General features: G+C 41.6%; 1 protein-coding gene across 1 annotated transcript; it reads left to right on the forward strand.

The window, feature by feature from the left end:
- The first annotated feature begins 9,827 nt into the window (after positions 1 to 9,827).
- Positions 9,828 to 50,409, forward strand: Map2k6 (mitogen-activated protein kinase kinase 6). The gene is made up of 11 exons (XM_036197606.1): positions 9,828 to 9,910; positions 19,710 to 19,758; positions 20,321 to 20,434; positions 22,379 to 22,498; positions 22,752 to 22,868; positions 24,039 to 24,090; positions 27,694 to 27,821; positions 29,365 to 29,442; positions 30,787 to 30,926; positions 43,939 to 43,984; positions 49,523 to 50,409. Exons 1-11 carry the CDS (start codon positions 9,828 to 9,830, stop codon positions 49,598 to 49,600), a joined length of 1,005 nt encoding a protein of 334 aa, XP_036053499.1. The 3' UTR covers positions 49,601 to 50,409.
- Positions 50,410 to 72,089: the final 21,680 nt, after the last annotated feature.

Here is a 72,089-nt window from a genome sequence, read left to right on the forward strand (position 1 = left end):
ATTATATACAAACTATGACAGGGTGAAGGTTAGATTGGAGGTTTAGCTGGAGGGTTTGAGTCATGAGATGAAGATTCCTGCCATGTTTTCTGGCTACATTTCTTTACTTTTTTGTTTTTCATTGTCATGGAACATGAGATATTCTAGACTGTGCCAAAGACCTAGTGAAAGGGCCATATGTCATCTTCTGGTTTTTCTTCCCATTTATTATTGGGTGAGAAAGATCTTGAAGAAGGCCAGCTTCTCCCCCTTTGCCCCAGCACAAAATAGCAGGTGGCATTGAGAGGCCCGTCAAGTCATCGAGGAAGAGGAAAGAGTGCTCCTGCCTTGGAAAGTGCAGAGGACATGACACAAAGAGTGTAATTTTGTTGCTATTTACATTTTGATGAATTTCAGATATATTCAAAAGTAAAATAATCTAATGAGCCATCATCGCCAAACTTCAACAATTACCAGCTCATGGCTAGTCTTATTTCATTTTAATCTCCAGTTTGCAGTTCTCTCCTGTCATCCATATTATTTGAAGCAAATCCTAGAAGCATATCATTGTAAACATTTCAGTATTTATACCTAAAAATGAACACTTTTAAAACTCTATCAAGGGTTGGGGATTTAGCTCAGTGGTAGAGCGCTTGCCTAGCAAGCGCAAGGCCCTGGGTTCGATCCTCAGCTACACACACACACACACACACACACACACACACACACACACACACACACAAATCAAAAAATAAAAAACAAAAAACTCTATCAAAACTTGGTGTGCATTTTGGAAAGATTAACCACATCCCTAAATTTCTTTGCAGTCTGTTTCCATATTTTTATTTCAGAGTGCTGTTTTTAGCACTCTTGTGACTACACTTCCTTTTGATAAAGGCTCATGAATGGAGTAGCACATAAATAAAGAAGATGAGTGTAGCCAGATGATGGGGATTCCCCACAGAAGCCCTGCCAGCCTCCTCTTGTCACCCTGGGTCTAGACCACGAGTAGAAGGCCTTGCTTTCTGTGGTCTACATTTGGGCTGTTTCAAGAGCATGTAGTCAGCACTAAATCGCTGACAGCAAGTCCACAAAAAGTGCCTCAGTCACATGGTGAGGAAACCCTTCTGGTCACTCACGTTCTGGCATATTCTTTGAAGGACCAGTGATTCTCTGTCTACCAATGACTCTTCTTTCTTATCCCCTCTCTTCAAGTGTTGTTGCTCTGGCTGCCTTCTTTCATCTCATTTTTTTTTTCCTGTCTGTCTGCCTTGTTCATCTTGTCTAATTTCAGATCTTCACATTTTCCTATAGAACACTCTCAAGCTTCCTTTTCCCACTGGAAATCTGCCTTATGTTCTTCCAGTATTTCTCATTTAGTAATTCTGAATTGAAGCTTGTTGTATTAATTACATTTCTTATTTATGGGACAGAATATAATGATATATTAATATATATATATATATATATATATATATATATAAATATGATGATATAACAATAGTGATGATGAAGATAATGATGATAATGATGGTAGTGATGGTGATGATAATGGAGATGATGATAGTGATAATGATGATGATAATGATGATGATGATGGTTGTAGTGATGATGATGATGGTTGTAGTGATGATGATGATGGTTGTATGAAGATGAATACCTACCACATTAAAGCAACTTAAGGAGAGAGGGGTTCATTGTGAAACACAGTTCAGGGGCTACAGTTCATCATGGTAGGGAAGGAATGGTGGCAGAATTGGCTCATGGCTGTGTTACAGATGCTTGTTCATATCTGGATGACCAGGAAGCAGGAAGAATATGGCAAGAGGCAGGGAGGGGCCACGTATACTGTATACCATGATCCCTCTTCAGTGACCCACTTTCTCCAATGACGCCCATGTCCCAAAGTTTCTACAGTTTCCCAAAACAGCATCAACAGATGGGGACCATGTGTTCAAACTGATCAGCCTTTTTTTTTTTTTTTTTATATCCAAATTATAACACTCGTTATCTGCCTTCTCTCCTTGTTTACCCCCTTTTGCTTATCTTTTTTTCTCCCCTGAATTTCTTCTTGCTGTGGAATAGCCAGATGATGGTTATGCTAATGATGTTATTGTTGATGATGTTGATGATGATGATGATGATGATGTTGGTGATGATGATGGTGGTAATAATGATGATGATAGTGATGAAGATGATGATGGTGGTGATGATGGTGGTGGTGGTAATGATGATGGTAATGATGGCAAGATTGATGGTGGTAATGGTGAAGATGATGGTGGAATTAGTGATGATGATGGTGGTGGTAATGATGATGGTAATGATGGCAAGATTGATGATGGTGGTGATTTGTGATATGATAGTGATGAAGATGATGGTAGTACAGTGATGATGATGGGGATGATGTTTATTAGTTAGGGTTATCTGGAGGAGCAGAACTGATAGAATAAATATATACCACAAAGGGTTTATTAGATTGGCTTACACAATATGGGCTGAATAAGCAGTCCAGCTCCCTTCATGCTAGAGAGTCTGAGAATTGGGCAACTTCTTTGTCCATTGGGGCAGGTGCCTCAGTAGTACCAATGTTGCACTGAAGGTCTGGAGGACTCTTGGAGAGCTTCTGGTCCTTCCTTTCACCCAAGAAGCTGATGTCAGCAAGGGATGGCTGTAGCAGTGGCAAAAGTCACCAGTGAGGGGTGAAGGTGAGTGGGCAGAAGCAGCCCTGCTCCCTCTCAGCTCTTTTCAGATCTGCCCACTCCACTGCAGATCTCCTCCCCTTCATTAATCCCTGTGAGGAAGGGCCCTCCCAGACCCTCCCAGGGATGTGTCTTGTAGTTGATTCCAGATCTAGTCAAGCTGACAACTAAGATTTCACCATCACAAATATTGAACTCTCATGTACCTACCTTCAAATCAGCTATTTAAGACTACCCATAATACCACTTCCTCTGAGAGATGTTTTTATTCTCTGATTTCCTCTCTTCTGCCTTCAGTGTGCATTGCTTGCATCACTCACCACATAAGTTCACTGCTATTTTAGTAACTGGAATTTCATATCTGCTGATGCCTTAAAAGCAGAGTTTGCATAGTAATGCATTTTATCCCTTGTAATGTCTCAGTTCAGTGATACAGTTAGCACAGTGAGGAACCTAACTTTTAATTTAATTACTTAAAAAAGTTTTATTATTTTAAAATTATAATTAATGTGCCTATGTGTGGGCATGTGCATATGAGTCAGTGCCATGGAGTCTAAAAGAGGCTGTCATGTGTCCTGGAGATGAAGTTATAGGCAGTTATGAGCTGGCTGATGTGGGTGCTGGGAACTGGACTCTGAGCTTCCTTTTTTTTTTTTTTTCCAGTTTTATCAAGACAGGGTTTCTCTGTGTAGCCCTGGCTGCCTTGGAACTCCCTCTGTATAACAGACTGGCCTCAAAGTCAGAGAACAACCTGCCTCCTAAGTGCTGGCATAAAAGATGTGCCCACCACCACCCAGCTATGGACTCTAGTCTTTTTGAAGAGCAGCAGGTGCTCTTAACCATTGAGTCATCTCTCTAGCTTTAATTCTTATGAGGCAGATACAACTGGCTAGGATGTAGGGTAAATATCGGGAGCCTAGAGGGATTTTAAGTATTATTAGATGGGAAATGATGAAAAGTGAAAAACTTTATCTAGACATACTCTGTCATACTCTGTGCTGGAAAAGTGGTTCTTGACCCTGACTGGAATCTAAGTTACTGCGAAGCTTAAAATGTGTGTGTGTGTGTGTGTGTGTGTGTGTGTGTGTGTGTGTGTGTGAGAGAGAGAGAGAGAGAGAGAGAGAGAGAGAGAGAGAGAGAGAGAGAGAGAGGAAGAGAGGAAGAGAAAGAGAGAAAGAGAATGTGTTTTGAGGTTACACTCCCAGAAATCCTGAGTCTGTAGAGCTGGAATAACTCCCATAGTTGGTGGGCACACTGACTCTGTGGTTTGAGATACGTGAGCTGTTGGGAAATGTAATTTTAGCACAAGTAACACAAGGTAGGAAGGTCAGAGGATGTCATTGGGAGACACAAGATGCCTATGACAGGGCATTCTGCTTACCTCATATTTTAAAAATATAGGCACAAATGTGGAAGTGGGAAGGAAAGTATTTGTGGAGCAGTCCATCCACAGGGCACTGCTGGAGTTCTTCATGCCCATTGCATCAGTATGCATGCTATGTCAGATGAATCTGTGAGTGGCCTGGTCAGGCTGACCATCAGCTCCAGTTTGCAGGTTTGGGAGCTGATTTATGGCGAGGAATGCTCTTTAAGATCATACTGTAAATAAGTAGCACAGCTGGTATCTTGGTTTCTTTTTCTGTTGTTGTGATAGCTTAGTCTGATAAAAGCAAATGAAGAGAAAGGGCTTATGGGAGCTCACAGTTCAAAGTGCAGTCCACCATGATGGGGCAGTCAGGCCAGCTGGAGCTGGAAGCAGCTAGCTACATGACACTCACAGTTGGAAGAGAGCCATGAGGCCATGCAGGCTAGTGTTGTACTCACTGTCTCTATTTTATGCAACACAGGTTCTCTTGCCCAGGGCTTAGTCCCATCCACACTTAGAATGGTTCTTCCCACCTCCATGTAATGTCATCAAGATAGTTCCCTAACAGAACACCCAGAGGTCCATTTCCCAGGTGACTCTAGATTATGTTAAACTAACCTTTCGCACAAACCATCCCAGGTGGGATTTGAAATGCAGCCTTCCTGATTATGTGTGTGTTATTTTCACTTCAGTTGGGTTTTTTTTTCTTTCCATATTTCCCTCCATCCCTCCCCCCCCTCTCTCTTAATCATTTTCTTCTTCTTCTACTCATCCCTCCCCCAAACCCCCTAACCTGTCTGATTTACCCTGTTCAAAATAGCCAAGAAAAGGGCAACGAACCTTCAATAAACAGATGCTTAAGATGAGGCATACTGGACAAAAATTTTTGCTGCTATGGAACTTACATTCTTGTGGGGAAGACAGACAATAAATCAGTAACAAGCAAATGTGAACTTAAAAGCAACAAAATAATATTATGAGGAAAATAAATAGATGGTGGTCATGGGAGCTATTTTCGGAGAGCAGGGGGAGGTTTGGGGAGGTTCTGTGGGTTTTCCATGAATGTGCTGAATTCAGAAGGTTGAATTCTCATCTGCTAGCAGCTGGAGCTCTCCCTGTAGAGGGGACCATGTAGGGGACAGGAAAGCTGCTGAGAGATTCATTCTGCCTTCCCAGTTAAGGTGAACATGATTCAAAGTTTTCAAATGAGCTCTCCAATTTTTATTTTCTAAACTTTGTATATCCTACCAGATTTTGCATACTGTGGAGTCCTGGTGATGTGCAATATCTGGTATTTTGTAGGGTCGTGACGGGACAGGCTCCTTGTCCTTTTCCTAGTGGCTTCTGTAAAGGCAGCTTTTTTTCTCTGCACCTCCTGCCTCCTCTGGGCTCCATTAGCTGCTTTGCATATGATCCTCCTTGTAGTTTAATGGCATCTAATGACACTTTGCTGTGTGCTTTGCTGCCAGTTGCACTTGGAACATAAACCCAAATGCACGGGGTAGAGAGAAAGCAGCCAAGGCCTCCAGGTCGCCAGTAACTTGGCTAGAAGCCCCATTCACACTGGGAAACACACTAGAAAAATAAACTTGGCGCTGGTGACCCACAGTCCCTTCCTCCTGTGATGCTGTGTAGATAGTCGCAGACCACCAGGGTCACGCTCACCAACCTTCAGTGGGACTGACAAATGCTTAGACACTCGCTTATCTCGGGGTGGCACCGTCTGCCAGCCTCGCGGGGCTGTGTGCTGTTTGGGTTGGCGCCGGAGCACAGCCTTCTACTCTATGTAATAAGGCACATCAGAAAGGCCTTTGTGCTCACCTCCTCAGAGTGGGCGCTGCGAAAGACCTCATTTGTACCCCATCATTTTGTGTACACTTAAAGCCAGGGTATTTCTATGTGGCCTGGTAATTTTTCTTCTAAAATTTTAGGAAATTTTAACATTTCTCCATCCCCCCTACTCTTTCTATTTTTTTCTTTTCTTTCTCAGCCCAGTGCTGAGAATTCTCATGGCCTGGCTTTGGTTTAAGATGAATGTCGTGAATCTCAGTGTGTACTGGGATGATACCCTTTCTCTTTTGGAGAAACAGTTTTCTTAGCATGGGTGTGACACACACACACACACACACACACACACACACACACACACACAGGCTGATGAAGCAAGACTGTTTGTGTTCAGTCAGGCAGACTCTCCTTTTCTAGTCAGTACCAAGAAAAATGCAAACAAGAGATAGACAAGATTCTCTTGGAGAAGCTTTGTTTCTGTCCCCACCTAAGGTAAAGCCTCTTTTCTGACTTTAAAGGATTTCTGTTTGAATTATCAAGGGAAAGGTCCATTAACATTCTTGGCCACTTAACTTTGTTATTCATATCTCTCCTTCCCATTAATTTTTTTTTCCTCCCTAGCAGCACAGTGTTAAATGTTAGCATGAGGTGTTGGCAGCCTCTTTGAGGGAACAGATTGCTCTGGAATAAACACAGCTGGAAACGGACCACCTATTGTTTTTCTTTCTGTTAAGAAATGAAAGAGCCATTTATCAAAAGGGTAGAGAACTGGGCTCCCAGAGTTACTTCAGGGATTTATAACTGCAGGGCTGCTTAATGAGCAATGCCACCCCTGGGTGTCTGAATGGGCCAGCTAACCTTCCGCCTCCCTGAACGGCTTCCATAGCCAGGGAACAATGAACTCACCAAGGTTTGCTACCACACAAGAGCAGGAGGTGGAGCCTGCTCTGTTCTTTGCCTCCAGCTGAAGTGTGCCGGCTTAGGAGCTCAGTAAGGGATGACTTCTGTTGGGGCTCCTTCCGGAGCCTCTGTGTTTGCAGCTTGGAAAACCTCCTGGGATTTGTTGAAGGTTCTGGAGATGGATAAGTAAGTCTAGGAAGGTCTTGGATATGTCTATGGTCTTCACGTTACTTGATTTACATCTTCAAAAAGAGAGGACACTTTTCTAAGTGACATTTGGCTGGGTTCTGTGTCTCCTGAGGTTTATTCTTGCTGTCCCTGAGTTGAATGTTTTGGAATTTTATATTTGTGAAAACGTTGAACACCATGAAGATCTCTAATTGCGTAGGTGTAGATAGTCGGGGGTCAGATCTGGAGACTAGAGGCTAGTCATTTCAGCCAGAGGCTGCCAATTCTGGGGCAGAGCGATATGATGTGGGGTAGGGTGACTGGGTGTGTGTGGGAAGTGGAGGAGAGGAGGAGTGGAGGAGTCTTGGCCATTTATTCCATTTGTTTCTGTCACCAGAAGTCTCTCTCTACTCTTTCTCTTTTTCTTCATCCTTTGCTCTGCTGTCTTTGGATAGATGCTTTGATAATTTATTGTGTTATAGTATCACAACTAGTTGCTGCTAAGAAGTGCTCCTGATGTGTTAAGCCTTTGGCATGGAGATTTTCCTCTAAAATCAGTGATCCATTTTCACACCTGCCATATAGGAACCACATTAGAAGTGAGGCAAAACTTTTGCCTAAAGTTTGAGTGAATGACCTCTAGGAGCCCTTATCACAGACAAAATGTATTTTACTTTACTTTTGTTTTATTTGAGAAAAAGCTAAGGTACTATTTGTTGGGCTTTTCTGGTTCTCTCTTTGTTATATTGCTAACCATTTGTCATGATTTGAAGTGGAGTATCTTGTTCCTGGCTGGAGTGACTCTTTCAAACAGCATCCTCTGTCTGTGTGGCTGAGTGAGGTTCATAGATGAGTCTATTTAGAGTTAAACCATCCATTTGTTAGACCTAGCACCTTGGCAGCACAGTGAAAAGCCCTATACATTGTCAGTCCACTTTCGAATTGGTTTGATTAACTTTGTAAATATGTGCTAAGTGGTCTCTGAGAGTCAGGAGAGGGAGGAGTAATGATGTATCCATTCTTTATAGATCACTATTAAGAAATGAACAGCTAGTTGAAAAACTATTTACTAAAGATATTCCCCAAAGGCTTTCTCTATGTTGATCATTGGCTAGTATTGTCTACATATTGGTTGCTGAATTGATCTAGATATTGAATTTCTAAATAGTAGATTTAAAAAGCTCAATTATACACAATTTTAGGGTTCTGATAACATAGCCAGCTTTATTCATGGATTCCTTACTATTGTTTGAAATGAGACATATAGACATTTTCTCTATATGATCATAATGAAAAGGTTCTTTGGATATCTCAATGTTTTTTATATGCATTGTCTGGTTTGGTTCAGAGAAGTAAATGTTGATGTTATTTCTGGATTTTGCAGCCGAGGAGACTTAGAGTTAAAAGCCAGTCCAGTGCTGAGGAGATGGCTCTGTGGTTAAGATCTCTGTCTGTTCTTGTAGAGGACTGAGGTTCTATTCCTAGCACCCACAGGGCAGCTCACAGTAGTCTATAACTCCAGTTCCAGGGGATACGACACCTTTTGTCTTCCTCTGACCCTGTGTGGTGATGCAGACACATGCGGGCAAGACACTGTGCACATAAAAAAAAATCTTTTGGAAAAAAGTCAGTCTGTAGTTCCCTTGGTAAGAGAGATAACCTGGTGAGTTTTAAACTCAAAACCCCCATCCCATTCCCTGGCCATTTAGTGGAAAGATCTCCACATCAGGTGTCAGGAGACCTCAACACAGGTGTTCATGAGGTCATTGCTGACTCTGTGATGTTGAACAAGTCACTAAGCCCTTTGGGTGCATTTTTCATGTATAGAGTACTTTGATTTCTTATGCTGTGCCTTAGGGTCTGCTGGGATCTCATCCAGAGCTTGTGCCAACTCTGATGTGCCCACTTGGAAGTACAGAGAAGAGGTGAGGAGAGAGGCAGGACCATAGGCGCTGTGTCTGGCTCTGCTTTGTCTTCTCCTGCCAAGTGCAAAGACCTGGGGTCTATGCATAGGACGGAACCCCCAGGCCCTTAACAAGACTGCCTTGTCCAGTCTGCTTCCTGAGCTGGCACTTCCCGGGCTGTTCTTTTGGACTCACCAGCAAAAGTTCTTGTGCCAATCTCCACTATAGTTTCTGTCCAGGGATGAGCAACATCAATCTGCATTCCCATCTATACCCCAAAGAAACGATAACTTGGCACAAGCCCATCTGTCGTCCTAATCCTTGTCAGAGCAGAGCAAACATATCACTGCATGCTTCAGGTAGCAAGTCAGATGCATTCTCTTCAGTTTTCCAGCCTCTTGCAGGTAGCTGAGGTATGAGTAAAGACAGAGAGCCGAGAAGTTTTTTTCTTTTTTTTTTTTTAAATTTGTTTCCATCATTAGTTTTAACAATGCTCCCAGACTGATTCAGAAAGCTGTAGGATACTGTGATCAGGGTGACTACATCTTATTGCTGTTAAAACAAAAATAAACAACAACCAGAATACCCCACCTATAAACAGTCATAAGCCATCATAATTACTGCATAAAAGAACAACCCAAGAGGTTAATGTGACAATTTCTCAGTGGGCAGAAAGGATCTACCTTCTTAGCAAAAGAGTTGGCTTTTTTTCTTCAATGTTGTGGATTAAGCCCTGGTCTTGCACATGATAGCCAAGTGCTTTACCACTGAGCCACACTCCCAGCAAGAATTAACATTTTCACCTTGATATGTGTACTCTGGGCCTATGGCAATGCCATTTCTGGTCTCAGCCTGCATCTGAGAAGCTTTCTGATGCCCTGGCCCCTCTTACTGGCTGCTTCCTTTCCAAGTTGTGTTCTGATCTGGGAGGTGAGAGTAGACACCTGTGATGACTTCTTGCCTTTGCTCTGGAGTCTCTGCCCTCGCTCTTTTGTAGCAAATTAGACTTTGACATTTTTCCTTATGTCCTCCCCCATAGGCAAGAAGCGAAACCCTGGCCTTAAGATTCCAAAAGAAGCATTTGAACAACCTCAGACCAGTTCCACGTAAGTTGTCGAGATGGTGGATCCATTCCAAATACTTGTATTTTACATGCTTGCTACGGGGGGGGGGGGGGGCTCATTATTGGACTAGCAGATGAGGTCTTAACATTGCACATGGTTGTTAAAAAGAACAGCCTTTGGAGAGGGAAGTTGTTTGCTCACTCCTCTGAGATCTGAAGCAAGCAGTCTGATAGTCTACATTGATCTGTAGCTTTGAAGTCAGTGTCTCAAATTGCTGGCTGACTGAAAGCCACAGGGTAGTTGAGATCCTATATAAACCCAGCAAGTTCCACAGGTGTGGACTGTCTCAACTTCTCCCTGTAGATATCAATGAACAGACAAATACATCCACGTGTGCGGGGGAGAGCAGTACTCTGAAAATTGAATTGAAATGGAAGGATGGTATTTGATGAGCACCTGCATTTTGACACTTAACCTGTCTTTATAATCAGAATGCAAGATAAGCTAAAGGAATGAATGCTTCTGTATTAGCTGAAGCTCTGGCCCAAAGCCCTGAGTGAGCTCAAATCCTCTTTGTATATCTGTGAGGTTGGCTGGGTATCTCCCACTCAGCTGGAGGTCCAATAACCAATGCTACTAGGAGTGGGGAAATCCAAGACAAGAAACCACAAGAGAGACCCTAGACTGGCAGAGAAAGTACAGAGAGTGGAACCCTGAGGCTTTATGGCTTCTATTCACTAGGGTTCCTTGTGAAGGAAATTTTACCCTAACTGACAGAAAGAGCTCCCCCTAGTGTTGGGATGTGCTCATGAAAATTATCTATTGCCCAGGACACAGGCCCCTGGTTCTATGTGGCAACAGAAAAACTTTTCTAGGGTAGCTGAGAGACTGAAGTCAGTTGGAATAGTCTTGTCATGAAGATTTGTAGGAGGAAATTCTTCCCCTACCTACATAAATATTGGGTTGGAAGGAGATTTCTGTCTGCATAGTCTGGGGTTCTCTCCAACTGTAAATGTGAAAAATGTGTGATTCTGTTTGTTTAGAATTTCTTTCTGGATTTTAGAGTGCTTACAGTCAAACATGAAGTCTCCTATTCTGTACAGAATTATATGGGAGGCACTTTGGAGTAATTGTAGTCATCATCGGGAGTTGCAAAGAAATGTGCAGAGAATCCAATGTGCCCTTTCCCATCATCTATGCACCTTCATTTAACAACCTATACAACCATGGAACATTTGCATAATCAAGGAATCCATACTAGAGTGGACCATAGAACTTATTTCATTTCCCTAGCCATACACTTTGTTCTCTCTCTCTCTCTCTCTGTGTGTGTATATATATATACATGTATATATATATATATATATATATATATATATATATATATATGTATGTATGTATGTATATATATATATATATATATGTATGTATGTATATGTATATGTGTGTTTTCTTGAGTGATAGTACTGTTTTATATCTTGACAAATCATATATAAAAGAAACATAGCTTCTCTGCATCTCTGCTAGCATTTAGAGTTGTCATCACTTAAATTTTTTTTGTTTTTCTGAATAGTTATAGGTGACTATAGCTTTAACTTGACTATCTCTAATGGTTAATTATGTAGAAATACTTTAGGTGTTCATTTTCCATCCATGTATTCTTCTTCGGTGAAGTGTCTGAGCCTGTTTTTTTTTTTTTTAATGTTTTTATAACAAAGTTCATTTTATGTTTTAGTTATGCTCATGTGTTGATGAGGCAATGTGCCCATGAGTGCAGGGCCTATAGAGTCTAAGAGGGCATAGGATCACTGGAGTTACAGTTGATTATGAGCCACTTTTGTGGATGCAGGGACCCTAAAACATTATACTTTCTTAACTACTGAACTGTCTTTCTAGCCCCTTTGCATATCTTTTGCCTACAGCTTATTAGATAATTTTTTTCATTTTAAATTAATTTTTGTTTAGTATTTCAAATAAATAGGTTTCTCAGCGACATTTTCATATATATATAAAATTATATGCTATTATTTATTACTACCCTCTGTTTCTCTTTTTTTCATTAAATTTCTCTCTCTCTCTCTGCCTGCCTGTGGTGGTCACAGGGAGTCAATCCTCTCTTTGCACCATGTTGGTCACAGGTATTGAACTCATGCCCCCAGGTTTGGCAGCAGGGATCTTTCTCCACTGAGCTATCCCTCCAGCTCCATGATTGGCTTTTGAATTCCTTATGTATTGTAGGCACAAGAACTTTCCCAGATATCTTGTATGAAAATACTTCTAACATGCACTTCGTCTTTTTCATTCTTTCTTCCATCAGGACTTTTTACAGGGCAGAAAATTTTGATTTTGATGGCATACTATCTGTTAGTTATTCTTCCTACAGATTATGATTCAGGTACCACATTTAAGTAGTCTTTTTGCCTTAGATCCTGAAGATTTTCAGTGTTCTTGTGCAGAAATTTTAGCTTTACATTGAAGCCCAAGATACATTTGGAGTTAAGCTTTTGAATAATACATGATGCACCGAGGGTTTTTATTGACACATTTCCAGTTGTTACAGTTCAGTTTGCTGTAAACTGTCTCTGCCCTGTTGCATTGCCTTTTTCCTTTGTCTAGCACTAGTTGGGCATATTCACTTTGAGCCACATCTGGATTTCCTATGCTGTTCTGTTGGCTTATGGGTCTGCTCTTCCTCCAGGCTCACACTATCTTGATTACTGCCACAGGGGATGAATATGCTTCTCCCACTTGGTTCTTTTTGAAAATTAATTTTATTATTTTTTTAGGCTTTCATATATGTATGTACATGTATTCCAAAGTTATGTTGCCCCTTGAAAGAGCCTTTTCTTGATACTTGAGGATGTTTTATTAAGAGTTGAGTTTAACCTGGAAGTCAACAGAGAGAGAATAGATATCTCTTTTACATTGGCACTGCTAGTGCAGGAACATAATACATTTCTCTAGGTATTTAGGTTCCCTCCCCTCCCCTCCCCCCCCCCCCCCCTCCCTCCCTCCCTCCCTCCCTCCCTCCCTCCCTCCCTTCCTTTCTCTCTCTCTCTCTCTCTCTCTCTCTCTCTCTCTCTCTCTCTCTCTCTTGGTTTTATGAGACAAGGTTTTGCTGTGTAACAGTCCTAGCTGTCCTAGAACTTGCTTTGTAGACAGGCTGGCCTCGAACTCATAGAGATCTACCTCTAGCTGCCTCCCAAATGCTGGGATTAAAGGCATGCACCACCAGGCCCAGCATTTTTATTGATTTCTTTTAAAAAACTTGTTTTATTGCCTTTTTTAAATTTCAATTTTGTTGTTTTCTGCCGTTATTTTATACATTTTCCTGAAGCTATAGTTTTTTTTTTTTTTCCTTTTTGGTTTGGTTTGCTTGTTTTTTGTTTTGTTTTTTTGGTTTGCCTTTTTTTTTTTTTTTTTTTTTTTTGACATAGGATCTCACTTATAACCCTGGGTGGTCTGGAACTTGTTATGTAGACCAGGTTGGCTTTGAACTTATGAAGACCCCTGTAATGTTACAAGTAATGGTGGGTGCCATCATGCCCAGCTCCTAAACCTATATTCTTATATTGAGTTGAGCATGTAATTCAGTGACTTGCCTAGCATATGAGGCTTGGCTGTAGATCTCCAGCTATTTTAAAAAAAGATATATTCTTATGAGTGGTTACTCAGATGCTTTACAATCCTTCCCTTTGAAATTTTATTATTTACCTCTTCCTAATATTTGCCAGTTTCTGTTCTTCATGAATTTTGAAAGCATTGCTTGCTATAAACAAATGGACTGGAACCAAAGGAAGGATAGAAGTTTCTAGGCTGTCACTTCTTGGAGTAGAGCATTCTTTTAATGTATGGTTTTGTTTTGCTATATAAACTTGAGCATCATTTTGATGGACTTCAGCATCTTTGCTCATGGAGTCTTATGAATACTGAGGCTTAAATATACCTTTAAGGATAGAGCTTCCACTTTTTATAATCTTCTAGGCAATCTTTTGGTACTAATTGGATATTTCTCTCTCATTCTTGCTGTGCTGCAGTAGAGCCGAGAGCCTGGGCGAGCGAGCGAGGGTGCCATTCCTTAGGTTAGCTTGTGTGGATTCATCACATACTTACCCTTGCATCACTGATGCCAGGCTGTCTTTGCCTCAGGTTTCTGAGTTGTCCCCTCCCTTGACTGGTAGTTACTAGTTCAAAAATCAACTCCATGCTAATCATTATCAGTTCATTTAACCTTGACAAGACACGTAGTGTGTATGGTGGGGAGTTGTTCTTATTCTCTTGAGAAGTGAAACAGTAGAACTATTTGAGGGTTAGGCATTGTGTGCAAAGTCCTTTGGCATAACTTCATGGCTAAGTCTATATTTGGATTCTAGACTTCTCCAGTTCTGCCTTAGTTTGGGCAGGATTCCTAGTTGCACCAAGCTTTAGTTTCTTCTTCAAACGATTAGGACTAATATTAACATTAGATGTCCTCATCTGTAGCTCAGCTCTTGGGCGTTGTAATAGTTGCCCAGTGAAAGGTAGCTTCAAGTGGCTTAGTTTTATGGCTTAGCTTTTAAGGATATAAGCTGGCATATCGACCTAGGGGTTTTGGGGTCCCATTTATCTTCTTAACTATATGTAAGATCAGACCAGACAGTTCTTGGCTAGTAAGCTAGGATCCGTGACCTCTTTAGTGAGAAGTCATTGTGGTGTAGCTCTGGGTTCTAATGTCATTTTCCTATTGAGTAACCTTAAGTCATTTTATGTCTTTTGATGTCAATTATTCCCACTGGAGTGGAGATATAGGCCCTATGAGTATCATAAAAGTTCAAGAAGCTGTTTTATAGAAATGATCCAGTAATGTTTCTGACTCAGGTGGGCGCTTACTTAAAATAAACAAATAATACATGTAATAGTAACCAGTGAGCTGATTACTTATATAGCAGGTAGGTATTTAATAACATAAATGAATAATGCATGTAATAGTAATCAATGAGCTGATTACTTACATAGCAGGTAGGTATTTAATAACATAAATGAATAATACATGTAATGGTAACCAGTGAGCTGATTACTTATATAGCTAGTGGGTGTTTAATAAAATAAATGAATAATACATGTAATAGTAATTAACGAGCTAGTTCCTTGAATAGAGTTGTAGATAAATAAATAATTATCAAACTAGGCCATCACTGATGTTCATATGAAATACCGGTCTTAGGCGACCTCTGGAATACCTTTGGTCTTCCAGGGAAAGAATTTTGTACTAAGTTTGGTTCTTTCCCCAGAGGAATAAAATATTGAATAATTGACAAGAATATCCACCCACGGTTTTAGCCTCCTGTGGAGTCTCACCCTCAGGCAAACTTATATGTCCAACCCTGAACAGAGGGAGCCCAGTGTCACTAATCCAGACCGAGTTGTCAGTCTTGGCCCCGTCCTTTGGTGCTTTTGGCAGACCTGATGAACCCAGAGGCTCGAGGCTTGGGTGGATTAGTCATTTTCATTAGAGACCCGAGTATTGGGAACCCATTCCTTGATTCAGTCTTCTTTGCACGGGAATCACAGAATGGGTAAAGTACTTTATCCAGTTCTCTTCCTTGTTCCATCTCTCCCTTCTCAGGTCAAAGTTGAGGATGAGGTGACATGAGCTTCATACTTAGTGTAGTAGACAATTATGTGTCTCCATAAAATCACCAAGCATCTGGTTTTCATATATATTTTTTTTAATTTGGAAAATGGCACTATGTCCTGTTAGGTTGAGGTTAAATATGAGTCAGTGGCATCAAACATTTGAGAAAGCTGGAGAGTAAATATTTGGGGCTACAGTAGGCCATGATGGCATCAGCTGTATGTTCTTTGTTGGTTATTTTTATAGAATATTGTAGAATTATTAAACTTCTGAAAGTCTTCCATAGCTGGGTCATAGGCTGGAGTTTGCCAAGTCATGGTTTAGAAAGGAAGGCATTAGATCTGGAAGAGGTCCTATTTAATGACTTCACTGGTTGGCAAGAAAGTGGAGGGAGCCACAATAATGATTCTTTTTCCTGGGTAGTTTTCCCAAGGAAGGGTGTCAAATGGTTGCAGAAGATTTTATTATTAGTCATGCATTTTAAGTTACATTTGTCTTACTTTTAAAGGATTATTACAGTTTAGTGCACACAGATTGTAACAAACTAAGAAAAACCAGCTTTGACTGTCTTAAGAATGAGAAATTAGGGCCTAAAGAGGTAATCCAGAAGTTATGAGTGCTTACTTCCCTTTCAGAGGATCTGAGTTCGGTTCCCAGCACACACATTGGGTGGCTCACAACCATCTATCTGTAGTTCCATTTCCAGGGCATCTGACACCCTCTTCATGTTTACATACCCACACACAGAAACATACACAATATACATAATTAAAACATATACAAATACATCTTTTAAAAATTGAGAAATTAATTTTTAGAAACTTGATTCTTCTGGAAGGCTTCTCTGAAGAAAAATTGTCTGCTCAGAAACAGTACACACACATGTATCATGACATGTGCACAATCGTTTAGTTTTGTTCTCTCTTTCCCTCCCAGTCTCATGTTTAAAGTTAGCCTAGAAAAGTTTTCAGTGTTCTGCAGAAATGAAATGATATGTGAAGTAAGGAGACGCTTGCCATGAAAGTTTTAGATTGACATTCATATCTATGTTTGTATTCTTACTTCCTCTTCATTGTTTTATATGTGTATTTGGTTTCAGCAGAAAGGATGAAAGCATAATACAGAAGGGGTGGGGAAAATGAGTCTCCAGCAAGTGTTCCAATTGCCTTTCTGTTCTAGGATAAAATACTCTGACCAAAGCAACTTTGGGAGGAAAGGATTTATTTGCACTTCCAGGTCATGGTCCTTCACTGAAGGAAGTCAGGGCAGGAACTGAACTTTCAGAAACTTGAAAGCAGAAATCATAGAGGAATGCTGCTCTGTGACTCACTCTCTGGCTCAGCCACAGGCATTTGGATAGGCAGTTTTGTTATATAACCCAGGTCCACATGTCTAGGAATGGCACCACCTATGTTGAGTTGGGCCCTCCTACATCATTAATAATCAAGACAGTTCCCCATAGACATGCCTTCAGGCCTGCTAGGTCCTGCCTGACCTGTCAAACAGTCCTGAATAGGGGAGTGAGGATTGAGAAATAATAGATAGGAAAAAACAGAGATGTAGATGTAAAAGAAAAAGACAGAGACACAGGATAGCTTTGGGAGGGCTCTGAGTCAATAACACAGCAGCCCCAAATTTATTTCTCAGGACCTTTTTATACCCAAAACTGGGGGGTGAAAGACCTCCCTCTTTCAAGGACATCATGGTTCAAGGTACAAACAAATGTAAACACCTCCTTAATTCTCAAGACACCTCGTAACCATGCCTTTGATTAAACATCCTGTTATCCAACCTTGAAGAATAAGATATGTGGTAACCATGCCTTTGGCCAAACATCCTAAGAGAGCAAAGTCAAGCTTGAACTCTCTGACCTTGAGTCAAGATGGAATCAAGGCATAAACTGGGGTCACTGTGGACTCCCACACAGGCCAATCTGATCTAAGCAATTCCTAAATCATGGCTTTTCTCTCAGATGAATGTGAATGTAGGCTTGTGAAGTTGACAGTTAAATCTAACCAGTGTGGCAAGTGATTCTTATCTCTCTCTGTCCACCTTCTCTTCTAACCCCCTTTCCTGTCGTTCTGTTTGTTCATTCTGCAGGCAGTTCTGATGTGAATGTGCATGCAAGGAGACTTGAGTTGCTAGGCAGTTTGTTCTTTGTAAGGATAGTGCCTGTGTTCCCTGTCTTCACCTTCCATTTGCTCTGTTTGTTTGATCATGTTCACCACATATGTCTGAGCATCTCTTGCTTTGGGTGCATGTATTGTAAGAAAATACCTTTCTCAGTTACTGGCTAGTTACACAACCAAAGCCAAAACACTTTTCTATTCAGTTGATTTCTACCAACCCAGAGCACAGGAAATAAAAATTAATGCCCAGGAGTAGGCTATGGAAACACAAAGCCAGCCAACCTCCGAGTCCTGAGACAATCCTAGGATAGAATGTCCCCTATATACAGAAGAAATGCCACCAGACTTGCCCGGTAGAACTGAAAGTCTGCTGAGATGGGAGTTGGGGGACCTGAGTTATTTGTGATTGGGAACAAGTCACATCACCTCCCTATCCCTAGACCTTTTGCTCATCTAAAGAAGCAGGGAGGAGTGACATAATATTTGGAGTTCCTGTGTTCTATGAATTTTGTGAGTGAATGGGATCATATTCCACTTAATAAAAATAAAAAACAATTATAGGAACAAATAGTAAAAATAGTTTAATAATTTGTCACTCTTGAATGAAAGGGTTTAATGCTTCTCACTGTAACATTATTGTCTATATCAAGGCTTCTTTTTTGTTTCTTTTTTAATAATAATTTATTTATCTGTATTTTATGTACATTGGTGTTTTGCCTGTATGTATGTCTGTGTCAGATCCCTGGAGCTGGAGTTATAGACAGTTGTGAGTTGCCATGTGGGTGCTGGGAATTGAACGCAGGTCCTTTGGAAGAGCAGCCAATGCTTCTAATCACTGAGTTATCTCTCCAGCCCCCATAAGCTTTTTAAACTCATGACCCGTTTTTGTTCAACAATTTCTAAATATAACCTCAGGTATGTAGGTATTTAAGGGGAATTCATATCAGATATTTACTGGTAATAAATAATAAATAAGCTTATTTTAAGATAATTCCTTTGTGGATGTAGACTTTAACCATTCATGAATGATGAAAGCAAAATTGTGTACTAATGAGACAGTTGTGCTTGCTCACTTTTTACATAAACAATTTAATCAGGACTGTATATTTGCTACTGCAATATGTAGAGTGTCTTCAATAGTTTTTTCAGAGTTGGTTGGTATTTTTATCTTAATAGCAATCAATACTGAAAATGCCACTTGATGTAACTATGTATTTCAAAACAGCAGGGCTATATTTAGGGCCGTTTCAGGAATTTTTGGAAATTCTGTTCTAATCCCAAGTGAAATTACATTTAACAATTGTTTTATGAAACTCAAGTCAGCAACTCAAACAGCATTTTTCAAAATTAAGCATTTCAATACAACATATACCACTTGAATATTTAAACACTGAGGAATAATAGTAGTATTGATGTCTTATTTCCCACCATAAAACCATTATGTTTGTATAAATCAAAAAGGTTTGTATGTCTAGTGAAAACACATCAATAATATGCCGTAGTCTCAAATTGGATCCAAGGTACCTCAGGCACTGTTCATTGGTGTTTCGTGGTATGTGACGGCATGTGCCATACAGAGTGTGCATGTTGTGTGCTCAGAACCAAGGCTGTGGTGAAGCCACCCCATGTAATACAGGTGAGTGCTGCCAGAGACATCTCAGTTTCATTATAGGTTTGATTTTGAATTAACTTTTAGTTGCTATGTGTTCAGAAACCTTTCACTACTGCTAATTTTTTTAATAATGACTGCAGTTATATGGCACATGGGGTTACAACCCATGATTTAAAAAGCTTTGCTCTTACTTATTGAATATTTAATGTAGGATTTTACTTGGAGTATTTCAATTAACACTCATCCCAACACCACTAAGTATATGTATTAATATCTCCATGGTAAAGAAGTAGATACTCAAAGAGATGATGTGAGTAAAACCCAAGCCCATTTTATTTCAGGCCCTCCACTCCACTGTTCCTCTGTTTGCTTGACCTATAAACTTGCACCAGTTTCTTTAGAGCAAATCCAACAGCTGCCCTGTTTGGAAAGGACATAGTTGACCAAAGATCTCATGCCGCTTCTTTTCTCCCTTATCTTTCTTAGGCCACCTCGAGATTTAGACTCCAAGGCTTGCATTTCGATTGGAAATCAGGTGAGAAAAAGCCCTATAGCAGTACTTCATACAATGTCCTCTTCATACATATGCTTCCCAACTGAATACCGAGAAACATGTTTCCCGTGGCAGAATGTCAGGGGATGGATGGAAAAAGGTTTGAAATTCAAAGGGAGCTGATTCATGGTGCTTTTTCTATTTTGAATTGGGAATTGCAATTAAGCAATTGTGGTCCTCATGGAAGGCAGCTGAGGGGGATAGGTGGCTCTCTTGGGACGGTGTTCATCAAAGCCACACAGGTCTAGTTGCTATGAGCCAGTCATCGATGGCAAGGAGCTGCAGCATAGATAGCTTCCGAGGCACAGTTTCAAAGTCACGTTGGGTGGAGTTGGGTCTGTTGCTGGGGACAAGCAAGTTGTCTACTGTGGGACCCGAAGCATTTCCTGATTCTCTTTGCTTTGAGTGGCACCTTGACATGTTAGAAAAACTTGTGGCCCAGCTCTCCTACCAAGGACACCGGAAAAAAAAGTCAGAGGGCAGCATACTTCTGCCCTGCTGAGTTTTTACTTCCTTCCTTTGTGATTACTTTTTCTCCTTGCAGAACTTTGAGGTGAAGGCAGATGACCTGGAGCCTATAGTGGAGCTGGGCCGAGGTGCGTACGGGGTGGTGGAGAAGATGCGGCACGTGCCCAGCGGGCAGATCATGGCGGTGAAGGTAGAGTTGACGTTCTGAAAAATGGTTTGTGTCTTCAGTGTGTGCGCTTGCCCATCTCAGCTGTGAATGGGCTGTTTTCACAGAAGCAAAACAGCCCACCATAGAATCAAAAAGGACTCTTTGTATTAATCAGTATTTCCCCTGAACTTTGTGGAAGGTACTCTGCCGACCTGTTTCATAGCTGCTTTTTATTTATTTTCTAAGTCTTCCCTGCCCCCCACTTATAATTTTTAGAGAATTTGTGTGTGTGTGTGTGTGTGTGTGTGTGTGTGTGTGTGTATCTGCCTGTGTTTGGGTGTTTGTGTGTCTGTGTCTACACATGGGTATAGGTGCACTTGGAAGCCAGAAGAGGGTGTCAGGTTTCCTGGAACTGGAATTGTAGGTAGTTGTGAGCCACCTGATTTGGGTGAAGAACTCAACTTTGGTGTTCTACAAGCACAGTATGTGCTCTTAACCACTGAGCCATCTCTCTCATCCCTACTACTGTGTAACTAATTACAGTTAAAAAGGTCATCAGTACTTTAAAACCCTCATCTGGTACCAACACAAATTAAAATTTTCTTAACTCAAAATATTGTTATTCTGTTTTTTTTTTAATCAAGTTAAATTCTAAACACAAGCCTTTTAAATTACATTTTGTCTTGTTTTAAAAGAACTGCCCTTGAAAATCAAGAAACAAAACCTGAGAAATAAAATTGTCTATATTTGTGGGGAAAAGAATGGTAAAAAGTTTCTAGTGTTGATTTCTTGGATTTTGGGCAATGGGCAGTTTGGAATCAGCCTGCGTGTCTTAAGTAGATTCTGAGTTCTCTAGAGGTGACTTTCGAATGTGGAAAGACATATGTCCAAATGACAGCATTTTCTATTAGAGATACAATCATCGGTGGCTTTTTTACCAAATTTGTCCCAGAATGAATTTCCTAAGGGTACTTGTCTTACTTATGGTTTCTATTGCTGTGAAGAGACCCCATGACCATGGCAATTCTTATAAATGAAAACATTTAATTGGGTGGCTTACAGTTTAGAGATTTGGTCCATTATCATCATGATGGGACATGGTGGTGTGTAGGCAGACATGGTGCAGGAGAGGTAGCTGAGAAGTCTATATCTTGTGCAGGCAATATCTTGGGTAGTATCTTGAGCATATATGAGACCTGAAAGCCTGCCTCCACAGTCACACACTTCTTCCAACAAGATCACACCTACTCCAATAAGACAATACCTCCTAATAGTGCCACTCCCTTTGGAATCATTTTTTTTTTCCAAACCACCACAGTATCTAAGGTTAACTATAGCAACATTTTCCAAAAGTAGGGATTTTCACCTTTTTTGCTATTTTCTTTTTGTTTTAAAGGTTTATATTTATGTGTATGTATGTGTGTGTACCTGACTGCATGTATATGTATCTTGTGTGTGCAGTGCCTACAGAGGCCAGAAGAGGGCATCAAATCCCCTGGAAGTGGAGTTAAGGGCAGTTGTGAGCTTCCATTTGGGTGCTGGGAACCAAATTTGGCTCCTCTGCAAGGAAGCAAGTGTGCTCTTAATTGCTGAGCTGTCTCTCCAGCTCATCTGTTTTTCATTTTCTTAAACCTTGGGATCTCAGATAAGCAGAAAGTAATCAATGCTATCACCTTTTGTGTTGAACTGACATAAACACTGATTGCTTTTGCAGCTTTGAAGTGCTTTCCCACATACTTGCACCCTCTCTGAGGTACACCATGTGTTTGCTTCTAAGCAGGGGCTGGTCAGGAAATCAAATGGTCAGCCATCCTCATCATTTTTCATTTGTTCAAATAGCTAATGCTTAGGGATGCTGTGGGCCAGGTTCCTACTAACAGCAGAAACTTTCATTCTATTGTTAGGCTAGGGCCCTGGTGGGTTCTCATCTTTTCAGCTGACTCTTTCTCAGAAGTGACCATGTATTTCCCATGTGTTCCCATTCAGCGGATCCGGGCCACAGTTAACAGCCAGGAGCAGAAACGGCTACTGATGGATCTAGACGTTTCCATGAGGACAGTGGACTGTCCCTTTACTGTCACCTTCTATGGCGCACTCTTCCGGGAGGTAAGTCATCCTTCAGGTCAACGTCCATGGATTTCAGCAACTTCAAGAGTCTCCGATCTTATCATAGTCTCACTGCTCTTGGCTGGGCTGCTCTTTGGAGATAATCTTATTTGCTTTTAAATGACTTTAAAATCTTGAGGAGAAACCATCCCTTTCTTCTGAAAAGAAATAGCCTTTCAGAAAGATTGTTGGTTATGTTTTTCTTTTTCTCATTTCTCTCCTCATTGACAATCCCTAACTTATTGGTCTCCAGGGTGATGTATGGATATGCATGGAGCTCATGGATACGTCACTAGATAAATTCTACAAACAAGTTATTGATAAAGGCCAAACAATTCCAGAGGATATCTTAGGGAAGATAGCAGTTTCTGTGAGTACATCATGAATGCCACCTACTCAAGGGGAATGGGAAAAGTCCAGGATTTCTGCCTTTGCTTAATAACCACCATCCAACTCTTAGATCTGTTACTTCACCAGGTTCTGTTGGGTATTGAGTATGTCAGTGGGAAGCTAAATCAATGCTCTTCTTCCCAATCTCTGTGTAGTAAATGCAGCTAATGACCTGGTTTGGTAAACCATGTCAAATGCCTCTATTTTGGTTTTGTTTCTTTGGCTGTGATTAAAAAAAAAAAAAAAAAATATATATATATATATATATATATATATATATATATATATATATATATATCCTGACAAAAGCAACCTAAGGGAGAAAAGGCTCATTTAGTTCACAGTTCCAGGTTGCAGGCCATTATTGCAGAGAAATCGAGGCATCAGGAACTTGAAGCAGTTAGTCATATTATATCCACAGTTAAGGGCAGAGAACAATGAATTAATGCATTCATTTTGTTTCCTATATTTTTATACAATCTTCTATCCAAAGAATGGCACCATCCACAGTGGGTGGGCTCTTCCCACTTCAATGGACACAATCAAGACAATCTTCTACAGGCATGCCCACAGGCCAACTTTATCTAGACAGTCTCTCATTAGACTCTTCTCCAAGGTGATTCTAGATTGTGTCAGGTTGACTATTAAAACTCACCACCGTGGCCTCCAAATGATGTGTTTATCTTCTGTGATGACCATTCCTTCACCTGTACTCAGATATACTTTAGTTCAACTTTCTCTTATAGAGTTTTTAATATTTTCTTAACACTGTGGTATAAAAGAAATTAGAATACAAGGAAACCTTGATGGCTACCAGGGTTCAGGAAGATGGAGGAAAAATGATGCTTAAGAGAGATAAAGGAGGGTTGGAGATTTAGCTCAGTGGTAGAGCGCTTGCCTAGTAAGTGCAAGGCCCTGGGTTTGATCCTCAGCTAAAAAAAAAAAGAGAGATGAAGGAGGCATCTCTGCTGGAAGATACAATTCACCAGTTAGGTAATTTCCTGTTGTTTTCCTTGTGAGGGCCACCACTATTTGAGAAAATCACTCCTTAAGCAGCTTTAAGCAGGGAGAGTTAATAAAATTGAATACACTTAACATTCAGCTTCTTTCCAGTGATGGGGTCAGTAAATCTACTCTGTTTCACTTGCAGATTGTAAAAGCATTAGAACATCTACACAGTAAGCTCTCTGTTATCCATCGAGGTAAGCATATGCAGAGCTGTCTCGGCAGTTCCTCATACTAAGTTCATTTCTTTTGCCTGGGTCTCCCTTCCTCTCCTGCTCTTCCCTGTATGTAGAGGGGTGGGGTTGAGTTAGGTAGGAGAACTAAAGGTCCTTCCTTTGTATGTAAGTAGTTGTATTAATCTTCTATTACTGCGACAAAACCCTTGACATAATCAGCTGATAAAGAAGAAAGGTGACCTTGTTGTTATTTGGCCAGTGATGAGGCAGCAGTTCAAGATGGTGGGACCATGTTGCAGAGGAACCTCATTCACCTTATGACCAGGATAAAAGGGAGACAATGAGATCAGCATTTCATAATCCCCTTCAAGGGCAGTCCCCAGTGATCTAAAATATCCCTCCAAGTCCTACCTGTTAAGAGTTTCAACATCTCCCATATGGCTAAACTAAGGACTAAGTCTGTATGTAGCACATGGGTTCTTCAAAGACCTTTTAAGATTCAGTCTATAGGCCTTGGCCATTCTTTGTCTTGGCTGGGAATATAAAAACAAGTGAATTTCGTATTATACCTAAATTGAATAGAAATTCACCAAAGAGACCTATGGATGCATCATTGAAAATTTGAAAGAACCCAAGGGGAAAATAATGCAGCTTGTATTATGCATCTTGTAGCAGGAGGTGGTTACAGAAGCACAGTTATAGGACAAATCAGAACTGCATCTTAACAAGATAGTTAGATGTGTCCACACAAGTGTACTTTGGAAATCTCTAGAACAAAGCAGAGCCTTTCCAGGCTACAGGAAGTGGGGAACAAAAATCTCTTTCCTGGCCTTTCTTTTTTCCTGTTAGCTCTTATTTTTGCACAGGTGTGTGTGATTCTTAGGCACAAACATATGTGGATATGCTCACCCATGCATGCACGTAGAGACCAGAGAAGGATGTCAGGTTCTTCTCTGTCACATGCTGTCTTATTTCTTTGAGGCAGGGTCTCTCACAGAAGGAGCTAGCCAACCCCAGTGATCCTCCTGTCTCCTCACAGAACTGGTTCATTGGTGTGCATGACCATGTCTAGCTTTCAATGTGGGTTCTAGGGTTCCTCATGCTTGCACAGTGTGTACTTTTAGGTACTGAGCCATCTCCCCAGCTGTGTCTGTTATTTCTTTTTCTATCAACTCATCTAATTTATTCACCCATCCTTTTCTATCCATTTGTCTCATAAAATATTCTTTTAACTTTTGTTTTTACTTAGGTGTATATGTGTGCTTACATATGTGTGTGTGTGCCTCTGCCATATTAGTGCAGAGCCCACAGAGGCCAGAAGAGGGCATTGAATCCCCTAGAGCTAGAGTTACATACTGTTGTGAACTGCCTGATGTGGGGGGCTGTGATCTGAATTTAGGTCCACTAGAAGAGCAGCAAGCTCTCTAACCATTGAGACATCTCTCCAGCCTCTAAAAATCACTTTAAGTATAGATGTTTTTTAATAACATGAAGACCTAAGAGTTATCTAGGAAAATGTATTCTTTAAAAAATTCTACTGACCTAGAGAGATGGCTCAGTGCTTAAGAACACTGACTGTTCTTGCAATTCCCAGCACCCACATGGTGGCTCACAACCATCTGTAACTCCAGTTCTAGGGGGTCCAACACTCTCTTGTGCCTTCTGAGGGTGCTGCACTTGCACACTGGGAGAAATATACTTAAAAATGAACAAATTTTAAAAATCCTATATAAGGATTCTCAATAAAGAGGTAACTAGAAAAACCTCAATAAAACATTCCGGAAATAGGAAAGTACCGTATATGGAAATTGTATAAGAAAAATAAGGAACTGATTACTGTTGGAAGGTTCTAGTCAGGGGCACCTTGCAGTTTGTAGATTAAATGTTTTTTGTTTGTTTGTTTGTTTGTTTGTTTGAGAAAGTTAGTAGAGGTCCTTATGAGCACTAAGGACTATGCTTGTGGTAATTTTCAACCTCTGTGAGCTTGGCTATGATGTAAAATGTCATGCATAGTATACCTGCTGTTACTGGCAGCAGTAAAGCTGGAAAATAGAAGAGTGGACTGTAAGAAGGAAGTGGGTCTATAGATAGGAGCAAGCATTCAGAGTATCTGTAGGTGTGGAAGTTGTTTGAACTTTCTTTTCAAAATATTGAAATATTCAATTTTAAACTAGAATGTATACAAACTATGGAAGTAATAAAATTTGGTATGTCATCCAGTTTAAGAGAAAAATGATAATGAACATTTTTTATTTTTTAATTTTTTTTTATGAGACAAGGTTTCCTATAGCCCAGGATGGTGTCAGACTTACTATGTAGCTAAAGGATCCCCTCCTCAACCCCTGCCCTATCCCAAAAGTCGTGGGATTACAGGCCTATGCCACCATACCCAACTGAAGGAACACGTTTAGAATAAGCCTAGTATTTGTGTTCTATGACGTTTGTGCAAAGTATCGCAAAGGGCAGAAGTTAATTGTACTTCCATTTCTACCACCTAGGGAGAGCAATGGTTCATCTATTGGGGCATGTCAGTGGGTAGATTATGCCTTCCTAGCCTCAATTGTTCATTTATCACCTCTTCTTCAGTGCCTGCCTGTGTTTGGGCATGCCTGGGTTTATAACATTCTACACTATGGTGGCTTCTGATGAATCTCTTATAGAGGTTTCAATCAAAATGGTTTGCTGTGGGGCTGGAGAGATGGCTCAGAGGTTAAGAGCACTGCTTGTTCTTCCAGAGGTCCTGAATTCAATTTCCAGCAACCACATGGTGGCTCACAACCATCTGTAATGAGATCTGGTGCCCTCTTCTGGTCTGTGGGTGTACATCCACACAGGACACTGTATACATAATAAATAAATAAATCTTTAAAAAAAATGGTTTGCTGTGACCATACTTGAATCATTTTACTCTCTCTTCCTTTTCATTCTTTAACCTCTTACTCTCACGCTAACTATTCAACAGAGCACTTTATTTTCCATGTGTATGTGTGTATATAATGTGTGTGTTGTATGCATGTGTGAATGTGGGTGCTCTCATGCCACATCTCACTTATAGAGGCCAAAGGGCAACCCCAGGTATTGGTCCTTGTCTTCCACCTCATTTGAGACAGGATATTGTTGTTCACTGCTGTGTAATCAGGCTAGCTGGCCCACACTTCTGGGGAGTCTCTTGTCTGTGTCTCCCTTCTCCCCACAAGGACGCTGGGATCACAGACACACGTACAATGCACCAGCCGTTTTACATGGCTGCTGAGTAGTTGAACTCAGGTCATCATACTTGGATGATAAGTGCTTTTACCCACTGAGCCATCTCCCTAACCCTGATAGATGACTTTGCAGGGGACATTTGGTTTGATCATTGTTTTTAAGTTTCCTATGTGTGTGGAGGCAATGAAATGTAAGATAAGCAGAGGAGACAATGTTTGGTATTTCAATAACCCTGAAAGACACAGACAAAATATGAAGGATTAAAAACCAAGTGGGAAGGAACAAGCTGTATGTAGCTGTGAGTCAGGATTAGTGGTGACATTTGTGTTGTGCAGCTTGGCAAACAGAAGTGCAAGACCAGTGGAGGGTCTAGAGCCCTCTAGTGGTGGAGAGGTGAATTGTTGCTCTTTCTTTCAGATGTCAAGCCTTCTAACGTGCTCATTAATACTCTGGGCCAAGTGAAGATGTGTGATTTTGGAATCAGTGGCTACCTGGTGGACTCTGTTGCTAAAACGATTGATGCGGGTTGCAAACCATACATGGCTGTAAGTACTGCACCCAGAGGGGTGTGTGAATGTGCGTGTGTGTGCACCGAGAAATGTACCTGCTTGCAAAACTAGGTCAGAAAATAAGAAATGGATGGCTGTGAGGGGAAAATTGAAATAAATCCTCGATTCAAGAAATATTCTGGCCGGGCAGTGGTGGCGCACGCCTTTAATCCCAGCACTCGGGAGGCAGAGCCAGTCAGATCTCTGTGAGTTCGAGGCCAGCCTGGTCTCCAAAGTGAGTTCCAGGAAAGGCGCAAAGCTACACAGAGAAACCCTGTCTCAAAAAACAAAAACAAAAACAAATCAACAACAAAATTCTACATTGCATCATTTTCTTTTTTCTTTTCTTTTCTTTTTTTTTTTTTTTTGTATGTGGAGCTGAGGATTGAACCCAGGGCCTTGTGCTTGCTACGCAAGCGCTCTACCACTGAGCTAAAACCCAGCCCCTGCATCATTTTCTTAAAGGTCTTATGTCAGAAACTGTTAGTCACTTGCTCCATATATTGTCTCTAGCCTTTGAAGTTACTGTAACAAAATACCACAAATTGGATGCCTTACAGACCACAGATAGAGTTTTTTTAAAAGAGTTTTTCACTCTGCAAAGTCCAAGATGAAGACCCTGGAAGGTTCAGGATGTGGTTGGAGCCTGCTTCTTTGGCTCCTTGTGTCTCCTTGATGGTCCTCACGTGATGGAAGGAGCAGGGGAGTCTGTTTAAGGCTTCTTTTGTGACGGGACTAACCTTATCCATGTGGAACCTACCCCCAATCCACAGTTATCTTAGAAAGATACAACTTCCTGTCATGGTCACAGGTAGGATAAGGTTTTAACATGTACATTTTGGGATGACACAAACATGCAAATTCGGAATTAAGTCGAAGGGACATATTATTTGAAAATACATATAAGTAATACAGCCTGCTGTAAGTTTTACACACTGACTTGCATGCAAATGTTAGCTTGATTGCGGACGGAAGACTATGGATAACTTAAATTACCCACACAAGGCAATTATCATCACAGAACACCTTAGGGCACGTGCATGTTCACTGCCTACTAGCAAGACCTTGAGATTCGTTCAAGCAGAGGAACAAATTCATTTTGGAAATGGACTTGTGTTGGGTTTGAACACTTCTTGTCCATGTTTGAGTAAAAGTCCCTAAGGTCTCTTAACATTAGACGGTCAGACGGTAGCTGGGAACTTCTGCAGATTTTTTTTTTTTTGTAAGTTTTGAGCTGTTGGTATTTTTATCAAGGATGATTTCAGTAGATCGAGATTTTGACCATGTACCCTTGTTCTTGTTAAGGCAATTAAAATTTGTTACGAGGGATCTGGATTTATTGCTGCCTCTAAGAAAAGAAGGGAAGCCCTGTGGAGACATTTCACAGTTTGTGATTACCCAGTCTTTTGGACTAGGAGGCACATTAACAGACTCAAATAACTAATTTGGCATCTGGTGCTGTCTCCATCTGGGTCTTTATTGAGCTACACGTAGCATGGCGATTGTCTTTCCATTTCTTAGCTCTCTGTCTCCTTTCCAGCCTGAACGAATAAACCCGGAGCTCAACCAGAAGGGGTACAGTGTGAAGTCTGACATTTGGAGTCTGGGAATCACCATGGTAACCTATGATCATCATTGTGGGCTATGAGGTTTTGAGTATGGAACTGGATGGGATAGTCTTTGGGGACCCAGAAGCAAATGCCCTTGAGACACCACAGTTGGGCACCATTTCCTGTCTGAAATGGCAGGTTGTTTTCCCGGCCTGATTATTTGCAGCACGGTACAGTGGAAACCCTATAATGAGATCTGGCAGTCCAGATTTTCCTGTCTCTTACTAGTCATATGACCTGCAATAACTCGTGTATTCTCATAGACTATCTTTCTGATAGACATGGGGTAAATAGAGTTCTTATAGTTTAAATTAAGTGATTATAATCAAGACAAGAAACTTAAGTTACAAAAAGAATGCTAATGTGCTGGGGCCCCGATAGGCCAAATGCCCTAAGCTGTGTATTTGATTTTAGTTTTTTGAGACCAGGTCTTATGTAGCCCAGGCTGGCTCCAAAATCTGTCTGTAGTCCAGCATGACCTTTAACTTCTGATCCTCCACCCTTCACTCACAAAGTGCTGGGATTACAGGCATGCACCACCATGCTTGGTTTGATACCATGTTGGGGATCAAACTCTTGGATTCATGAGTGCTATGAAAGTGCTCTGCCGACCGGGTAACGCCGTCCCAAGCTCTGTGCCAAACATTTTCACGGTGGAAGTTTTGGATGTTGAAATCAGATCTCTCCTAAGAACACAGTAACAGATGGTGTACTTTCCCTAGCCTGGTCCTATGGTCGCACAGTCAGTGCCTTATCTGTACTCTCTGTGTACGTTTTCAGAGTCTCTGAGGTCTGGAATTATCCACTGTGGTCCTGGCTCCTGCCCAGGACCAGCAGCTGATTATATCCAGTGAGTTATTCCATGACCCTGCCCAGAAAACATGTGATTCTGTCACAGCAGAGTGGCCTTTACTCAAGTCCAAAAAAAGATCAGTTATTTGGTCCTGGGTAACTTTTTTTTTTTTTTTTTTTTTTAAATTTCCATTTCACCAAAGGACCTGTAGGTGGCAGCAGAGGCACAGTGCTGCTAAAGTCTTAAAAATTCCTTCCTGGCCAGATATTTGAAAAACTGGTTGTTTCCTGCCTTGAACTTTAATGCTCTTGGCTGATAAGTTTTTATTAAATAGCATTCTGGGTATTATCAAGGGGCTTGTTTATTTAGGTAGGTCTAAATAGCTGTTGCTGGTAAGATAATATTAAAAAAATAGCACTAAGATTTTGTGAGAACGGGTTATTAGTTTATTTTTCTTCCCCTAATTATACTCGAGCCTCACCTCTAGGTTTCTTAAAAGAAACACAGCTGCTTCCTAAGAGCCCTTCTTAATGGTTGCCTCCCCGTTTCCTCCTTTTAGATTGAGCTGGCCATCCTTCGGTTTCCCTATGATTCTTGGGGAACTCCCTTCCAGCAGCTAAAGCAAGTGGTAGAAGAGCCGTCGCCGCAGCTCCCAGCTGACAAGTTCTCCGCAGAGCTTGTTGACTTTGCCTCACAGTGGTAAGAGGACCCTCCATCCCACAGACCTATGCCAAAGAAGACAGATTGTCCTCATGACTGTCCTCCATGGGGTCTGATCCATCCCATACACTCATTTCAGAAGCATCCATGGAGTCTGTCCTCCATGCTGCAGGACATAGTCCCTGTCTCTACCCCAATTCCAGGTCTAGTAGGGAACTCAGTTAAACCACTACTTACTTGATAGAGTACGATTGGATTGGCAAGACCACGGGTGGAGATAATGCATAGGATATTTGGAGGATATAAATTAGGATGGCTTTGTGTGCATGTGTGCGTGTGCGTGTGCATGTGTGTGTGCGTGTGTGTGTGTGTGTGTGTGTGTGTGTGTGTGTGTGTGTGTGTGTGTGTGTGTGTAGGATATAAATCCTGAGCATGAGAGGCATTTTCCTACTAAAGTGAGTAAGGAAGGAAAGGTACGCCCATTCAAAAGACTGTACTATATTTGTATCACCAAAGCAGAAAAAAAATCTCTCCAAGACCTTGTGAGGGCCAGTTAATTTTAGCTGTCACCTTTGCATAATCTAGAGACTCAGTGAGGGATTGTTTAGAACAGGTTGGCCTATGGGACATCTGTGAGGTGATTGTTTTGATTATGTTAATGGATGTGGGAAGAGCCTAGAAGTGGATGGTATCGTTCACTGGGTTTGGGTCCTGGACCATACAAGGGAGAGCTGTGGCCTTGTATGTGCGTGCATTCATCTCTCCCTGCTCTTGACTGTGACTGTGATGTGACAAGTTGTTTTCATTTCCCACTGCCCCGACTTCCTGCTATGCAGGAGTATAACGAGGAGGTGTGAGCTCAGAGAAACCCTTTCTCTCTTAAGTTGTGTTCTGTCAGGGATATTTTATTCCAGCAACAAGAATGAAACCGGACAGAACTGTGAGCAATTTAATAATGATTCCAGACAAATGTAGTAAGGCCTGGTGGAAGGGATGGGGGATGGGTGCCAAGATTTATTTGTGTTGAGGAGGTTGTGGGCCTTCAAGAATGTTTCTTGGATGTGTACAAGTCCTGCAGAGCTTTGCCTTCTGCAGAACCCGTGTTGACTGTGGATGGATTTGCCCATACAGGTATAGTAGGTACTGTTGGGGGTTCGGAGGCAAATTCAAAGAAAGCTGGAGCCCAAAGAGAGGAGTTACTGGCATAGTCTAGGAGAGTAAAAGAGAACATAGTATTTCCCAGTGACTCTCATGATGTCTGTCGATACAATGGCCATGATGTTCAACAGAACAGGACGGGAGTAGCAGCTGCAGAAGTGGTAGGGAGGAGATGTCTAGAGTACAGCACAAAGGGGAACCCAGTTAGTTTAGATGGCTACTCTGTGAAAGCAGATGGGAACTAGGAGGGAGTGGGTGGGTCAGAGCTGGCTGTGGTCCTAACTGTGCCTCTTGCAGGGAGTTGCCACTGTGGATTGACCTAGACCTGGGAAGGCTCCCTGAGGTCCAGGGATGCTGAAGCAACACTCCTTGGCTTTGTTACAACCTTGCTTTTTTGGAAGTGGTGTTTCAAATACAGCTCTTACTGGAAAACATGATGAGCTGGGGTAACTCTTGGTTGCTTACGGCCCTGGAGGCTGTTTCTGGGTGCTTACCCCTTCTTGCTCCTGGTGCTTTCCCCTAATGTTTTACAAGGCTACCATGGCAGTTTGTTTCAAGTTTTCATTTTGGCTGAAAGACCAGAGAGAGGTGGAATACTGGGCTCTAGGACAATGTTGTTGGGTGTCTTTAATAAAAATACACCCTCCCTTCTCTGGTCTCCTGAAGTGCATCCTGTTTTCCTTGAGTGATTGTGTGGGTGAGGTGATGCATTTGCCAGCTTGAAATTGGGTCATGATTTTTGCCTTTTAGATTGAAAAAACTTGATGCCTTTTGTTTTTATTTTGTTTCACTTTTTCCCCCTTATCCTCAAGTGTTTAAAGGTCACATAGGAAAAGCCATGAGTCATGTTGCATAGTTGACTCCAAGACTTCTCAGGAGAGTGCTCCCGGGAGAGGATCCTGTGTAAGGCAGTGTCTTCAAACTTCTCTTCTATTGCTCTCTTCTACCTGGCCCCTTCTCCAAGGATTGTGGGTATTTTGTGAAGCTTTGGGAAGAACAAGGCAGGTGTAAAAAATTCTAGAATGCCAAGTCTTCTGTTGTGGATTCATGGTTTAATATAGTTCTCTGCTCTCCTTTTTCATTCACTGGTCAGTATCTGTTAGCATTTTCCATGGTGCTGACCCCTGAGCTCTGCCCTTAGCATCAGTAATTTTTAAGTGTTTGCAACCTTAGCATGTGTCTCAGTTAGGGTTTCTGTTGCTGTGAAGAGATGCCATGACCACAGCAACTCTTATAAAAGAAAACATTTCATTGGGGCTGGCTTACAGTTCAGAGGTTTAGTCCATTATCATCATGTCAGGAAGCATGGCGGCACGCAGGCAAACATGGTGCTGGAGAAGGAGCTGAAAGTTCTACATCTGGATCTGAAGGCAGCAGGAAGAGAATGCCGTACTGGGCCTAGCTTGAGCATCTAAGACCCCAAAGCCCACCCCCTGGCACATCTCCTCCAAGAAAGCCACACCTACTCCAACAAGGCCACACCTAATAGTGCTATTTTCTATGGGCCTGCAGGGTGTGGGGGTGGGGTGGGGGTGGGAGGGTGTGGGGTGGGGGAGTGGGGTGGGGGTATGAGGGACATTATTTTACAAACCACCACAGCATGGTTCTGATGTAATCTCTCAGCATGTGGTGAGAACCCCAGCAGCTTGATGTCAGTTCTGTGAACACGCCTTCTGCTGCTGTGCATTCCTGAATGCTTCTCATATGCAATTAGCAACATCATTCAGTCACTTGTCTCTATCAAACTGTTTTGTTCCCTTTTTATTTAGCTTGAACTTTTCCCCCCAAAGAGTCAAAGCATTGAAACTTTTACAAATATTTATAAAAATGATGTTGGGGCCGAAGTAAGTTAGAGCAATTACCTAGCATGTGTGAGGCTCTAGGTTCTATTCACAGTGTACCAAAACCAACCAACCAACCAAACACCCAAAAACCTTGAGAGATGAATGTGTTCTAATTTTAATGTATGTGTATATGTGCAGCGAGTCCAGGTACCTGTGTTCTTGCTCTTTCTATAGCGACCACATTGTTCCCACCTTCTACCCCTGACACTCAGAATCTCATGGCTGTTCCTCTGAGAACTCCTTTTCTTTCTTTTTCTCTGAATTTTAGCCCCAGATACCATAGTTTAGTCGTCTACATATTTCGGGCTATTGACATGTTGTGGCTTTCCTGTAACTGTTGAAAGCCTGGTAACCCTGTTAAGGCTGTGTTATTTCATTTACTTATGACGTGCCAGTTTGTCTCACTTATGGAGGTCATTAAAAATAATAACAATGGTGACAAAATTTATATCATATCAGTCTTGAAGTTGTCAAAGGACAGATCTTCTTTTTAAAAACCATAAAATTGCCAGCAGTGGTGGCACACACCTTTAATCCCAGCACTTGGAAGGCAGAGAGCCAGGTGGATCTCTGTGAGTTCAAGGTGAGCCTAGTCTACAGAGTGAGTTCCAGGAAAAGCACAAAGCTACACAGAGAAACCCTGTCTTGAACCGTGCCCCCCCCCCCCCCCCCCCCGCCACAACAACAACAAAACCCAGAAAAATTTATTTATTGTTTGTTTGTTTGTTTTTGTGGTTTTGCATGTATGCCTGAGTGTATGTTTGTATATCATACATGCAAGAGAGCCCATGAAGAGGGTATCAGGTCCCCTAGAATTAAACTTATAGGTGTCTGTGAGCTACCGTGTGGGCCCTGGGAACTGAACCTAGGTCCTTTGTAAGAGCAGCCAGTATGCTTAACCACTGAGCCATTTCTCCAGCCCCATGGGTATTGTCAAAGTTTTCAGTATTGCAGTTATTTTGGAATCAACTGTATAATGGAGTGATTCTCTTTTGTCACCATGGGGATTGGGTAACCCTAGAAGAGAGCCAGTCTGGCTGTCTGAGCATCCTTATGTATCTTCAGTTGGACTTTAGGACAGTAGGACAAAACAGTCCCCAGATCAGTAATGCTTGTGCCCACTATAAACCACCAATGTGTTCACTTGGATACCACCCTAAGAATGAACATAAAATTAGTTGAAAATTTCACTGACAGCCACCCCCCCCCCCATTTTCTTATAGCTATTATGAGTGCCGTGGTGGACATTTATAGACAAAATCTTATTTTTCATTTCTATTAATGGATGAGTCCACCCTGTACTCAGGCACAGTGTCATTTCATCTGCTTTTCTATTGACAGTTTAGAAGTGAGTGTGAGTGGAGTGGAAAGAACCCCAACAACGTGGTCATCCCTTAAGAAAGCTTACTTTTCTACTTGACTCTTAGCAATTCTATTTCCTAATCACACAGCTGTACTACTGACACATTTTCTTGAAAAGACCGTATCTTTTCGAGGGCTACCACTACACTTATCCCGCACAGTCAGGCTATGGTCTTCAAGACCTTTCCCAGTGACCCGAGATCTTTGTGTTGAGCAGAGAGCGGGGACTGTGGATTTCAGAAGGGATACAGGCTAGAAATGGTACAGTCTAGGGGTCTTGATTGGGTTTGTTTTCCCTGCCAGTTAAAGAATTAAAAGGCAGGAAAAAGCTGAAGCACAACAGGTAGCTGAGGAGAAATCTCATGCACCGCAGACAGAATCAGCAGTTAAGAGCTCACACATGTAACAGACACACAGAGAACAAGACCCTCTACAAAGCAGAGGGTAGCCTTGGGAAAGCCAAACTCTCTGTACCTTCTGGAGGCCTGGGGTCTCAAAGCCCCTGAAGTGTCTTCTTTTCCTACTTTAGGGTTGGTCACTTTGAAGACACAGGTAGGTTGGTTGATTGGTCCACAATTGTATGATGTGTCCTGCCCAGGCCTGACCCCTCTCCCCATCTATCTGCCCACCAGGGAGTCTGTCTGACCCCTCTTTTCTCAGTAGCAAATGTTTAATCTCAAATATCCAGATCAGTATATTTGTTTTTATATCCCATGTCTGTATTTGGGACAAGCGTAGAAGAGCTGTGTGTTGTTCACTGTCTTTGGGATTTGTCAAAGAGTTTGTGAGCTTTCATGGCACGTATCCTAAGCACTGGATGACGTGCTGCTGGATACCATGTGCCTGTGTCTAGAGCGTCAGCTTAGTAGCTGCTATCCTCCAGCCCATCAATGCTGCTTATTACTTGTTATATGTTAGCGTCTTAGCTTGGCTTTTTATCACTGTTAAGAGACACAGTGACCATGGAAGCTTGAGCAAAAGAGACCTCAAAGTCTACACCCTCAGTGACATACATACTTCCTCCAACAAGGCCATGCCTCCTGATAGCACCACCCCCTCTGAAGGGGCTATTTTCTTTCAAACCACCAAGGTCAGAAAGTCATGACTTGGGGTGAACCAGCAGTTGCTACAGGCATCACCATGGCACCCAGTTAACTCTTGAGCCCAGAGTACCTGGTGCTTACTGTTTTTATTTTTACTTTTCTTCAGTAGTGTCAGAGCAATAGTGCCTTGAGGGAAGAAAGGGAAACGGAGGCATTTATTCCTCATGAATGCCAAGATGAAAGGAACACCAATCTGTTCCCTTTTTGCAGTCAGTCTTTTATTTAAGTTAACATACAAAGTAACTGGTTTTGTTGAGGTTTTTTTTGCAAATATTTTGTCGTTATTGTTCCCTTCCCCATCTCCCTTCTGCATTCTCTCAGCCCTGTTGGTATGTTTGTTCCCTACAGCAGCTCTCTTCTGCTTGCATATCATGTATTCCCTCATTGCCTCCTCCATTAAGATCCTTCTTCCCCTCTCATGGTCCCTTTTTAGAGTCACGACCCACCCCCCACACCCACACATACCTACACACATGTATACCTACCCACACCCTACACACACACACACCCTCCCACACTTCCCCCCATTGTATTAGTCAGGGTTCTCTAGGGGAACAGAACTGAGATGAATCTTGAGTCCTGGAGAAGTAGGCTCTCATGCCGGAGGAGGAATGGATTTGCCTGTGAGAGCAAAGCAGGGGAAGAGAGCAAGCTTCCTTCTTGCGTGTCGTTCATGTAGGCTGCCGTCAATCAGAAGATGTGGTCCAGACTAAAGGTGGGTCTTCCCACCTCAAAAGATGGGGATTAAAGTTGTATTTTCTCACCTTTCAAAAGATCTGGATTAAAGGTAGGTCTTCCCACTTCAAATGAATGAAATTTAAAAAAAAATCCCTTGTAAGTGTTCTCAGCCCCTTGGGTTTTAATTAATTCCAGATATAGCCAAGTTGACAACCTTGAATAACCATCACACCTGCATATACACACAAACCCCTACACACACGCACTTGCAATCATCCCCTCTCTCTAAAATTAAAATCCTCTTTATATGAGAGAAAATGGGACCTTTGTTTTCCTGAATGGCTTACTTCACTTGACATGATTTCTTTCTTTCTTTCTTTCTTTCTTTCTTTCTTTCTTTCTTTCTTTCTTTCTTTCTTTCTTTCTTTCCTCCTCCCTCCCTCCCTCCCTCCCTCCCTCCCTCCCTTCCTTCCTTCCTTCCTTTGATGGACTCTTTTTTTTTTTTTTAAGTTCCATCTATTTTCCTGCAAATGTCACAATTGTATATTTCTTTGCAGATAAAGAAATTTCCAACACACAAACACACACATGGACACACACACTTTTTCTTTCTCTATCTATCTGGATAGTGGACCCCTAGGTTATTGGACCTTTAAGTTATTGTGAATAGTGCAACAATATGCTTAGTTATGAAATATTTGTAGTGGGACAGAGTTCTTTTGGTGTATGCCTGGGGAGATGGGTAGTGGAGGTGATAGAGCTGGGTTCTGTGGTAATTCTAGTTTTAATTTTTTTTAACCAAACCTCCATAGTCATTTCCAAAGTAGCTATACAAGTTTTCATTTCCAGCAGCAGTGAACAAAGGCTCCTCTTTCCCTGTACCTACACCAGCAATTTTTTTGCTTGTTTTCTTTTTTTTTAAACGTTATTATTATTGTTTGAAATGCTCATATATATACAGAGTGTATTTTTATCCCACCCGTCCACCACTGCCTCCCTCCAGCGTCCCTTACTGCTTCCACCTTGTCTGCCTCCCAACGTCCTGCCCCCCCCCCCCCCCTTTAATGATTGTTAAGAATCCCCTAGGTCCAATTCATGCTGCATGTCCTCAAAGGAGAGTGCCTCTCCCTCCTCAGGCGGCCACCAACCACTCAGATACTCCACCAAGTGTGGGGTCTCCAGGGACCCCTCCCCATCCAAGCGGAATTTTGATCGACTTGATCTTCTGCGGGTCTTCTCTGGTAATAACAGCTGCTCTAAGTTGATGTGTGCAAAAGCTAGGTCACGTGTAGAACTCTCCCAGCCTCTCTCAGCCGTCTCCCACATCCTCTGGCTTGTGTATTTTTCCTGTCCCCTCTTTCATTGGCAATAGCCATCATCTCTAAGATGAGATGGAATCTCAAAGAACTGTTAATTCGGAGTTCTGGGATAGCTAAGGATGTTGAGAACGTTTTCAAATATTTATTGGCTATATGTGTTTCTTCTTTTGAGAATTGTCTATTTAGTCCATTAGCCCATTTATTGATGGGAAGATTTATTTATTGGGGTGTTTAAAACTTGTCATTATGTAGTATAGGTAGCAAATCCTTGTCTGAGGTGAAGATGGCAAAGGCTTTTCTCCTGTTCTGTTGGCTGTCTTTTCACTCTGATAATTGTTTCTGCAGCTGCATAGAAACTTTAATTTTATGTAATCCCACTAGTCAACTCTTGGGATTATTTCTGTGGTATCGGAGTCCTTTTCACAGTTCTTGCCTATGTCAGTATCTTAGGCATTTCAGAGGAAAACAGAGCAATAACAATTCTTAGCAATACTTCTTCCATTACGTAGTTATTTCAAAATAACACAACCGAAGGCTACGCCTTTTCCCCAGTGTACGTTGTTAACATGGAGATTTTAAATAATTCCTAAGGTGGGTAGCACTGACCTGCATTAGTTACTTTCTACTGCTGTGGCAAAACACCACACTCATGGAAATTTATAGAGGAAAGAGGTTATGGTTTCAGAGGGATAAGCCTATCATTTCAAGGAGGCATGGCAGCAAGCAGCAGGCATGGGGGCTGGAGCAAAGGCCAAGGGCTGACATCTTGAACCTCAAATAGGAAGCAGAGAGAGTGAACAGAGAGTAGGGTGAGATCACTAAGCTCTCAGAGCCAATCCCCAGTGACATACTTCCAGCAAGACCACACCTTCTAAACTGCTCCAAACAGTGCCACCAAGTGGGACCCCATATTCAAATGCTTGAGACTATGGGGAACATTTCTCATTCAAACCACCACATGACCAAATAGGCCTTGTTTTTGGATACATGATACTGAATTCTAATAGGAAATCTTTACAGTTTAGTTTTATAGAATGTTTAAGTATAAGAGTTTATTTTAAAAAATGGGATCTTAGCAGATGGAGCATATAACACACCACACACACACACACACACACACACACACACACGATCCTTATGTTTTTGTATTGTGTGCATTTATATATTGTATATATACACATATGTATATATATATATATATATATATATATATATATATATATATATATTGCATGTATTTGAGTGCATATAGTTGTTTGTGCATGCATATTGTATATGTTTTTGTGTGCATGTGAGGCGGGGCAGAGGTCAACCACAGGTGTCATTTCTCAGTATGATCCACCTGTTTTGGAGACACTGTATCTCTTTTAGCTTGGCTGACTGGCCATGAAGCCCAAGGATCTTCATGCCTTTCCCTCTTCAGTGCTAAAATCAAAAGTGTGTACTGTTGCTACTAGCTTTTTATGTGGGTTTTGGAAATCAAACTTGGGTCTGTATTCTCATGGGGTGAGCACTTTCTGTACCAAGCCTGCTCTCTGGCCCAGCAACTTGGCAGTTTTCTCTAGAACCTCTTCTTATATGTTCATACAAGAGAGTCACTGGAAACAAGCTGCCCTCTGCTGCAATAGTTTGGCTTACATTTGCATTTCCCCCAGGCCTACTTTGGAGTCTCAGTGCTCAGCTGAAGAGCCCATTGCCATACCCAAGTGTGGTGGAGGCCTGTCCAGATGTCAATACTGTTTGTCTCAGGGGCTAGAATGAAAAGTCCATTAAGCAGTCTGTCTGTTCAGAAAAGGATAGTAAAAGCGGCAGTAGATATTTATTTATTTTTTGACAAATGTATGACTTCACAGGCACACTGTGTTTTTATTCTGTGGACGCACCAAATAGCCCTTCTTGGAAATGATCAGGGGGAGTTCAAATAGGCAGAAAGCCTCTGGTCAGCATAAACTTCAAGCTAGCAATTCTCGAGACAGCACGGATCTGTTTTGTAGTGTCAGCCATGGTCAGGAGCCTGTGTTGTGGCATTTGGAAAAGGAATTAGAGAAGTTAGCTAATTGCACACTTGAAAATGACAAGCCACTTGAACATTCAAAAGTCAGACTTCAATCCAAGAAGAAAGTGGTGTACCTTTGAACTCCAAGGTTGTTATTTTATACTGAATTTCAAGCATTTCCTACTAAACATGGAAAATTTACTTCCACCTCAACTTTATCTTGGGTATCTTTACTGTTCTTAGTGCCTCTTTTGAACTGTTTTTGATTAAGAAGATGGAGAGAATAGGTTAAATCTATTATACTGATTCAATGAATGGTCTTTCTTTTCCTCCCTCCCTCCTTCCCTCCCTCCCTCCCTCTCTTCTCCCCTCCCTCCCTCCCTCTCTTCTCCCCTCCCTTCCTCCCTCTCTTCTCCCCTCCCTCCCTTCCCCTTCCTCCCTTCCTCCCTCCCTCCCTCTCTCCCTCCCTCTCTCCCTCCCTCCCTCCCTCCCTCTTTAGATAGGGTTTTCCTGTATACACTAGGCTGTCCTAAATGTTGCTCTGTAGCCCAGGCTGGCCTTGATTCTATAATCCTGCTGCAGCCTCTTGAGTGCTGGAATTACAGGCATCATTCCCATGGCCAGCTGCTGTGTAAGTCCTTTCTGATCAGGGGCCATAAGTCAAGAAGTAGCTTATTGGGCAGTTGGGCAACAGCCCCTGAGGTTTGAGGAATCTTAAACACTTTCTCACTGATCAACTAGGGTGACTTTCCCCAAATTTGAAAAATACAGATTAAAGCAAGAGAGAAAATTTTGCAAACTGTTCTGGAGGGTAAAAAAATGTCCTGCTTCAAGATCACTTTCACTGAAAATTTGAAACCCTCAGGGCTGGGGTTAATAACCTGGTGGTGGAGAGCTTTCCTAGTCTGGGCAGGGTCATGGGCTCTCTCTTTGGTGTCACAATGACAAGAAGAGGAAAAAAAGAGGAACTTTGAAAGCCTTTAGACCAACTGGGAGATCACGGTTGTTATAAGAACCCATTGTTTTAACATTTCAAGATCAAGATGTTTCTCTTGGCTAATCATTCCCTTTGTTCTGCTATTGAGTAAAAAGTTAGTCATAGGAAGATGGAACATAAGAGTGTTTTGGATTTAATATATTTTAAACATTTTTTAAAATTTCCTTCTTTTCTCCCCTTCTTCCTCCCTCCCCTCCCCTCCCTCCCTTCCTTCCTTCTTTCCTTCCCTCCCTTCCTCCCTTCCTCCCTCCCTTCCTTCCTTCCATCCATCCATCCATCCTTCCATCCTTCCATCCATCCATCCTTCTTTTTTTCTTGAGTGTGCAGGGTATATGCTGCCATGGTGCCCATATGGAGGTCAGAGGGTAACTTCTGGGAGTCTGTTCTCTCCTTCTGCTGTGTGGGTTCCAGGAATAAAACTCAGGTTGCCAGGCTTGGCAGCAAATGCCCTTACCAGTGGAACCACCTTTCTGGCCCCCAGATTTCATATTTAACCACTTGAATATTGAATGTAGTTTTAATATTGTGTTTGTGTTTCTTTTCTTTAATAAGTTAAATTGTTTAACCAATGGAGAGTTTCTAGGTTTACATTTGCTTTGAACAATAGCTGGATATTTGGGGCTTCTGTATAATTTAAAAAAAACCTCTGGGATCTATGTGCAAGGCAGCAATGTCCTCAGAAGGCAGTTCTGCTAATACGAGAATTTAGACTACCTTTAGTTTCTAGGAAGGCAGAAGAGAGTGTTAGGAGGCATTCATAATGAGAATATAAATAAATAGCATATGAACCAACTGGAGATGACTCTTCTAATTGAGTTCCATTTTAGAGAAGGAAATAGGAATTAAAAATAAAGAGGGCCACCCAATGGCACACAGTCCAAGGATTCTTGAACCTGTTGATGTCTGCACCAAGGGCATTTTTAAATGGATGGTCTTTGTTGTGGGAGACAGGCTTGTACATTGAAGGATGCTTAGCGACATCCTTGGCCTCTATCAAATGCTAGCAAGAACACCTGCCAACTAGTTGTGACAACTGAAAATGCCTTCAGACATTGAGAAATGTCCCCTGGGGTGGAGGTACAGGATCACCACCATTGGGAACCACCAACATTGACTCACAGGATATAGGCATATACAAAGCCATGAGTGGGTTAAAAATTCATTCATTTCACCCAGGCACACATTTCCATATCAATCCCACGCTGACAGTTGATAATTCTTCTTTCTAATGCACTCTTATTTTTATCTCCAGTTGAGATGAACTTTCTCTCATAGGTTGTCTGGTCCCTGAGGTCCCTAGGTCCTAGGTCTGCCCTCAGTTCCAGGTTGAGACTTCTGCCCTCACCTCTACCTGTACCCTGTCTCAGGTTCCCTGGCTTCTACCCACAGCATTGCCTGGAATCAACTGGTAGGCTGCTTTTAAGTTGTTTTGGTTTCAAAAGCTTCCTGTCCTTTTAATTTTTAATGAGATTTTTTTCCTTCTGCTTAAAACTATACAGTTTAAAGTCTCCCAGTGACGTCACTCTCCCACAGTCTTGTACTTTGCTTCCCTCATGGTGATTAGCTTCTGTGGGTGCAGCAGAGCTCATGTCACGTGTACAAGACCTCTCTTGCTCAAAAGGATCTATCAGCACAAATCCTAGGAGCCCAATATGCTGTCCCATTGTGGTTCTTCAGCTTTATTGACCACTTTCTTTCCATTCACGTATGATTTTATGGCCCAGTCACCACAGAAAGCTCTAGGTTGTTTTGCACATCATAGTTTCCAAGGGCATCTTTTTCTCCATTCTATAACCTGGAACTCTAACATCAAGTAAATTGTTTCTTTTCTTTTTTCCATTTTAGAGCCAGGGGTGGAAGAGAATCGGGGTGGGTTGAGGACAGGGGTGATGGGTTTGGTGTCTTTCATGCTGCAGTTTTATGAGGATTGCCTCTGGTATCAAATGTTATTAAATGTCTGGGTATTCAGAGAACTGAGTGACCACTAGACAGTACTGCAGAACCACAAACTATTTCTAAGAATAATTGCTAATTTGCTGACTGAATATAATTTCCTTTTTTTTTTTTTTAAATCCACTAAGACACAGTGAACAAGTTGCTCTACCTTAGTTAAATACAGGTTTCTGTCTCAGGCAGGTATATGGAAGGGTGGACAGGCAGGGAGGACAATTCAGCTGAAGGCAGGGAAGAGTGCTTAGTGTCCTGGGAGAGACACTTGCTGATTTCTTTTCCAGGAGGTGGGATAGAAGCTACCCTGAAGGAAAGTACAGATGGCTTTGGAAATGCAATGGTTCTGGATCAGACAAATTAGACCGAATGTCGTTTATGATGTCTTAGAGAAAAATAAGCACACATACACTCTACACTCACACTTATCCGTTAAAGCCCAAAGTGGCTTAAAATATAATTTGTAAGAGTTTATGATTTACAGTAGAAGAAGTCACGATAAGAAGCCTATTTTCTGTGCCTAAAAAAAAAAAAAAAAAAAAAAAAAAAAAAAAAAAAGTTATGGTCAGTTTTACACTGGTTTTGAAATCCTAACAGTGAAAAATGATTTCTAAATTTTTAATGTGATTATTTTTTTTTTCTTTAAGCTTGAAGAAAAATTCCAAAGAACGGCCCACGTATCCAGAGCTTATGGTGAGTGTGAACACTTTGGTGTGTGTTACCAAACTAACTCACTAACAGTGAAGTAGTCATGACTAAGATGATAAGTAAATCACCAGTTAGGAAGAGTTGATCCATTGAGATATGGTTGATCTCCAGGAACTGGACTAAAGAAGGAGTTAAGGGCCCTTCCTCATTGTTTTGTATCCTTTAAAAATATTTTATTTATTTTATGTGCATATATTTGTGGGTATCCATGTGTCACAGTGCACATGTAATGGTCCGTTTTCTCCTTCCACCATGTGGGTCCTGGGAATTGAACTCAGGTCGTCAGGCTTGCCTGCCAGTGCTTTTACTCACTGAGCCATCTTGCTGGCTTGTGTTCATTGCTGTTTTTTGGGTTTTTGATGCAAGCTCAGACTGTGTCATCTTTCCCAGAGATACTTTCCATGTTGGTAAACCTGGAAAAAATTTGTGTCAATGGAATTTATATTTTCACATTTGGAAGAGTCCCGCTGTAAATGTACAGGAAATGTGAGTTCAGAGATTTCAGTGAGATAGCTGACTAGCAATGTGGCCCGTCAAGTTTTCAGAGCAGATCTTGGATGAATTAGGTGAATTTCTTTCTCCTTACCTTTTGGTCTTCATGTTGGTGGAAAGAAGTGGAGTAAAGCACCTGCTTCTGTATTTATTGTTTGTCCTATCAGTAAAACATGGGTGGAAAACAAAACCCCGGCCCTCTCGCTCTATAATAGTGTTTCAACATCTACCTAAATAGATGTTGAATGTGTGGGGAGTACATTTTGGAGAGAAATGTAAAATTTAGGCTATCTGTGAACTTGTGTTTACCACCCCCACCTTAGATTTATCTTAATGATCAAGGTTTGAATCTTAACAGTGGGAGGGAGATGTGCTCATTTCATTTCTGTTGCTGGGATAAATTGCCCCAACAAAGGGCAACTTAGGAGAGAAAGGGTTCATTTCTGTTCATAAGTCTAGGCTATTCCCTCACTGCCAGGAAGCCAGAGCAGCAGCAGGTCAAGGCAGGTCATCCTGTCCCACTCACAGTTGAGAGCAGAGGCAGAAATCAGTATGCATTAGCTGCTTGTTTGCATTTAGCTTGACTTCACCACTCTTAAAACAATTTGGGACCCTCTGCCTAGGGAATGGTGGCGCCCACAGTGAGCTGGATCTTCTCATATCAATGAACTCAATTCAGGCAGTTTCTTACAAACATGCCCATAGGCCAACCCAAGGTAGATAATTACTCATTAAGACTCTCTTCCCTGATGGTTTTGTGTTATGCCAAGTTGATGTTTAAAGGTAACCACCCCAGGAGAATTATGATGTTGTCCAGTCCCAAGAGAGGGAAGAGCAAAATTTGAGATCCTTTATTAGTGGACCTGCTAACAGCAGCCTCCAAGTGCTTTCTTCTGCCTTACCTATAGCCTCACCATCCAGATCAGCTGGGTGCATCGTAGATGTGCAGGCTCCTGATATCTCTTTCTGAACTGTGTATTGAGGTAGCTGAGACACAGAGAAAGAACCATTTGGAAATATCTGTAAGAGTTATAGAAGAGAGGTTGGAGATAGCTTAGTGGCTGGGCTCTGTAACTCCAGCTCCAGAGGAGTTGATGTCAACTTCAGGCCTCTGTGGGTACTGTAGTCACATGAACATTCTACCTCCCCATACACATATACACAAAATTTAAAAACCAAGATATTGAAAAAAGCATTATAAAAAGATGACCTGTGTGATCATCTCGGGCATGTGTTGTTTCAGGTCTGGGTATTAGCTTTGGTTTATTTATGCTGAGCCATTATCTGATTGGAAGAATTGGAGTCTGGCCAACTCCTTGAACTTCCATTATCCCCCTTTAAAACAGCAATGTCCACTATTCAATACTCAGCAGCTTTATAGAAATAGATGTGTGATATTTGAGGATGTATCTTCATGTTTAAGTTGAATATTTGTTCTTGGATTATTATTATTATTTTTTTTAAAGTGACCAACTGGAGGCCTTCCCAGTACTGACTGCCCCTTTATGGTGTGCTTGAACTAAAAGATAATTTCACATGAAGTGTGATAGACAGGAAGCAATTCCTGTGGGATCCTATGGAACTTCAAATCCTGATGTCTCTGCTTATAAGAACATTTTCTCTATAGTTCAGCTATTTACAGTGAAGAACATCCTTTTTTAAAAAAAATCTAAGTGGCCTCTTATCAAAAATTTCATTGGAAAACATTTGAGGAAAAAATATTTCCTATACATCAGCATCTGGTATTGATGTCTACCTTCCCGCTACAATCTAACAAACACTGAGGGGGTTTTGGCATGTTTATTAATGTATGATTGTGTGGACAACCTCCCCCTTTATGACATTAGCCATTGTGGTACTGGAAATGGACGTGCCTTTTAAGACCATAACTATTCTCTGCTTTCCTGTGGAATTGAGGTTTTTAAATGGAAACTCTGAGTCGGAACTCCCTGACTTCAGCACTGGGCAACATGTGGTGGGAGGCTATTGTTTCAATTTCAGGAATTTGTGAAGAGGTAGGAAGGGTTAAAAAAAAAAGATAATTTTTCCAAATAAAGGAATAGTATCAAAGCTCCAACCCAGATATTTACTTCTTATAATATCTTCAGTAGTTTTCCCCCTAATTCAGATTGAGGGCTATACATGCCTCAGGTCCATCTTATCTGAACATCTCCTTGAACTTCTGCTTTGTAGCATTTTTCTTCTTCTTCTTCTTCTTCTTCTTCTTCTTCTTCTTCTTCTTCTTCTTCTTCTTCTTCTTCCTCTTCTTCTGGCAAAGGTCTCTAGATAGAATTTTAGGTTTTTGAGCCGTGCAGTTGCTGTTAAATGAGTGAATTAAGTTGAATGCAGCCATATTCGATATGACAGCAAAAAGAGCATCTGCCGTGTTTCAATAGAACTTTATTTAAAAGTTAGAAAGTGTATTAGTAACTTTTCTGTTTCTGTGATTAAAGCTCTATAACCGAGTCAGTTTAGAGAAAAAAGGGTTGATTTGGGCAGATAGTTCTGGAAGGTTACAGCCCTTGATGATGGAGCTAAGGTGGCTGGAGTGGGAGCGGAAGTGCCACATCTTGAACTGTAAGCAGGAAGCAGAGATCACCAACTGGGATGGCATGAGTCTTTGCAACCTAAAGCTGCCCCCCACTGACATACTTCCTCCAGTAAGGCCCTATCTCTCAAACCTACGTCAACAGCATCACCATCTTGGGACCAAGTCTTTAAACATCTCAGCTTATGGGAGACATTTCCCATTCAAACCACCACAGACAGAGAGTTAGATTTGGACTCTGGATTATAGTTTGACTCCCCCTGTCTTAGATGTTTACCACCAGAAATAGTAACCAGCATGGTGAGATGATTTCCCAGTGAACTGGTTGTCTTCTCCAAATGTCTGAGAAAGTTCTTGATTTGAATTGCAGTGTAAAAGAAGGATTACTGAACCCACAATCCTGGGGGTTGAGGTGCATATGTGGGATATTTGGGAGGCTGCTTCTCTGATCCTGGCAGCATGTCCGTGAATCTCTTTGCTTCCTCATGACACTACAGGAATCCTAAATACTACAGAGTCCTCTCTCTTAAGACTTGAACTTTTTTAGGGGAAACTTAGTCTGGGGCTGTAGCCTGGGGATTGTTTGTAAGACCCCATTTGCCCACCTGAGCTTGCTGCCCTTTCTATTCTTGGTCTATTCATTGCTTAGAGAAGGAATTGAGTTCTCAACACTCTTTAACTTCAAAGCCCCATACAAGACTACTCACACCTTCCATGTTGATTGGCTTGCTTGCTGGACCTCAAAGTATTTTCTTAGTCTGGGATAAACTAAAAGATACCGAAAGGATTTGTTTTTAATTAAGGGTTTCATATGTTATTATATAATTCATCCATGGACTCAATCAAGCTCTATGTATTGAGCTGGTAACAGCAGAGTCAGAGTCAAGGTGGGGCTGACAGGCATTGGAATCGGTCATCAAGACAATCTGAGGTTTGGCATGTTGTGTTTTGATAGTAAAAAGCTTTTTAAGCATGTTAAAGAGCCCCAAATGTCAAGAGGATGTGGGAAAGCTAATAAGTATGATGGTTAAAATAAAACAACAAAAACAAAACCTTGGTAAGTGTGCCGTGTAAGTGGTCAGTAATTGAAAGTGATATCACTATTTGGCAGAAATGAAGGGCCTTGAATCTAGAACTTCACATTGGGTGTAAGGCTCTGAGCCAGCACACAACCCATATCCAATCTCTAATGGGCAAAACAGGAGATCTTTCCATGTTCTGAGTCACAGTGCTCAACAGTGACCACCTACTTTCTTTTGGGTTTTATTTCTTTGTTCCTTCCCCCATTACATTGTTTCCTAAAATTTGCATGGGTGGGCATTCAGTTCCCCACAAAGCTGACTCATCCAGCCCTCTACTGTCAGGTTTCGAACAAATATAATTAGAAAACCTACTGGCAGGCAGAATGAAGGTTGCAAACTGAACCCCTCATCAGGGAAACAGAGTGAGTCATCTCATGTCTGCATGAGAAAACACTCAGGTTGAGCCATTCAGACCAGCCACTGATAGTAGTATTCTGAGCCAGTTGGAAACCTGGGCATGTAGGTGAGGTGGGAGGGTGTATGGTATTGGTACCTGAAAGAATTGTCCTTTTGAGTTCGTTTGCTTAGTTTCTGTTCCCACTAGAAGAACTGACAAACAGGATCTAATGTATGTCTCTCTAAGTAGAGATTGAAGTGTCTATAGCCCAACACTTCTTATAGCCCAACTGAGCAATTCAAGGATTGTTCTGCACACAGAAAAATGGCTTAGTCATCTGACTTGCTTTGAAATATGTGGGCTCTTGCATCATGCCTTACCTTTTTCTACACAAAGTCTAAGTTTTCTTTCTTTAAATTGACTTAATCTGAGCTGTATACAAAGAAATATATATTTCTTTTCTTTTTTTTTCCCTCTTAGTCTTTAATCTCTGAGTTGAATTTTCTCTGAACATACCAGTAGTCTGGCATTATTCTATGAATGGATCAAACTGTTCAAGATTGATATAATATAGCTCTTAGCTGTGGGTGTGACCTCAAAAAATGGCCTTAGGTGTTTTAGTTCAAACCAGTTTTCCAATGTCAAAGGCATGAATGCCTTCCTTGCCCATTTACTGTCCAGAACATTGATATCTTGTTCCACCACCCTGTTCTTATTCCCATGAAGTGGAAGAATCTAAGTCTCTGATTTTAATCATTTTACTATTGTGGCTGCCTAAAACGACTCTGTAGAGTCTTACCCAATCTTTGTACTTCTGTATGGATGGAATTATGTAGCATACTTGCATATGTTATTTAAATTAATAGTCTTTGTAATGGAAGCCTAGATAACCTTAAATATGCATGTCAAAAGATATGTGCTTGATTTTACAAAAGATATGAGAAATCTGATTTGCTTCAATAGAGATATTAACCTATTTATTAAACCCATAGATTCATCTGCTAATTTTATATATTATCAATGTCAAGTATTAATGTCATGTATTTTTTTCTTCTCTTTCCCAGCAACATCCATTTTTCACCCTACACGAATCCAAAGCAACAGATGTGGCATCTTTTGTAAAACTGATACTTGGGGACTAAAAAGCCATGGACTTACTGGTTGACCCTACTGTGGATTGGTGGGTTTACAGGGTGAAGTGAGTTCATTACAACACCAACAGGAAAAGTCATCTTGAGATCATTGAACCCTGCCTTTTTGAGGGTTTTTTTCTCCCTACTTCTTCTTTTTCCTCTCCAAAGGGGGCCATGGAATCTCTAGTATAGAATGAACTCTCTAGATGGATGAAATATGATAAAGGCTTAGGACTTGAAAAGGTAATTAAATATTTAATGACGAGTCATATGAGTCCTCAAGCTTCCCAGATTTCTTGTGTTCTTTACAAAATGAATGCATTGGCCCTGGCAACAAGGTGCTACAGTAGTGATGAAATTGTAAAGTAGATTTGTAGTGTATCCCACTTATTATTTTAATATTTATGTTTCAGTGCTTGGTTGGAAATATTCCATTTTATGCAAGAAGGGAGATAGAGAGGCAAGGCTGACTTGGCAGTATTTATAGGGCTTTTATTTTGTAAGTTCAATCTTGTCTGTGGTGCAGAGGAAGTTATTTAATATGCATCTGTGAGAATATTATAAACGTCCCAAACACAGGGGCTCTTCCTGTGCAGTGTGGCTTGCAGTGGTTGTGGCTGCTGCTCCTAAACTTCACCTCAGTCCTGGGGAACCACCGCATCTTTTGAATGAATTGTCAAAGTATCTTGATCATATCCCAACCCCCAACTTTGGAAGACATGAAAGTCACTTGTATCATTGCTCAAAGAGTAAAAACCAATGGGTCTCTTCAAATTTGTGGTATAGTTTTAGTGAAAAATGAAACTAATGGAAAGTGGTGTGCTCTTTATATTTACTTATCTTTCTCTGTGTATGCATTTGTGTGTGTGTGTGTGTGTGTGTGTGTGTGTGTGTGTGTGTGTGTGTTCATTTGTTAAACCAAGTCCTCCTAAGTGGCTTCTAGCAACACCTATATCAGAAGAATACCTGTTTGTCATTAGATGCGATATGAAAACTCACAGAGAGAAATAAAGCGTCCCGCTCTTGATTCTCTTCAGTGGATGTGCCCCAAGGCCTACCTTTGTAATTCGTGAATTATCCTGCTTTGCCTGTTTGTTTTCATGTTCCATAAAAAAGCCTTATTATTAGAAGGGCTGTGAGAAGAGACGATAAAAGGCAGCAGTCTTTCCGTGAAATGAAACTGTAATGTGGAATACTGCCTCGGCACAGACTGCCAGGTTGTCATAGGCTCAGGCCATGTTAGGTATTTTTATGGCATCATGGAGTGGCTTGTTCCACTTGCAAGTTCTAACAGACTGACTAAACAACCAGGTATTTTCTTGTGATTAAAGACACCATGGGTCCTCTAGTTTAAGCCTCTGTGGTCCTCTAGGATTAAGAAGTTTTATGAGTGGCAGGGAAAAGATAATCTTTTGCTAAATAGTAAGGAACCATTACTTTAGGACACAGTATTAATTCAAGGTTACTATTAGAATATGAAGACAACATGTTGATAAAAAGGAAAGAAAGGAAAATATACTTTTTTCCCTTCCCTGACCTCTTGGAAGTCTCCTTTCCTTCCCTCCAGATTTAGAAGCATAAACAGTCCAGTCTTCACTGTATTATTTGCATCTTCAAGACTCTTGCGCAGGATGCTTGCTTCGAGTGTGTCTGACACTTCACATCTCTTCTATATTCTGTTGTAAGGGACATCCATTGGCAGGGCCGTGGAGATGGCTGTCAGTAAAGCACTTGCCTCTCAATTAAGGACCTGCATTCAGATTCCCAGACCCACAAAAGCTGGGCAAATCCCAGAGATGGTGGGGTAGGAGGTGGAGACAGGCACCTGGAAGCTCAGTTAGCCTGGCCTACATGCTGAGATTCCAGGCCAGGGAGAGACCTTGTCTCTAACAAAAGGTAAAATGCACCTGAGGACAGATAACTGAATTTGTTCTCTGACATTCACAAGTGTGTTGTACATGGGCACAGTCTCTCCATCCCCCCAAACACACACCACTTACCATAAACCGCACACACATAAACACAATATTCCTGTTTGATTAAGCACAGCTCCCTCTGCTCTGAAGACACTTTTTATTTCTTGCCAGAAATGTGGTATTATCTTTTTGATCATGTCCATTCAACTTCCCATCCACCTTTCCCGATCTAAAAGTTCGTCTTTTTGACATGGAGGGAGGTCACATCTGTCTTCTTACTCTGGTCACTCATCTATGAGTACAGAAAGTAATGGGAAAACGCCTGGGGAACTTCTTAGGGCTTCTAGTGACACTCAAGTCAATCATCTTTCTGGTGTGGATCAGATTGGTCTCACTTGTTTTCCTGCTTTGAAATACTTTTAACAAAAGCACATTTTGCACTTGTGCGCCTATGTGGTCTGGACTGTAAGCCCAGAGCAGGAACTTGTCAAACACCATAGTGGGAAGAGGAACTGGGTCAAGTCTGGTACACTTTGGAGCCACTTAGGAGCCTGTGTGAGTGCCAAAGTCCTGGCCCCAGAGACTTGGAATAAATTGGTCCAGGTAGTTCCTGGGGATTAGTACTTTAAAGAAAAGAAAAAAAAAATACAATCCCTCATGAGTTCCTGATGCATACCAGTCAGGGTTGAGGGTACTGGTAAAATCAGAATGAATTGGTCCCCTGAAATGGAGAAGAGTGTATATAGATGTAGCCAAAATGGATTGTTGTTTCTCGTTCTTGACCATCTTCTAAGCCTAACAAAAATTTTCACATGCCAAAGTTCGCCAGTATTTCCTTCTTTATGGTGCCATTGGTGGGTTGTCTCAGTAACTCTTTTTGTGTTTGATGCTGTAGGCCAAGATAGTGAACACTTAGGTGTATCAAATAATTAGGTCCCAACTGCTTCATAGTAGTCCTTTGAACCATGCCATTCAGATGTCAGTGTTTGTCCTGGCAACTAATAATATATTGCCATGCCTATGAATTATTTCATCTCCAGGCTTATGGATACTGGGCATATGCTATGCTGAAGTTTGCTCAGTCTTTGGCCAGTGACTTTCAAAACTGAGTTCTTAGCCATTCAGCACCCCTTCCCTATATTGTTTCATTCTCTATCTTGTTGATATTTTTGGCTTGTCTGCCTCCTTAATTATGAAATTAAAGATTGGAACCATTCTTTGCTGTTCATCAGTAGACACTGCCAGATGTCATAGTCTATAAATGAAGCAGATGAAGCTGGGGAGATGGCTCAGGAGGGAAAGCGTCTGTGGGGAAAGCATGGAGCTTTGTGTTTAGATCCTGAATATTCATGTAAAAGCCAAGTGTGGTGGTTTGTGCCTGTAACCCCAGTTTAAGGTAGTCAAGGAAGGGGAGGGTAACTGGGCAGATCCTGCAGCCCATTGGTCAGCCAGTCTATCTAAATCTACTAGTTTTAGTTTCAGGGGAGGACCTTGGCTCACAAAACACAGTTGGAGAGAGATTGAAGAAAGACGAGTCACATTGACCTTTAGTCTCCACATACTCACATACACGTGCATCTCCCGACACATGAACGTACACCCACACCAACAAGTACGTACGACACATACACACATCACACATACACAATATTTTAAAAAATGCAAAAGAAACATGCATTAGAGGAGATGGGTACCAAGATGAGCATTCACCTTGATCCTCTTAATAAACTTGATCTAGTGTCTTATGTCACCATAAAGGAAGTCATAGTTTAACCTCAAAATGTCTTAATTAGCCCCAGAGTTTCTACTCAGAGGGGTCACTTTCAAGAGTGTTTAGGAAAAACATGGCTTTTGTCCTAAAAGTACAATGGCTATCTAGTTCTTAATTTCTATTATTTATTGTTTTTTGGGGGGTGTTGTTATGTTCTCTGACCTTGAAAATAACATTTATCTATTCACTCAGTTCATCAGGGTGGATGAAGTGAAGTGAGTTTCTGTTACACTAAGATTTGTCAGAAAGTCTCTGTCTTTAAGGGGATTTTCTGGATCAAGGAACCCCCTGCTTTTATGGAGGTAGCAAGTGAAATGGTACTTGGTCATGGTCTTTTTTTTTTTTTTTAATTTTTCAAAAGGAATGAATGCTTTTCAATCAGGCCATTGAAAATAGACATTGGGGTAGAAAAATGCCAGAGGAAATCTCTGAAGAAATGGCTACCAGATGAATGGACATGACATTTCATCCTGGAGATCCCATGGTCCTCTTTCCTTGAACCTCTCTTCATTTAAAACACTGTTGAATTTACTGTCAGCTAAAGATAGTCTTTGGTTTTTCTACGGCCTTAATTGATTAAACTATAATTCTCTTGGAAATTTGTTGAAAACTAGAACCTATTCCCTAGGAAAATGCAAGTCATATATGAACCATCATTTTACAAGCATTTCTTTGTTGGGGAGGGATGGAAGTTTGTAGATCTCATAGATCAATAGACTACAATAGAATGTAGATCAATCAACACTATAGAATGTAGACTGTGTCATCCTCGATTAAGTTCAAGATTTTTATAAAGGCCAAGATGGTAAATACTTTTGTCTTTCTGTTTCATGATTTTTTTTTTTTAAATCTTCTTTAGCTCTTCTGTTGAAATCCAAAACAATGCCTAAATGAATGAGCCCGGTGGCTGTGTTGCAATAAAATCTTATAAAACCAAGCACAGACTGTATTTAGCTTACAAGGCCATGGCTTGTCTTAGCCCATCAAACACAAAATTCTAATTGATAAACTATATGAATAGAGTTTTCAACTCCATATTTGGCTTAGCTGTGAGGCCTATTAGGAAGACACATATAGGAAAATAAAATCAGAAATAATGGGGAGTGTTTAATTCTATGAATGTTGCCTGTTCATTTCTCCAGGTAAGTATTTATTACTCCAGAGGTGATGGAACAGTTTTATCTCTGTTAAATGATATCCTTTTCATGACTATGTAATTGACATCATGACTGAGTTTAGTTTGGAAGAGGCACATTCTTAGATGTTAACTATGTACTTGAGTCTTAGCTTCTTTGCATTTTCTTTTTCTCTGCAGTGGAATGTTCATGCAAAGAGAGTAGCAAACCCAAACACCAACTGTTGTTTTTCTCTCTTCCCACAGTGCACTGTGAGACTAGACTTGGCGTTAGAAAGTAGAAGGCAGATAGGAGTCTTTCATTTCACTTTTAATTTAAATCTCTCTCTCTCTCTCTCTCTCTCTCTCTCTCTCTCTCTGTCTCTCTCTGTCTGTCTTTCTCTCTGTGTGTCTCTCTCTTTCTCTGTCTCTGTCTGTCTGTCTCTCTCTGTGTCTGTGTGTACATGCACATGTGGACTGGATCCCCTGGAGCTGGAGTTACAGGAAGACATAAGTTGTTTGATGTGGGTGCTGGGAACTAAACTCAGGCCCTCTTGGAGATTAGTAAGTGCTCTTATAACCACTAAGCCATCTGACTATCCTATTTTATTTATTTATTTTTTTGGTGTTTTTGAAATAGGATCTCGTGTATTCCAAACTGACCTCAAACTTGCTATATAGTTGAGGATGACCTTGAACTTACAACTCTGTTGCCTCCATCTCCCAAGTGCTGGGATTACAGGTGTGCACCACCACACCTGCTTTTACGTGGTGCTGAGAAGTGAACCCAAGGTTTCATGCATTTTAGACAATCACTCTATCTGGGCTATATCTCCAGTCCCACTGTTACCCACTTGACTACATCTCTAGTCTGACATCTTCAGAAACGTGTCCACATTATCCAATGACTTGTTTGCTTGTTTGTCCACTGTCCCCAAAGTAATTTGGAGTAGTTTAGGGTCAATAGTTTTGTTCTCTGGTGATCTTTATAGGGCTCCTGTTTGCATTGTGATTAGAGTCATGCTGTCCAATTTGAGATCTGCCTCTGATCTTGGGCAGGACACTCTTCTTATTTACCCATTAATACATTGCTGATTCAAGGGAACTGGACACAATGCCACCTTTATGATGTGATTTCTCCTGGGTTGCCACCCCTCATGAATTTCTGAACCTCAGAGCCTGTTGGGTCGGTATGTACCCAGAAAGTCATGCCATCACCTGCCTCTGTCAGTGTTTGTACCCTTGGCTCTAAGATGACTGTCCTGCAGCAACCTCTGCTTTTTCCCTTGTCTCCTTCTAGAATGGAACAGGTTTTAAAGCTTAGTATCTTTATTATCTGCACAGTATCTATATTATTGATTACTTTCATAACAAATCACACTTAGAAAGATGCAGAGACTCCTTCAGAGGGCATATTGAAATGTTTGGTCAGATAGTCTACCTAAAAGAATGTTTTTGTTACATCAGGGGAAAATGAAACCTGAGTTCTAGAACTTTCAAAGCACAGCTATCTTCCCATGGGAAGTATCTCAGCACCAAATCCAGAGACAACCTTTTCCTGAGGCTTTGCCATTGACAGCTTATGGAAACCTAATCTTCCCATGGCAGGTCCTTTGGAGACAGGGCATGATTTGGGCATTATCTTTGTAATTCCCAACCCAAACTTCAATTTTTAGGCACAAGTCTCACAGAAACATCTTTCTACTAAAACTGAGGAGGAGTCTAATTTAATAAGAGACAGAAATAAAGTTCAAGGACTTTGTAGTAGGGAATTTTTGTTTTGTTTGTGTTTTAATGCAAATGTGCTAATAGAATTTACATGTATTGAGTGATTGGAGAGATGGCTTAGTGGTAAGAGAACTTTAGGTCCCCAGGACTCATATGGTGGCTCACAACTGTCTCTAACTCTAGTTCCAGGGGATCTGATGCTCTCTTCTGGACTCCTCAGGGTCCTGCATGCCTGTGCTGCATATAACTCATAGATGTATACACACATACACATTTAAAAAACACAAAGCAAAACAGCCATATCTTTAAAATAGTTTATGTATATTTAGTCTACTCTTGAGGTTCTGAGAAATTTGTGACCATAGTTTCTTCATCGGAATTTAGCAATTGGGTATCCTTTTCTTGGGGGTTTATAGTTAGAATTTTGGAGATCTGCACTGAATTTCTTTCTGACATTTGTCAGTATAGGCAGACTTCTGTGAGGAGTGATCTTGACATGCTCCATGCCTCCCATTAGGTTATAATTGTGCTTTTCTAAGGTTCAGAGTCTTGTTCTAGAAATGAAACTTTTGTGGGATGGAGAGCAAGGATAGGCATATGTACTAACTTGTTCCGGAATGTGTGAAATGGTCTCCTGTGTAATCTGTAGACTGAGCTTAGACCAGGTTACCAACCATTTCAGTGTGTATTCTTCATTTCTTGTTACTCTCCCTTTGTAGATGACCTAGGTTGGCTTGTGTGGGTGGTTTCACACAGCAAAAGTCAGGAACAATTATGAAACAATGAACCTCATCATTCTAACTTCTTAAAAATATCTCAGAGAACTTTTAGCTAGCTTACAAAGTAGCAGGTGTGCTTGAGGCATTTTGAAACATGCTGTGTTTATGCTGAACCTCACTTCTGCCCTCTCCTCTTCTCCTAGCTCAGTCTTCCCACCCTTGCTTAATCCCTTCTCCTCCCAGTATTTCACCTTCTACTTTCATATTATTGTTTTCTATTACTATGTCTGCCCGTCTTCCTTAACTCCCCCTACCCCCGCCCCGTTCTTGCTCTCTCACATGCCCATTACTAGTTTCCTGACATCTACACACATCCACTCCCTCATTAGTACATGCATATACAGATAGAAGCTATGATGCTCATGTGAGAGGACATGAGGTGTTGGTCTTTCTGTGCCTCACTCGACATATTTCAGTCATCCATCTTTCTATAATTTCCATTTTTCATTATGGCAGACTCAAGTTCCATTTGTATACATACCAAATTTCATTATCAGTTCATCAGTTGGTGGATATCTAGGCTGATTCCTTAACCTTACTATTGTGATTACAGCAGCAGCAATACGCATGCATGTGCAGGTACCTCTGTAGAAGGATGAAGAGTCCTTTATTAACTCTCATTCTTTTGGTAACCTCCATTTGGGCTTTTAAAAAGGAGCAACTGGATTGGACATTCAGTTTCCTTAAGTAATATTTAACCAATACCTTTCCTTCCATTCTGTGGACTTCATGGGAAATACACTTTATTTGGAAATATGATTATTTGTTTTCTGGTGTTACACACCAATTTTATTCTACAACCATGTCTATTCTAAAGGAAGCTCTCAAGCCAAAGCAAATATGACTTGATGCAAGAACGAAGTTCATCTGGATAACTGTTTTGTGGTACCCAAAATGTCCTGAAAGAAGATAATAGAGGGATATCCGCCCATCCTTCAGAACTCCCAATTCTAGCCCTTACAGTTAGTGTGGAGCGAGTTTAGAGTAGGAGAAGCAGGCTGTTGTGGGTCTGCTTGTAGACTCCTTCATCTTTCCTGCCACATGCACCATGCTGGTGCTGACCATCCTGGGCTCAAACCATCTTTTCTCCTTAAAATGAGGCAAACCGAACTGCAGGATGTAGAATTTATTAAGAGTTTTGTTCAGGAAGGACCGTGTAGAACATTTCCATGCCTTTGAGTTAAGTGTTAAATTTAAGTTCTGACCCTGTAATCTCACTTATAGGGGTGGGTGGGTAAAGGGGGTGGTGGGTGGGTGGGTGGGTGGGTATAGACTTCACCTTGAATTTTCCTTTATGGAAACAAGTGAAGCTGATTTTTTTCCCCATACTAGAAACATCCTGCATCACTTTATGGTGAAAGGAAAGTTAGAAATATCAAGTGATAACTTCTGTCAAGCATTGGGATTGTGTTTTACAAGCACCCATTTTGTCAGACAGCCCACTAGTCTATCTTTACTTCTTGTCTGAGGTGGCCCAGTATGTTCTTATGTTAGATTAGCTTTCTTGTCAGCCACGTTGTATGTGGTGGGCCTTTTTTTTTTCTGTTTTGTTTTTGTTTTTGAATTTAACAGCTTGTTATAACTGGTAATGTTATCTCAGAAATCCTAAAATCAAGGCAATAAATAACTCATGTGCAGGATTTGAGGTAGATATAAACATTGTAGTTGATTTATAATAGATGTAATAACAGTTCCAGGAGTATACCTAGCTAAAGGATGATGTGGCCTTAAATAAGTCATGTGTGTTTGTAACATTTGGAATAGCTGAATCGCCTGGGTCCCTTTCTGGAGAAATCCATCTTTCACCGCAAATACCATTGATGAGGGCTGTATAATAGCTGGGTCACTGGCCTCTGTCAGTCATGAAGCCAGTAATAATACTAATTTGCCAAAGGTGGGGTGGTTTTGTTTTATACTTATGTACAGGTCATGATATGATGGAGTTCCTATCACCAGATCTTGAAAAATGTGCAACATTGTTTTCCTCTTTATTTCTCATCTAAGAGCATATTAATACATGTTTTTGATATGCTATGAAGTATGTTTTGAATCCATGCATTTGACCAAGACAATGGCAGAGATGTTAGGCCAGCGGTTGTTATGTGGCTCTCTGGGCTCCCTTCTTACCACCTCAAAAGGAAAATGAAACTGAGAGATTAAGTCAAACTTGAATTTCTGTGTTGAAGAGGAGCGTCCACTCTGACTTCCCATCTCAGCATGTTCTTCAGTTCCACACTGGTGCCAAGGAGGAAGGTTTGAGCTGCTAACACTATAACTTTTCTCTGGATGTGTGTGTGTGTGTGTGTGTGTGTGTGTGTTCACACTGCATGTGTTGTGTTCAATGTCTCATCAACCTGTGAACTGATTCAAACAGTGGAGAAGACAATGATAAAAGCAAAAAACAAACACCTAACCACTTCAATTCTATCAAAGTGCTAACCATGCTTCCATAGCTGGGACAAGTAATGTCAGCATTCAGGAGTGATGTTCTTGAGTGAAATGGTGTGTTATCTCATAAGAAATTGTACAATTAATAAAAGACATTAAAAAGTGCAGTGGGTGAGTATGTTCCTTGGATTGCTCATGAGACATGTTCTAGGATACTTTATTTAGGAGAAGACTCTTTAGGTGGACTGCTGATATAGCTCAGGGTTGGGGCCCCTGTGTAGCCTGAGCAAGGCTCTGCGTGTAAGCCCCACTACAGCAAAAAGCCCACCTCTATCCTGTTTCTGCTGTACCATTCTCACTTGGTGTTTGTGTCTCTAATTGTCACCATGACCAAAAGCGATGCAGAGAAGGAAAAGCTCCATTTGGCTCATACTTTCAGGCCACAGTCCATCATTGAAGGAAGTCAGGGCCAAGATCTCAGGCAGAAACCATGAAGAAATTCTGCTCACTGGCTCAGCTAACTTTCTGATACAGCCCAAGACCATCTGCCTAGGACATGGTGCCACCCACAATAATCTGGACCCTCCTACATCAGCCATCAATCAAGATAATCTTTCATCTACATGGCCACAGACCAACCTGACCCGTGAAATTCATCAATTAATGTTACCTCTTTCAAGGTAGCTCTAGGTTGTGTCAAGTTGATAATAAAGATTAACCAGAACACATCCCACTCCCCAAGTAGAACAAAACCATCTACACAACAGGACGGCATCCTTACAACTTAAGAGAAAAAAAAAGCATTCCATTCATAATGTACTTCAGACTCAATATTCTTGTAGACACCCTTGGTTAGAAGGGAGGGCCAAGATCTCATGATTAAAATCAGATGGCTTAAATGAAAAGACCAAGACCTACTTGATTTTCTTTTCCGTGTGTTCCTGACACTGAACTATGCAGCCAACCAATCATTCAAGTTTTGCTTAATACTTTTGGTGTCATATTAGGACATTTGTGTTGTGAGATGTGGCAGTGCCGTGAGTCAGATGGTCAGAGAGATGAAGAAGAAAATTCTGCTGTAAGTAAATATAGTTGGGTCCACAAAGGTTTCTGACTTGTCTTATACTCTAGGCCCTATTTGCTTTATATTCACCCTAATGTATTTTGGAGAAGAATTGCTAAACCCCAATGTGAACTGTTAGAACGAATACCCATTGTATCAGGTAGTATACATCTACTTCTATCTTGCCTCTTGGTTAAACATGTCCTTGTCGAATCAGAAACACAAATGCACGCCAAATTGGACCTTCGATTCACATCATTTCAGAAATTAGATTCCACAGTGGAGGTCTCACAGTACTTACACACGTCACCCAAATGACTTTCTGATGATAGATAACAGTGGGACCACATAGACTTTTCAATCTTTTCCCCAGCATATAAGATGATTCCAATTCTTCATCTTTACCTGATAGGCCTTCCTTGTAAGAAGTAGAAGGTTTGTGGATAGAGAGGGAATGTTGGTTACTTTTCTCATTGTGATGACTAAGTACCTGTCAAGGAACAGTTTATTGGAGGAAGGATTTATTTGGGGTCACCATCCCAAGGCACAGTCCATCACGTGGGGGGGAAATGGTGACAAGAACATGAGGCACCTGGTCACATTGAGTTTGTCTGTAGGTAAACGCCAATAAACAACCCTCAGATGCTTCCTGCCATCCCCCGACCCCTGCCTTTACTCAGTCAGGAAGCAGAATGAGGCAGGTGACTGCTTGTACCCAGTTCTTTCTCCTTTGCCTTCCCTGTGACCCAGTCCAGTGAAAGGGACAAGCCACATAAAGGGTGGGTTTCCCCGCTCTCAGGTTATCTAGGCAATCCCTCATAGACATGCTCCAAGGCTTGTTTCCTTGGGTGATTTTTAGATCCAGTCAAGTTGACAATCATCATTGAGCATCACTGAGGGCATAATATTCAAAAGCACCATATTCAAAGGCTCTTATTTTCTCCTCTTCTCCATCGCCATTATCACCTTCACACTAAGAAATCATCAGATCTGAAACGATTTCTCTTCTGAAGACTATAACACCTTTCTTTGTACACCCCATATTGACAGGTGTTTGTTTCATCAGAATCATTTCCTCCTCGCTCAGGATGGAGAAAGGCAGTTACCAGAAGTACCTGCTTTATTTTATTTTATTTTTTTATTTTAAATTGGTATTCTTTACCTACAGACATTGAAAAACACACAGAAGTTTATTACCATGTCTGGCATTCCTGTGCTTCTCCTGGGGAAAGCTACATGATCTGGCTTGGAGTCTCATGCAGTTGCTAGCTGATGGCTGCAGTAAGTCATAGAAGGCTTCATCCATTGCCGAGGGTCTAGACTTGGTTGGCTGTGGTGTCTGGGAGTTAGTTTAGCACTCCCCTATCTTCCCATGATGGGTAGATTGGACTCGTCACAGTCCTTCTACCTCAGGCAAGTTAGAATTCTTCCGTGACCATTAGATTTCCTCCAGAATTATTGATCTACAAGGTCCAGGTAGAAGCATCAAATAAGTTATAAAACATGGTCTCCAGTGAGAATGTTAGAAGTGTATTTTGGAGGAGTGGATCTTTGAAAACTAACTACAGTGCTTGATAATGCAACCCAGTGAAAATAAACTAGGAAACAAAAACCAAACCATCTTATTTGTGTGTGTGTGTGTGTGTGTGTGTGTGTGTGTGTGTGCGCGCATGTAGGTGGATGTACAGACACACAGATGAAGGCTAGATAATAACCTAGACTGTCATTCCTCGGGGGAATTCACCTTTCTTTTTCTTTTCTTTCTTTTTTTTTTTTTTAATAAAAGACAGGGTTTTATTGACCTGGAATTTACTAGTATCTAGGCTGACTGGTATAGCATGAATCTTAAAAAGGTCTTATTACAAAAAACAAACCCGGATCCTGGAATTGGGGTGAATGCTGAATGATCAGAGAAACAGAACAAGCCACAGCTAACCTCACCTTGATAACTTCTCAACTGATCTTGTTTCCTCAAACTAGAAGCCTCTGAGTCCTCATCCGGAATGGATCTCAGCTGAACTGTGGCTGAAAGCCTAAAAGCTTAAAGGCCTCTAGTTCCAGGTCCACATGTCTTAATATACCTTTCTGCTTCCTGCCATCACTTCTTGGGGTTAAAGGCATGTGTCTTTCCTAAGCAAGACATGAGATCTCAAGTGCTGGGATTAAAGGTGTGTGTCACCATGCCTGGTTGTTTCCAGTGTGGCTTTGAACTCACAGAGATCCAGATAGATCTCTCCGGATAGATCTCTGCCTCCATTTTCTGCCTTCTATGTCTATCTAGTGGCTATTCTGTTCTCTGACCCCAAATAAGTTTATTAGGGTGCACAATATATTGGGGGACACAACATCACCACAGACTGGTCACTGAGCCCCAGAGATTTTTGTCTTTGCAGAGCATGTGCTACCTCCTGGCTTAAGAACATTTTTCTTGCATTTTATTTCTTTATTTTGTGTGTGACGGGAAGGTGTGTCATGACATGCATGTGGACAGAAGACAACTTGCTTGAATCATTTTTTTCCAAGCACCATGTGGGGCCTGGGAATTGAACTGTCCCCAGGCTTGGTGGCAGGTGCTTCGACCCTGCTGAACTGTCTTCCTACTGAGCCATCTTAGAGCTCATGCCTGCCCTTTCTTTTCATGAGTTCTGGGGTGTAGACACTCAGGACCTTATGCTTTCAAGGCAAACACTTCTCTGACTGAGCTCTCTGTAGTCCTTTCTCTCTCTCTCTCTCTCTCTCTCTCTCTCTCTCTCTCTCTCTCAATCAGCAGTCAAAAGGCACTGAAAAACATTTATTAAAATTCATGATGAAATTAGTTTCTCTTTAATTATAATCCATAATTTCATCAAGGGAAGTATTTGATTAAAACAGTGCTATGTGATTGATGGTGAGTTGGCCACCTCAGTGTGAAGTCAAGTCATAAACTGGAGTTAAAATGACATGAGAGAGAATCAACCATCAACAGGAGTGACTCACAGAACTGTCTGTGTTTCCCCACCACCCCAGATGGCCAGGGCTCATGAATAATTGCTGAGTAGGTGTTTTATCCTCAAATGGAAATAGCTTGTTACTTTTTTTTTTGTATTTTAAAAATAATATACTTTGAGAGAAGTTAGAGAACACATGGAGGAAAATAAATACCACCTCCTATTCTAAGTTAATTGTTCATGAATTTTAGAAATAGGTTGTTTCTTAATTTCGCCCCACTCATGTGCACACTCAGAAGAGACACACACGCGTGACAAAACCTTAGAGGACTTAGGACGCTGTTGCTTGCTGTATTCGCTGCTTTTGTCCACTGTTGTGACTGATAACTAACAAAAAGCAGCTCAAGGACGGAAGGGGCTTCTTTGGATCGCAGTTTGAGGGTTCAGTCATGGTAGGGAAGGTATGGCATGGCTGCAGGCACTTGAGGCAGCTGGTCACATTGTATCCTCAGTTAGGAAGTGAAGTCGGGGCCCGGGGGGATGCTGGCATGCACCTAGATTTCTGATTTTCATTCAGCCCAGGACTCCCCACTGAATGTGGGTAGCTTTTTCCTTCTGTGCTAAATCTTATGGGAAACATCCTCATAGGCATACCCTGAGGTTTGCTTCCATAATGATTTTAATTCCTACCAAGTTGACAGTAAAGATCAGCTACCACACCTGCCTTGTTTCCAAATCACATTATGGGCATTTTGTCAACTCAGTTTCTATCTGTCTGTCTGTCTGTCTATCATCATCATCATTTTTAGTGTTTGAATAATGTTCCAATATATACAGGTATACATACATGTATATTTAGTTGTCCCTGAATTGGCAAAAAGCTTGATTATTCCATTTTGATAGCTATTTATCTTCTTATATAATTTTTAGGGCCACAGTGCTTTAGAGCTGTTTTCCTCAGGGCTGAACATCAGCATGGTTTTGTTATTTACCTCCTCACAGCCCTCTCCTTCCATTTTTCTCCTACTTCCCCTCAATTCCAGGTCCAGCTTCAGGCTAAGAGATCTGACTTGCAAAAAGTAAGAATTGGCACCACTGGAATCCACTCACCTGATGATGTCTTGGTGGTCCTAGAGGTATATACCCAGAGCAAAATGGAACAAGTGGATGCATTTTAGGAAAATGTCCACCTCATAGACAAAATGATGAAGAAAAAGCCTCTTGAAAAAGCATAAGGCATAGAGATAGGAAAGTGAAGTCTGCTTCTAAGAGATAAAAGGTCTTGTTGTTAATGTCACCTGAATACTGTTAGATTCATGAGGTATAAATCTGTTTTAGTCAGGGTTCTCTAGAGTAACAGAACTTATAGAATGAATCTCTTGCTATGTATATAGAAAAGGGACTTATTAGAATGACTTATAGGCTGTGGTCCAGATAATCAAACAATGGCTGCCTATGAGTGGAAGGTCCGAGAATCCAAAAGTTGTTCTGGATCTACACAAGGCAAGATGTCTCAGCTGGTCTGCAGTATATGCCATAATTCTGAAGAAGTAAGCTCTAATGCTCGTGAAGAAATGGACTTAGAGAGATGAGAGCAAGGAGGCAAAGGTAAAAACTTCCCTCTTATCCATGTCTTTATATAGGCTTCCAGCATAATGTGTGGCCCAGGTTAGAGGTAGGTCTAACGTCTGGATTAAAGATATCTCTTACCCACTCCAATTAAGCAAAAATTCCTCACGCACAGGTGTGCTCCTGCATGTTTGGGTTTTAGTTAATTCCAGATGTGGTCAAGTTGAAACCAAGACCAGCCATCACAGTGCCCATCTGTCAAACAAAACCATGTGTGTTAGTGCCAAAGACTTTGTAACAGACAAGTCTGGGATTTCCACCTGGCCTGGTGTACATGTCTTTCCACACATTCTCTCTCTTTCCTCCTCCCCCCCTCTCTCTGCACACTCCTGTGTGTGAGTGTAGGCATGCATGTGCCACGGTGTGCATGTGGACGTCAGAGAACAACCTTGGGTGGGTGTCATTCCTCACTTTCTGCTTTGTTTGAGACAGGGTGCATTTATGGGTGAGAAGCTGCAGATGCCAGGTTAACCATTCCCATGAGCCTCTAGGTATCACTGTAGGAAAACAGGATTCCAAATGTGGGTCCTGAGGATCTGAACTCAAGCATTTGTGTTCATCTGGCAAGTGTCTTATCCACAGAACCATCTCCACAGCCCCAAGTCCACAAATGTCTTTCTAAAGCTGCAGGTAAAACTTTGTAAGGACAACAGCACAAACATGAAATGAACAAATGGCCAGTGGTCAATGATAGTGTCAGCCTTGTCAATGTCAGCCTTGATGGTGTCAGTGGAAACTGTCTTCAGGTGCGACACAGCTGTGCACTTGTGTGAAGCTGGGCACTGTTCTAAAGTGTGTTCTCTGTGCCCCTGATCATCAGTTAATTCCCATTACCCCATTACCCCATCACCCCCCTTCATCCGGGAGCCTGTTATCAATGCACAGAAGCACACGGTGTTCAACCCCATCCTCCAGAGATTCCTATCCAAATCATTCTTTAAGAAGCATTGATCTGTTTATCATACCCAATTTCAGATGTGCAATGGTTCAATAGTGAATATTACTATAATGTTTTTGATGTACATAGAGATAAGGTGCCTCTAGAATAATCATGAGATTTATAAAGCACAGTACCTATAATTGAACAGATGGATGTAAACTATATCGGACACATGTGTTGTCATTTTAAAATCTATTGGTACTCTGAGATCTGATTATACACAGTTTCTTCCTTTCTCTTGCTTGCTTGGATTTTTGTTGTGGTGTGTGTGTGTGTGTGTGTGTGTGTGTGTGTGTGTGTGTGAGAGAGAGAGAGAGAGAGAGAGAGAGAGAGAGAGAGAGAGAGAGACAGAGAGAGAGAGAGAGAGATGATAATAATAATTAAAGAAGATGTGTCATGCCGCAGGAACCATTCACATTGTGTTTTGAGTCAGAGTCTGTCATACTGGGACCAGGGATTTCCAGTTTAGCTGGGCTGACTGGACTGTGAGCTCCAGTATTCTTTCTGTCTCCACCTCTGGGCATTAAACATATGTGCTCATGTTTGCAAGGCAAGCATTTTTCCAGCTGAGCTATTCCATATTGTATAAACTTTGAAATAATGGGAAACAAGATGGGGGTGGGGGTAGGGAAGACCCTTCTGAAAATCTAATTTTACCAGTTGTAGATAAAATTACTCTGTAGATTCCACATGGAAAGATACTTAAGGATCCAGAACATGGTGCTGGCTTCAAAGGAAAGGAGGTCTGGGAGAGGGTGACTACGTGGCTCAGAGTAAGACCTCAGAGGATGTTGCCCTGGCCAGAAACGTCCTTGGCAAATGCTATTTCTCTGCCATCCAAGGAAGGACAAGAGCTTGACTCAGAGCCTCACACCGTCTGCCTTAGAGGAGTCAAGTCATCTCAGAGCACTCAATTTCCCCATGATTGGGAATGATACAGCCAAGTGGGAGGCATAGAATTCTTATTAGACAAGAACTTGCTAAACCACCCCACCTTTCAACAGCTGCAGAGCTATTTATCGGGAGTGCTTCATCTTTTTGGCCCCTCCAATTGGCAGCCAGGGATGTCAAGCTGGTGACATTGTGTGCTTTGGAAAACGTCTTGCCAGTTTACAACTTCCACCATAAAGTGACTAAGTGAGACTCACTGGGCAGATTGTGGCCTTTGAATGTTCAACTGCTCCTTGAGCTGACTGGATTTTAGGTTTCCTTCACTGGAATCCAGTGAGTTACCTGCCAGAGATGAAGTTAAATAGTGACTTGCCAGACCCCGGAGCTCCCTAACCCACCTCAGAAAGTAGCATAGATTAAGTCTGTTTCCTCGGGCAAATTGCAATGTCAGTTTGCTAATGTGAAAGAACACATTTATGTAAGTAATTTTTCAAGGCATGAAGGAGATGGTTGATAACATCAAGGAAAGAGTGTTTTCTGGGCATAATAAACTCACAACTGTTCTGTGACAGCATACACAAGACCTTTGCAACCTCCAGCCTAAGTTCTGACATGTAGCAGAGACCGTGGACAGCCGTGCCACCACTACCGAAGTGCCATTGGCATTTGATAGCTACTGGAAGAAGCTTCCTTTAATGATATGACCCTGACTGGGTGACCGCAGACCATGGCGGGCCCCAGTTCCTAAACTAGCCAGGCAACAAAACCTATACTTGGTGGAGACAGAAGCAAAAAAAAAAAAAAAAAAAAGTAATTGAAAGTTGGGATGGAAGGGTCTAGAGGAGAGGAGATGGGCATGGGTATGCTCAAAATAAATTGTATGCAATTCTCAGGAGCTGAGGACCGAACCCAGGGCCTCATGCTTGCTAGGCAAGTGCTCTACCACTGAGCTAAATCCCCAACCCATATTGTATGCAATTCTCAAAGAATCAATATAAATTTTCCAGAGAGAGAGAGAGAGAGAGAGAGAGAGAGAGAGAGAGAGAGCGAGCCAGTGAGTTTTATTTTTAGCTTACCTATGTTTACACACAAAATACCCATGATTCATTGCATACCATTGTGGGATAATGTCAGCTCAAATATGACTTGGTAATGCTAACAAAATGGGTGAGTAATTATTTCAAAACAGTGAAGGCAGATGAAATAAACTGAGCTAGCACATGTCAGCACTGACACCAGAAAGGAAGCTCTACTTTGGAGCTATGGAGGCTTGGCAAAACTCTGTCTCCAGTACCTACTAGCAGTATGATCTTGGACACATAGTGTAGTAGTCAGGGTTCTCTGAGGAGCAGAACCCATAGCATGAGTCTATACCAAAAGGGGATGTGTTAGTTGGCTTATCTGATACCATTGGCTAGTTCAACAGTGACTATACTTTATACTTGAGAGTACACAAGGATGGATACCTCAACATTCCCAACCTGGGACACTGAATGCCTGGATCGCTATATGTTGTCAACCCAGGTTGGAAGGTCAAAGAAGCTGGTTCCAGTGTCAGTGGAGGATAACAGCAGTCCATTGCACTAAGAGGCTAGATAGCCAGGTCAGCTAGACACAAAGGCAAGCAGGCAGAGAGCAAATCCTTTCTCATGACTTCATTTTCCCTGGACTGCCACTGGAAGGTGCCATTCACATTAAGTTGGGTCTTCTCATTTCAAATAACTAGATCAAGAAAATGCCTCATAGGTGTGCCCAGCATCTGACGTCTTAGTTAATTCTAGATCCAGTTAAGTTGGCACCTGAGATTATCTGTCATAGAGGCCTAACTTCTCCTACCTCAGTTTACCCCTCAAGTGTCAGGAGAACAATACCAGCTACTTGGAGGGCTTGTGAATTAGATTGTAAGTATAGTCTGTACCATAACACAATGTATTTGTCTCAATATTGTCTTTTGACCACAAGAGTGCTTTTCTCAACCAATATAATTAGATAAAAATACATATAAAGAAAATACAGTTAACAGCTTCAAATCTGAAGGTATTTCAGTTTCAGACCACCCAGAGTACTGTGTCACAGCCACACTTGGCTTTTGTTGGAACTCATTGTGTACATGTAAACGTGCCTGGTTGGTCCCATGCAGGCTCTATAGCTGTCACTCTAGTTCATGAGTTCCCACAAGCTTGGTTCAGTTGTCTCTGTAGATTTCCCTGTCATGGTCCTGATCCAGTGCATTCAAACTCCCGAGGACAGAAGGAGGCATAGATTCTCAGGAACTTTGTTGTGAGCCACCTAATGTAGGTACTGGGAACCAGACTTAGGTCACCTGCAAGTAGCACACTGAACTACTGAGCCCATAAAGCACCCATAAAGATATTTTTAAATGAAAAATTCGTCTAATTTATCAAATACTAGAGAATCTAGGCCATGTGATTTGAGGTTTAAAAAGCCATATTCCCACCATTATTCTACTTTATTTTCAGAGAGGGCTCCCGGTACATGTCTAAGAAAAGCAGAAGCTGTTTGGTGCCACCAGCCCCAGGTTAGACCTCGGCTTTCCTCCCTATTTGTCTGGGGTCATGGCTAAATTTCTTCTACCTTCTGAGTCACAGATTATCCCCCCTCCCCCCGAACAAGTAGAACATAGAACTGTGCCGGGGAGGGGGAAGTGGAAATTGTAAAGATAAGTAAGAGTTTAGGATCCGAGACCACAGCTTAGTTCCTAAAACGCTTATGGGACAAGCATGGTGGTCTGAATGTGAGCTCTGGAACCCATGTGAAAGAGTTGATGGGAAGTGGGGTGGGGCAGAGACAGCTGGCCATTGAGGCTTTTTGGCCAGCTGCTCTAACCGACTTGGTGAGCTCTGGCCGAATGGGAGGTCTCATCTCAAACCCAGCAAAGATGGCTGGATCCCTAGGAATGACCCTGGATTTAGCTGCTGACCTGCGCGCGCACACACACACACACACACACACACACACACACACACACACACACACAGAGAGAGAGAGAGAGAGAGAGAGAGAGAGAGAGAGAGAGAGAGAGAGAATCTAATACTGTCTGGTATATACAGGTGGCCCTCAGATTACCCAGGTGCTGCTGTTATAAAAGCCATGCACACAGTTCCGACATGTCATCCTTGATCCACAGAATTTTGATATGTCAAGAATGCTACTAAGAAAATAACATTTCCTTTGAGAAGGAAACACCAGAAATGACATTATTATTAATAACTTAAGAAGGACTCACATAATCCTCTGTCACAGAGGCATGCGTCCCTGCTGCCACTCTTATGGTTGGGTAGGGAGATCTCACAGTTCCATGACTCAGGTTTACACAGCTAAGAAAATGGAGGAGTCAGAGCGAGGGGGCTAGCTGCCCTTTGGTGTTTACATTATAGCCCTCCCTGTAATGTTCCTTGACTTCTTGACTCTGAGAATTATCTTCTCAGTGTTTTCAGGGAAAGTGATGTTTTAGATGGGACTAGCCAATGGGCTGACTAGCTGGGAGCTCCAGTGCTGCAGAACAGGTCATTGAGCAGCAGGTTCCAGGATGGTCTGGGCTGCCCTCACCAGCCAAACTGTACAGGTATGGGGTTGTGCATGTCAGGAGATGAGCAGGTGGCATTCCAGGGAACACAGGGCAGATCACCAGGATTTCAGCAGCTGAGCAAGCTTTAGAGTGGAGCCTCATTTTGTTCAATTAGGATCAGAAGAGATACATGGTCTTAATCAGCTGAGTAAAGGGAGTGTGAATAGAAACCCGGACAGTGGACCAACCTAAGGAGCGGGGGCGGGGGGGAGCAGACAGTTCAGGTGCCCTGTTATGTGAGGATTGTGGTAAAGGAGAGTATGGGTGCCTTAGTTACTGTTCTATTGCTGTGAAGAGACACCATGACCCTGGCAATTTATAAAAGAGAGCATTTAACCGAGGGCTTGCTTATAGTTTCAGAGGGTGAGTCCATGAGCATCATGGCAGGAAGCATGGCAGCAGGCATGCAGGCATGCCTTGATCCACAAGCAGGAGGCAGAAAAAGAGAGAGCAATACTGGGCCTGTCTTAGGCTTTTGAAACATCCAAGCCCACCCCTATGACATACTTCCTCCAACAAGGCTACACCCAATTCTTCCTAAACAGTTCTACCAACTGGGGACCAAGCATATATATGAGCTGATTCAAACAAATGCATTCATTCAAAGCACCACAGTGGAGATTATGACCAGAGAGAGACATTCCAGTAATCCAGCTGCCACTGTGACAGGACCACTAGGTCTAAAAAGAGAGGCACAAAGTAACTCACCAGCATGCATGGGTAGAGAGGGGTCAGTTCCAGCATGGGTGGAGAGGAGCCAGTTTCAGCAATGGAGATGATCAAGTTGTTACTAGTTAGTGGGCTCCATCTGAGGCTGAAAGTGGAGGGAATGGCTAAGAAAATGGACCCTTCCTCATTACACTAGCTCATGATGAGAGAGAGAGAGAGAGAGAGAGAGAGAGAGAGAGAGAGAGAGAGAGAGAGAGAAACAGAGACAGACAGACACACAGAGACAGAGAGCTAACACGGGGTGGGGGTTGGGGGTGGGGGGGAGAATGAGAGAGAGAGAGAGAGAGAGAGAGAGAGAGAGAGAGAGAGAGAGAGAGAGAGAGAGAGAAATTGGTTTTATTGCTCAGCTGGGGAGACAGAAGTACATGATGATCACTTGTGAGGTAGAGACTGAGAAGCTTGGAAAGAAAAGACTTCTGGTCATGGTTTGATGTGGCAATGGTGGCTTTATCCTGTGGAACACAGTAGTATGTGAAAGAGGCCCAGTGGCTACAGAGCCTGTGGGGCACTTCTATTTTCCAATTCAAAAAGAGAAGGATCCATTCTTTAAGGACTATGTCAAATAATAACTTACCATCATTCAGAAGTGAAAGCAAGTTTTTATCAGAATAAAATACGCTAGTCTCCCTTATCTGTGGTCTCTCTCTGGCAGTTCCGGTTATCCACCATCAATGGCAGTCTAAAACCATTATACAGAAGCTCTCAGGAGTTAAAAAGAAACAAAACCCAACAACTTTATCTGTAAGTCATTCTTCCAAGTAGCATCACAAAACTCCACAGTTTCCCATCCCAGGGGCTATGTGAGTTTTCAGTTTATTTTGTGTGTCCCCATAGCATGGATCACTCTGGGACACTTGGTAGTTGATATAGATATGATAGGATGAAAGGGTAGATTAATGAACTTACTTCTAAAGAACAACAACTCATTTAAAATGTTTTACATTGGTATAGATTTTAGTCTATTGATACAAACTTAAAGTTAATTTTGTTATACTGTGTGTATATTTCTACTCTTGTTTAAGGTATTATGTTTG

This window comes from Onychomys torridus, chromosome 8 (genome assembly GCF_903995425.1).
Source record: "Onychomys torridus chromosome 8, mOncTor1.1, whole genome shotgun sequence".
NCBI classification, from domain to species: Eukaryota; Metazoa; Chordata; class Mammalia; order Rodentia; family Cricetidae; genus Onychomys; species Onychomys torridus.

Excerpts from the sequence above, each read along its gene's own strand:
- Map2k6 (XM_036197606.1), top strand. The coding sequence starts at position 9,828 with ATGTCCTCCCCCATAGGCAAGAAGCGAAACCCTGGCCTTAAGATTCCA. Across the intron at positions 22,869-24,038 it reads TAGGGAAGATAGCAGTTTCT|ATTGTAAAAGCATTAGAACA; the intron begins GTGAGTACATCA and ends TTTCACTTGCAG. Across the intron at positions 27,822-29,364 it reads GTTGCAAACCATACATGGCT|CCTGAACGAATAAACCCGGA; the intron begins GTAAGTACTGCA and ends TCTCCTTTCCAG.